We start from the raw sequence: 72,089 nt of genomic DNA, 5'->3' as shown, positions 1-72,089 counted from the left end.
CCTGTTCTGTGCTGTACCTTTCCCTGTTCTATGTTCTATATTTCCAGGACTCGGGAATCTCGATTGGTAAATTACCTCATTTTCCAGTTTAGTATGCTATCCAATGTGGTACAAGGGTTAAATCACGCATTTTTATTCAAACTTCGTACCATGGATGCACAGTTTCACAAAATATACGTAGCTTTTAGAATACTTTTAGAGGATTCAACAAACAAATGCAGGGCAAACATGCCCTGCACTAACAAAAGAAAGACATCCCTGACAATAGTAAGGCAAGTTGGTACATACAGCATTTTAATTTGTTGTGATGCCATTGTCTTACCAGACCATAAAGGCTGGTTTTTCATTCAAGGGAGAAGGGACAGGTTGTCATTTAACATGAACGCTACCATGCCTCAGGCGAGGACAGAGTTTGAAAAGAAGAGCCGATCATAATAAACGCAACCCCTGATGGCAATTGAACCCATCAACCCATGAAGCCAAAGCAACAATCCAGTGAACTAAGCCAAACCACTTCCCGAGCATTATAGCTAATATTTAGTTTAAATACTTGTGAAATTTCCATTTAATTGAACACGGGTTCCCTCATTGTCGTCCACTAAACAAACATCACGTCGGTAATTACTGTTTGGGAATGAAGTTGCTACTGAAACCCACTTCAACATTTACATGAAATGTCCTGGCAAAGTTGATAAGCGCAACACTTGCAGTGATGAATGTATAAACGAATAACATTGATTGAATGGACTCCTGTCACTCAAACATAACTGGCTTACTCTTTCACCCAACGATCCGATGCAGGCTTGTTACGTTTTTTTACCCTCCTGTTTAGGTTTCTCAGAAAGCAGGGATTATTGGGAAAATACACAATGTGGAGATAAGAAATACCAGATCAACTCATTGAATGATGGATCAGAATTGATGGACTGAATGTCGTTCTTCTGCCGCTGTGACTCTGGCTGTCATGATGGAAGTTTAACAGATTGTAGAAGTGGAGTTCATTTAATAGAGCCAACAACCATCTATTATAAATCAAAAGAACTATGTGCAAATTAATTAATGCATTTTGTTTACCTAACACAACAAAGCAAGACATGTTATGATTAAAAAAAGTTGCAATTGAACATTATTTGTGAGCAATTTCATTTTAGATTTAGACCCATTTCTCAAACGGGCTCAGAGTTAGTGACCAGAGCGAGCTCATCATATTGTTCAGCGCTTTTCTGAATTTCCTTTGGGTTATTCCATGAATGAATGGGTTCTCTAAACAAATCAAAAACTTTAGCAAACTCCCTGCTTCAACAGCGATATACTGAGGATCACTGTAGTCGCCTTTGTAGTAAGTGGTGTTAGTTATTATAGTAGACACAAAGCTTCCAGAAGCCATCAGTGAAAAAAAAAACGTATCAACCTCACAAAAAGAACAATAAAATGATGGATTTCGTGCTTTTCTCAATCTCTGGGTCATTGTGATTCTTATGTTTATAACCTCTGATTGCTTGGCGGATTCTATTGGCTAGGAGAATAGATCAGATGGTCAAAGATTTAAATAGGAGAATCAGTGTAAAAGGAAACGAAACGGCCCAGGTGCTGTGAAACTAGACAAAAGCTGCACCTGGTGCTGAGAAAAAAAGTCCGCACTTGATTGACATCCCCACTGAGATTCAGTTGCAAAGAAAATTGGAATAGTCTTGAGAAATGTGAAAAAGGAGAACGTTGCTATTACCGCGCCAGCATTTCTACTTGTACAGAACCTTCATTCAAATTTCTGTTTACAGAGAGCTGCAAAACGGTCAAATATGAAGGAAACTGTGAACCAAACCGATAAGTCAAAGCTGGAAATCATCGTTCATAAAATCGCCCTGCAGACTGGAGTTCGGGACAGGAATAAAAATGGAAAATGCAAACACAAAATGCGATTTAAAGTTACGTCGATGAAAACAACAGCCAGATCCGCTGTGGCCATGGCTATTATGCAGATAGAGATGCACTGAGAAGCACCATAGTTCCTTCGTGACAGAATCATAATTGTCATGCCATTCGCTGCAAGTGGGCGGCACGGTGGCACATTGGTTAGCACTGCTGCCTCGCAGCGCCAGAGATCCGGGTTCAATTCCCGCCTCAGGCGACTGACTGTGTGGAGTTTGCACGTTCTCCCCGTGTCTGCGTGGGTTTCCTCCGGGTGCTCCGGTTTCCTCCCACAGTCCAAAGATGTGCAGGTCAGGTGAATTGGCCATGCTAAATTGCCCGTAGTGTTGGGTAAGGGGTAAATGTAGGGGTATGGGTGGGTTACGCTTCGGCGGGTCGGTGTGGACTTGTTGGGCCGAAGGGCCTGTTTCCACACTGTAAAGTAATCTAATCTAATCTAATCTAATCTAAAAAAAAGAGAGGGAGACGAGTTTAGTCACGTTTTGCAAACTGATTGCTCTTCATTTGGAAGCGCCTGTTGTGAATGTTTTATTCCATTCACTGCACATCAATATTGACAACAGCATGATTGTGGTAATTATCAGGACATTGCATGAGATGTAATGAATTTTACAAGACCCCCTACTATTTTATAAGCATCGTATAAACATCACTATAAATCTGTATCTGAACTGCACAGGGTGATACGAACTCTGATAAAATATTTGTGCAGTAATTTCAACAATATTGCAACAGGCGTATTGTCACTTTTTTAACGGATGTGCGGAATATTCTAATACAACATTTGCTCAGCTGACAAGCAAGCTGAGAATGCTTAATCTGAAGGTAATCATCATCTTACTGCTTTGTGACAGGATCGATAAAGTAGCCAATAGCGATCAGTACAGAAATTATGCAATAAACGATTATACCTAAACTGGTTTATTTGAAATCACAAGCTTTCGGAGCACTGCTCTTTAAGCAGGCGATGTCACCTGAAAATAACTTGGCGTCATTCGACTTCTGAATTTGTCCACACCAGTCCAATACCAACACCTCATCGCAGTTGCCAAGGAACCGGTGTTAATTACTCATTAGATATACAAACGGTTGCTATAATCGGGTAGTAAATCACTTTTGCGATCATTATTGTCGGTTTTTCCATTTTAGTTCTGCATGAAAAGGAAGAAACTGATTGTTGGATGTCACAGCTAATGGAAGACGAACTCATTTATGCAATTTTCTATACACCATGGAGTTAATTATTTAATTCATAATTAGAATCAGCTGCATTAGTTTACCAAATTCCACCTGGCAGATTCTGTTTATGTGCGTGACACGCAGATATCAAGGAAAATTTCAAACTTATATTCTTATTTCATCCAAACAAAACATGTACCGTTCGGATATCTGGAGACACAACATCCTCATTTGCTTTAAATTTCATGCACGCGAATGAGATACAATAATTCATCTCCTGAAGAGCACGTGGTGGAACAAATCCAGTCACGTGTACGATGAAAATGGAACTATGGAAATGGGATTAACCGGTGTCTACTCGGATGAGTATAGGCATTGCACATAAACAAGTGAGGGGTATTGCTTTCCTTCCAAGTGCAGCATAATTTGCACACCAAAATTAAAAACAGAAACATAGACAATGTATGCAAGTGTAGATCATTCAGCTCTCCGAGCCCGCACCACCATTCAATAGCATCATGGCTGATCATGCCATCTTTGTATCTCATTCCTGCCCTCTTCCTGCACCCTTTGATTCCTTCTGCCAGAGGCGCCACTTCCAGCTTCCTCTTGAAAATATCAAAACACGGGGTGAACACCTCTGATAATTTCAAACAGATGCACATAAACACTATCCTCGTGCGGTAATCTGTTAAATTTCAAGTGGCAAGGAATGATCCCTAATATCACTATTTAAACAAAGCAATTTTGTTCTATAAGTCCAAAAGGGAACATTAAACACAACTGTTTCCAATTCCATCCCCTTCACCCTATTTTACCTCCTACACAACAATACAGTTCCGATAAATTCCCTCTAAAATTTATGGCAAATCAATTTTCATAGCCAGTTATCCTCTTCGAATATTGCATTTCGTTCGTAAATTCCTCTATGTGGAAGATGTTTTTTCCGCACCCGCATGTATTCATCTAATCATTCTGCTGCCCTTTACACTTCCTGAAATGTCTTTACATTCACTTGAATTCTTACCATCTCTGGAAGTGAGTTTTTACCTCCTCCAGCTCAATAATCTCTCTTGGAGCCCCAAAGGTCCTGTTGATTTTTTTAACGCACGCCCCCATCTATCAAAATGACTGTTTATAATTCTTTCTAAATCAAGATAAATCTGAAATGGTTCCTTCTTTCTCTTTCTGAACCTCTGTTTGTATACTTCTGGCACCAAATAATAACCCTTTTAAACAACCTTTTTAACCTCTTCAAAACCTCTTTCCCAAAACTCCGCCCTCGCTCTCCAGCGCAGCATATGCTGCACTGGCTCTGCCTAACAATTAAGTCTGAATTTGAGCTATAGGGAGAGGCTGAATAGGTTGGGTCTGTTTTCCCTGTAGCGTCAGAGGCTGAGGAGTGACCTGACAGAGGTTCACAAAATTAAGAGGTGCATAGATAGGGTAAATAGGCAAAGTCTTTTCCCTGGGGTAGGGGAGTCCAGATCTGGAGAGCATAGGTTTAGGGTGGGAGGGAACGATATAAAAGAGACATAAGGGGCAATGTTTTCACACAGAGGGTGGCACGTGTATGAGCCGCCGGAGGCAGTGGTGGAACATGGTACAATTGCAACATTTAAGATGTATTTGGATGGGTATATGAATAGGAAGGATTGGGAGGGATACGGGCCAGGCGCTGGCAGGTGGGACTAGATTGGGTTGGGATATCTGGTCGGCATGGACGGGTTGGACAGAAGGGTCTGTTTCCATACTGTTCATCTCTACGACCCTATGACCCATAAATCTTCGGATCACTCCATCTGCCCAAACAATTTTTCAGATGAAATAAAGAAGGCTTTAACATGTTTCTCATCAACATGTGATAGAGTTTCGACGTGTCTGTTTATATTACTCCCTTCTCTTTTAATCACCATCCTGTTACCTTGACTTTGCTGACTAAGTCGCAACTTCACAAATTGAAAATACCTCTCTTTCTAAGAAGCTTGTCTATCTTTCTTTTCCTCTCTCTCTCTTTTCTATCTCCTTTCTTTACTCACGCTTTTCTCAGTTAAAAATATTTTTCTTTGTTTTCATTCGCTATTTCTCTTCTCTCTTCTTCTCGCCCGTTGATTCTCTTTAAAGTGCATTTTCCTCAATTGTAATTTACGTTTTTGTACCTCTACTGCTCGTGCCTTTTCTCTGACACATCTCAGTGTTTGAGTAACTCTCGTACAATTTCAGCTTTGCTTTGTCCTTGGTTAAATCCACACCCAACATCTTTGGTAATTCTAAAATTATAGCCTTCTATTTTCCATCTAAAATTGCTCGGCAATCATCTTCAATTCCCAAAACCTCTTTGGCAATTTAAAGAGCCATTTATCTCCATTTTAATTTAATCAATGACATGTCCCCGAAATTAAACAAATTGTCTCACCTACGCTTTATTGAACGATCTTGGTCATTAACCTGCAATTTCTGAAAACTCATGGGAATTTTTGGATTTCCAAATATATTGAAGTGTGTGCAAGCCAATTCAAAGCTCAGACGAAAGTCCCCAAATATTAGGACCCAATATCAATCCCCCTGTTAATTTAAACCAGGAATTCACAAAAAAATAACTCGTGCAGTAATCTCGTGATAATTGGACAATCGAATAACAATCCCAAAGGTCACTTCTTAAAGTAAAAATTAAAAATTGTATTTTATAAAGCCTAAAAGAGAATAATTATCTGACACCTATTTACAAGTCCTTTTTCTGCCAAATCTTTTACTTACCCTTTTAAAATATTGGCCCAGTAAAACCCCCGATTAAGATTTATCAACAAAATCAAATTTCAAATGTAGCCAGCATTATCTTCGTCTGTCGACTTATCGTCAGAGAAATTCTGTTTTACAAGACGCTGGTAGATAAAAGGTACCTTTAAGAAAAGTATTCAGCCGGCAGTCTGCATATTGCGGTGGCTTGGAAATTCTCCTCCAGTGGTTCAATGCTTAATGCTTATACCCCAACGCCTCGGATTGTTTCATTCGTGTTAGTATTGTCGAAATACCAAATTTACACATGATTGGTGTTTCGGGGGCATTATATAAACTGATTGGACGAATTTGTATTTTTGTTTGTCTCATAACAACCCAGGTACTGCGAGTTGCTTGACAAAATGTTATATTGTAAATTTTCTAGTACTCTGTTTGCCGACCCATTTCCTTGGTCGATTTCAACTGCCCCAATGGTAGAGAGTGCCGCACGGTGGCACAGTGCTGAGCATTGCTGCCTCACAGCGCCAGGTACCCGCGTTCAATTTCTGCCTAAGTAACTGTCTACGTGGAGTTTGCACATTCTCCTCGTGTCTGCGTGGCTTTTCTACGGGTGCTCTGGTTTTCTCCCACAGACCAAAAAATGTGCAGGTTAGTTGAATTGGCCGTGCGAAATTGCCCGTAGTGTCAGGTGAAGGTGTAAATGTAGCGGAATGGGTCTGGGTGAGTTGCGGGTCGGTGTGGACTTGTTGGGCCGCACGGCCTGTTTCCACAGTCTAAGTAATCTAATCTAATTTCTTACCACCTTCAAAACTTTATAACACACTAGATAACACTCTTGATATGTTCTCCATGTAAACCCTATTCTTTAAATGGATTAAAAATTGGTCACGTTCTTGGCCGGTTCATTTTGCACAGCATTCTTTAAAGCACATCCAATACAGTTCGGGAACTCCATAAGTATTGTGATTACAGTTAAGCTTTCATGCATGGCCTGACACAATTCATTAAGCAATGTCACAGACAATAAGTCAATTCTGAGTAAAGTCACTGTACCCCAAATATTAACTTTGTTTTATGTGCACAGATGCTGCCATATCTGCTGAGCTTTTCCAGGAATTTCTGGTTTTGACTTCAGTCAAGGAGTCTAATTCCCTTTGACAAAGTTCGGGAATCCAATTCGGGAAAAACTGCCTCTTCTACTGACAGTTTGATATTTCTTTTAAAAGGTTTTATTTGCACTTGTAGTCCCTAATCTCGCCGAACGTAAAGTATTTCAGATCAGCAACTTATCGATGATTACGCTGGATCCTTCATTAAACACTAAACTAAAATGAAAGCAATTATTTTTAGACGTCTACTCATTATGTTCCATCATTTCTCCTCGATGTTTAATTTCCCCTTAAACAATTAGAACTGTTTTTCTTCTCCAAAACATGCAATACCATTTGTGTTTAAGCATCAAGATACATCGTAATATCTCTGTCTCTCCCCTCAACCATTCTCTGTTCATCGACTTGTTAGCACAGAATGGAATTGGGTTCCTTAAGGCATTCTATTGTCACAGTGTTCAAGCAAGTGCATTACCATTTAATATTAATTCCCTGCTTATGTCCGTAAGTTATCCAGTCCATGCTAATAATCTAACCAATACGCTATTATTTAGTTACCTTAGTTTCCTCACTTTTAGGCAAATTTTATTTTTTCTTAAATTTTCTGGTGTGCACAGTACCTCTTTCTTTTGAACAGAGACGAACTATTTCCTTTCTTCTGCTTTTCCCCCCCTCAGTAACCACATTGCTGAGGTTTTCTGCAGGAAAGGGCATGTCTTACTAACTTTAATAGAATTATTTGACGAGGTTTCAAAGTTGATTGATGAGGGAAGGGCTGTAGATATCATTTACATTTACTTCAATAAGGCGTTTAATAAAGTTCCCAATGATAGGCTGTTGGAGAAAGTGAAGTCGCCTGGAAAACAGTGTGTACAAACGTGATGGATAGAGAACTGGCTGGGCAGCAAGGGAGTACTAGTGGAAGGGAGATTCTCTAAATGGAGACTTGTGACTAGTAGTGTTCCACAGGGATCCGTGTTGGGACCACTGTTGCTTTTGATACCCATAACACATATAATCTGGAAGCAGGTACAGGTGGTCCGATGAGCAATTTTGCAGATGTCACTGAGATTGGTGGAGCAGCAGATAGTTAAGGGGACGTTAGAGAATGCAGCCGAATATAGATTGATTGGAGAGTTGCGCAGAGAAATGGAGGATTGAGTTCAATCTGATCAAAGGCGAGTTGTGCATTTTGGAAAATCCAGTTCAAGTGTGAAATATATAGTAAATGGAAATGTTCTGGGAAAAACTGGTGTATACAGAGATTTGGATATTCATAAGGATTGTTCCCTGAAGGTGGTCACGCAGATCGATAGAGTTGTCAAATAGTCCTTCCGAATGAAGGGCTTTTGCCTGAATGGTCGATTTTCTTGCTCCTCGGATGCTAACCGGCCTGCTGTGCTTTTACAGCACCACTCTAATCTCGACTCTGATCTCCAGCATCTGCAGTCCTCACTATTGCCAGAGTTGTCAAAAAGGCATACGGCAGGCTTCCCTGCTTTGGGCGGGTGTATTGAGTACAAGAGTTGGCTGGTCATGCGAGAGTCCTATATCATTTTGGTTCGGCCATGTTTGGAATACTGCAGAAAGATCTGGTTGTTGCATTACGAAAATGATGTGAATGTTTTGGAGAGGGTGCAGAGGAGTTCTCCAGAATGTTGCCTGGTTTGGACGGCACTTGCAATGAAGAGTGGTTGAGCAGATTCGGATTATCTTCATCAGGAAGACAGAATTTGAGTGGAAGACCCACTAGAGGTCTACAAAATCATAGTTATGGACAGATTGGATAGGAAGAACCTCCTTCCCACAGTAGGGAACACATGTACTAGGGCTCACGAGTTCAAAGTGACATGGGAAATGTTTCAGGGTTATATGCGTGGAAGATTATGTACACAGAGGGTGGTGGGTGCTTGGAACGTGTTGCCAGTGGCGGTGGTAGAGGCGGGCACGATAGCATCATTTAAGATATATCTAGACAGATACTTGAATGTGCAGTGAGCAGAGTGGTACAGATGGAGGATCTGAATATTCACAGGCTTGGTGGGCCGAATGGCCTCTTCCTTTGCTGAAATTGGATTTGTTCTTTTGTCTTTGTTTCTCGATTATCAGTGACTCCTTGCATGAACAAATTTTCTTGAATGATGAAAGAACTCCATCTTTTACTCTATAATGATGAAACCTCCAGTTTTTTTTAAGAAAAACACTGCTTCACTTGCCTCCATTTCTTGTTAATTCATACAATATTTCGTACTATCATATTCACCTTTTCAGTCTGAGAACATCGCTTCATAATTTCCTAATATACCCATATCCATGAAACAACTGAGATGGGTCTTCATGCAGAGATTTTTAGTTTTCAATTTTAGTCGTTCATTGTTGAGAGTGTTAAATTATTTCTTATTTCCGATCTATTGCAAAAGCCTATTTTCCCAACTGAACTCCCCTGTTTCTATTACACTAAAACATTGATCGTGTTTTTGTTTATAAAAATTGCTCGTGATTGAAGATCCACTTCCAAAATTAACATGGAACTAATCGCTATTTTGGACACAGGTTCTCATTCAGGCAAATAATCTGCCTGAAGCAAAATAAGTTTATTTTTAACCTCATCAGGCCAAACTGTGCTTGCACACGAACTGTTCACTCATTCTCTGCAAGTTATTCGTTTCGACCAATCTTTTGCAATTTGGCTTTCTCAGCCGAAACGCAGATTAAAGTGTTACTGCACTTAATACTTTGGGTGGCTGGTATTATTCAATAACCCATTGCTCAATGCACTGGCATTTGGGAGGTCTCAAAATTAGTATCAATTTATAGTTAGGAAATGCTGCAGTAGCAGTATGATACCAAATGATTTTTGATTTTAAGAAAACTCAGTATGTGTCTCACCAGCGCAAAGAAGTAGTGTGCTCGATTACTAACATGAAGCCTTACTGGTTGGCCTGAAGAAATGTTAGATTACACCAACTGCTCAGCAGGTCTAGCAGCGCCTGTGGAGAGAATGCAAGGTTAGAGCTTCGAGTCCAGTGACCCTTCTTGACAACACCATTTTCAAGGTGGCATTTGATTAGAGAAAAAACGATAACATATATTTGCAGAATTCGACCATGCAGCCTATGTGGTCTGTTCCACAAATTCTATCATATATTTCTCAAATTCATTTCTCCTGCCTTCTTCCGTATACCTTGCGACACTGACTGATCAGGAAACTATCTACCGCTCTTTTAGACGACTTGGTTTCCAAAGGCTCCTCAGCGAACGATTTCCAAAGATTCCACTTCATCTCAGTTCTCAAGGCTCCTCCTGTCACTTTGAGTAAGTGTCCTCGAGTTTTGTATCCCCTTCTACTTGTGGAAACATCTGCACATCCTCTCTATCCAGACATCTCCGTATTCTGTAAGTTTCAATGAGCCCCTCCCACCTCATTCTATTAAACTGCAGCGGGTTCAGTCACAGAATCCTGAACCACACTTCACATGCCAAGCTTTTCCCCAGCAGAGATTTTATAAAACACCTCCCGAATCCCTCCAAATTCAAAATACGTTTCCATACAAAGGGGATCCAAAACTGCTCACAAAATTCCAGATTTGGTCTGACCAGAGTTTATCGAGTCCTCGAAGAATCTTTCTAACTGTTAAATGAACAGACATTTTGACTTTATGATAATCCTCACTCTTTCTGCCACACGTTTCCCCATTGGGAAAATATTCTTCACCTTTATTGTTGCAACGAATGTTCGTGACCTCAAATATTCTGATATTTTATTTATTATGACAGTTCTTTACCCACTGTTCTAGCCTTTCCAAGTCCTTCTGCAGCCTCATGACCTACTCAATACTACCTGCACCCAATCTGTCTTTGCGTCATTTGCAAACGCTGCAGCAATGCCCTTACTTCCTTCATCTGGATTGTTAATATAGAACGTGGAAACTTGTGGTGCAAACGCTCACCCCTGTGGAACACCACTAGTCACAGGCTACTATGTTTAAAAGAAAAATCTGCCATACGCTCTGTCTTCTTCCAGTAAGCTAATATTCTCTCTATGGAAGTTCTCTGTCCCTAGATATTGTCTCTAAGTTGATTTAGCAATCTGACATACAACAATTAATCAAGGGCCTTCTAGAAATGTAGCTTGATCACATTATAACGATGCAGTCACGGTAAGAGGTCATTTTGGTTTTTTTTTTTCCGGGGAATAGGTTGCAATACAGTGGTGATAGCACAGTTTGCGAAGCCTTGTGCTTTTCCTTAAATTTGCAAAAATGGAAGCACCCTGCGTGTGACTAGTTCTCACCGACCTGGCTTCCTAGATTTTCTTTCGATAATTCTTATGTTTATATCTAATCATGATTCAATGTGTGTTAGCTTGATTCCCTGAACATTCCCTGAGTTCTTTCGGAATGTGTTTTCCTTTTGGATTGTACGACTCCATTATGGAGATCGCTATCTGGACTTGATATTCTGCAACGGGGTGTGTTTAAGGTTATTACTGTCCGAAAAAAGTAAATTAGTTACAGGTACAGTACCTATTATTCTATTAAGTTCTTCAATAGTTAAGTTATTCTAAATTCCTCTTCCTTTTGTTTGTGTTTTAACTTTACTGTTTAAATGAATTGTATTTCGTTTAACGTTGAGTAGTTGTACTGATTGTATTGCGCCTGGAACACAGCATTCCACATCTATCTGAAAATTAAAAGGTTAGCATTGAAAATACCTTCTCAAAATATACTGAGCGGGTCTGGTCAATAACAACAGCCAGTAACTCTACTTTGTCTAATTTGCTTATTAACTCGTCAACGAATTCTGGCACATTTTTCAGGCATGAACTCCCCTTTGAAAAGTCTTGTGCACGTACCCTTGTTTCATCTTGCACTTCCCAGTACACTTAAATCTCGCGTTTAGCAATAGATTCTAAAATCTACCAATGACCAAGGTAAGGCTCACTGAAATGCAATTTTCACTCTTCCGCAGCCTTCTTCCCCTCTTACATCACTCATTTTGAATCCTCTGGGTCTTGCTGTTATTCCAGCAATTTCTGATAAATAACCAGCAATGTATACCCAAACAGCCATCTATGTCTTTCAGAGTCTTTGTGTCCGGTTCATCGATTCCCGGACCTTTCAGCTTAACTACCACATTCTTGTTAATGATGGTCACTCACACACCTCTGCCCCTGACTCCCATGGACTTCAGATATTCTACTGGTGCTTTCTGCAATGATGACTGTTGAAAAGTACCTGATCAGTTCCTCTCTCATTTTCTTGATCCTCGTTACCACTCTTGCAGCCTCATTTTCCACGAGTTCAATTCTCACTCTTGCCTCCGTCTTATCTTTAGCTCAACAAGCTAAATTGTGAAAAACATTGTAGGAATCTTCCTTCATATTACTGGCTAATTTATTGCGCACTTTCCTCTGTGCACCCCTCCCTGTTTCTTTAATGAATTGTTCTCTGTTACTTTTTACATTGTCTTCCCACTCGTCTTCGTCATGCTGTACGTTTGCATTTTGTTTTTCTGCTATCCCGGACTTCCTTTCTCAGCCACGGTTGTCTTGTTATCTTTTTAGTAGCTTCCTTCTTGCTTCGGATGAATATGTTCTCACTCCAGAATTATCCCCAGAAACCTATCCTATTGCTCTTCAAATATCTTCTTTACTACCCTCCCGTCCCAGTTACAACTTTCCAGCTTTTTCCTGAGACTTCCTGCAATGTCATCATGAAACCTAACCAGCTGCATTCTCCAGAATTAATGCAGCAGTTCATCATCTCTTGTAGTTTTCCAATGCTGTGATTCTACATTCTGAAAAGTGAATATAGTTAACAAATTAAATCAAGTGGGGACAGAGTACTGCTTCAATTGGAATGTATGAATGGGACCTTGAATAGAGAGATGCAGTAGCTAAATTGGCAGTTTTGCACCTCCTGCGATTGCAAGGAAAATGGCAAATGTTTGCAGCGTGAATGTGGAGCACAGGAAGAGGAGAACCGCGTGCTCCCGTGTGAACGTTTCCTGGGGTATGCAGGCAAAGGACGAGAGAAGTACATACGTTAGTTGCTGGAATCCTGCTGGATGCTTTCAGCAATTGCAAAGCTCCAAAGAGTCATATGGAATATAAACAAAACTTTCAGCCTATCACATATCTGCTGGGCAACAAACATCAAATCACACTTAGGTAAAAACAATGACTGCAGATGCTGGAAACGAGAGTCTAGATCAGTGGTGCTGGAAGAGCACAGCAATTCAGGCAGCATCCGAGGACAGGCAAAATCGACGTTTCGGGCAAAAGCCCTTCATCAGGAATAAAGGCAGAGAGCCTGAAGCATGGAGAGATAAGCTACCCTCTCAGGCAACATGTTCCATATTTGACCCATCCCCTGGGTAATTTGCTTTTCCATCAGATCCTCGCGAAATGCTTCATTTTTCACTTTAACCTTAATTCAATTGGTCTAAGACATGCCTACATCGCGGAAGGGTTTATCACAATCGGCCCAGTCTATATCACTCACCATTATGTCTGCATCAATTGCCCCCTTAGCCTCTTCTGCTCCACAGACCCCAAACAAAAGTTAACTTTTTGCTGAGACCTCTCACTTCAGGGAACATCCCGTGAAACCTCTCTGCAATCTCTGCAGTGCAATTGTTCCCTGCCGATTTTGTAGCGATTGGACCCGCGCAGACTGTGGACTAACCATATCTTTCTTTAGAGTCTGCAACAATACTTCCTTCCTCCTATATTCCACCCTGTGGCTGATGATTATACTGCCTTACGAACTTGTAGGTGCAAGGACTACTGGGTTTTCAGTTCAGTACAACAGTGAACTTATCATCCTGCTGAGAGCCCTGTCATTGACGGTGCCAGGAATCTTCACTGCCAAAACAAAACTTTCCTGAGCATAACGCACCGCCTTTCCCTCGGTACCTCCCGCTATATGCCTCGTCATTAGAGCAGATGCGATCGGGAGGTAAGCTAAGAGAATGGAAGAGAGTCCATTCAGGTAGGATACTGTGACGATGCATAATAAATGTAACAGTGGAAATTGAAAGATGTGTAATGGATATCGGTGGCCAACGTATACTCTTCATTTCAGAACTATTTGATACATTCCTTATTCAAATCTCGCAGTATGCTCTCTGCTAACCACTTCACTGAAACTTCTTCTTTCATGAAGAAAGAATAACTACTCGTGATGTTGAATTGCTGTGAGCCAAAAACAAATTTAAAATCAGCCAGTTGAAATTATACACCAAAATGCCAATCTCCAATCAAGTTTGAATTCACTATATTGTCAATATTTTTTAAAAAATGAAAAATCCGAAGGTGTGGGGCATAGGAGAGGGGGAAAATGAACAATTGTGGAGACAATTGCCAAGCTACTAACATCTGAAGACTGCTGGAAATTAAATCTCTCCAACATTCATTTTTCTATCCGTGACTGGTGAAAGCAAAGTCCTCAGAACAAGCAAATCTACAAAGGAAGATGAAAAGGCAAGATTCGACAGCTGCCTGGTTTTGAAATTTGGTAAACCTTAATCAGGCTTTTTATCACAGTAGTATTACAGAAGGGAAAATGAAAGATAACTTAGAGGAAGGTGTTGTGAATATTTATTTTTTATTTATTGTCTGTTGTACTTTAACAAATAAAGTTGTGACTATTTCCTCGAAATAGTTATTCACTTTTCGAATTTTCACAAATTACTGCACACCATAAATCTATTCTGTGTTGCCAGTTTAAGTTAACAGAGTCGGTTGATCCCGTGTGGTAACATACCTTAAATTGGAAAAAAAAACTGGAAATGACATCACTCATCTTAATAAACAATGACTACTAATTAGAATCGCTGAAAATACCAGCAATGCTTCACTGGAGACTCTCAATGATAATGTTACCTAGTATCGGTAACGTCAAGTTTGAAAGGAAAACTTGCAGCTCAGCGAGCAAACTGGCATACCAATTAATCCTGAGGAGCGTAAAAAGGCAGGAATAGTAGTCATAAGAGAGAAATCAGGAGGGCGAAAAGGAGGCATGAGATAGCTCTGTCAATCTGGGTTACGGAGAATCCAAAGGGATGTAACCAATACATTAAGGACAAAAGGGTAACTAAGGAGAGAATAGGGTGCACAAAGATCAGCAGGGTAGCCTATGTGTGCACCTCAGGAGATGGGAGAGATACTAAATGATTAATTCGCATCAGTATTTCAGAGAAGGACGTGGACTACATCTCCTCCTCCACTGTCTCTTTTAAAAATGCCAACCCTTATCGCCACTTCCTTCAGATTCACTGCATTCGTTCCGACCGATGACGAATTCAAACACAGAAAATACCAGTTGGCATCCTTGTTCAAATGCTGCAATTTCCCATCCCACGTGGTCGGCGATGCCCTCCAGCTCATCGCCTCCAATTCCCGCACATCCGCCCTTGAAACCCAACACTTCCAAGGCAACAAGTGCAGTATGCCCTGATTCTCACCTTCCACCCTTCCAACCTCCGTATGCATCGCATTAGCGGATGTTTCCACTCGATTCTTCACAGGAGTAGCAGCGTGCAGCATCTCCATATGCAATACCGAATGTTACGAATGTTCTTTCAACGTCATCTTCCATAGAATAAACAGGACCATCTTCAAGGACAAGGTTATATTTGCCCCTCCAAGCTTCCATGGAGCAATGCCAATTTTCGTTCAATGTTATGAAGTGGAAAATGCCTAACGTGTTTCCTGACGACATTATGATTTAACACACATGAAACTGCTTCAGTTGTTCAAAAACAAAGCTCAACACTATCATATATGCACGCTTCAGAAAGAGAAATGAATGATGCAACTCTGATTTATAGTACTCTAGACTCGAAACCTTGGCTAGCTCTCTCCCCATGCATGCTGCCTGATGTGCTATGATAGCCTGCATTTGTTGTTTTCAGTGCAGATTCAAGTATCTGCAGTAATTTGCTGCAGAAGTGAATGAACGGCCAACCAGTACAGTATATATTTCATGAATGAAAGAGACAACAATGATAGCCGCAATTATGCACACTTTTTCGAAAACGTTTGCTTTCGTTACCCAGTGCTCAATGCAGGAGTGCGACATAATGAAGTTACTGTCACTTTTGCGAATATGTTGCAACACTTTTTTTTAATTAAAGAGAACACGATAAAAAGAAAGTTTCAGGCAATGGCCAAGTGGTATTATTGCTCAACTACTAATTTAAAGAGGCAAATGATGTTAGAGGGACTAAGGTTAGTCTCCCATCACGTTAGATAGTATAATTAGAATTAAGGAATATCTAGAATTAAGTGTCAAATGATTACCGTGAGTTAATTGCTGAAAAAAAAAACATTTTGGTTCACTGATGCCTTGAAGAAAAAGAAACTGCCATCCTCATTCAGTTTGGGCTGCACGTGACTTCATTCCCATAGCAATATTGTTGACTCTTAATTGCCTTTTGGGCAATTAGGGATCGGTAATGCATGCTGGTTCAGCCAGTGCAAACCGTCCCTCATGAAAAAAATAAAGAAACCACCAAATCAGATGGCATTTCAAAAAACGTTAACATCTTCAATCTTTGGTTTTTATGTCCCATTTTGTTTTACCACAGCTAACCTTACAGTGATTATGATCCAGTCTCAAAGAAGTTGCCGTCTCTCCAGATGTATGATCTCTTACCTGGTGTCCATGGCGGTGACAGACATCCAGGTAAAGCTTACTGGGGCAGTATTAAATTGGATCACTGGGATTTATTTCCTAATCCGTTTCCTGTCTGTAACTACAATATGCACTCATCCATCTGTGTTGATATTTGCTTCAACAGACATTTCCATCTGTTTTGTCCCTTGACCAATCTTTGGCCGTATGTTCTCAGAAGTTAAAAATAAAAAACTGCATCGAAAAGATAACAACACGGGTTACTCTATCTGTTTGTATATGAGCTGTTTAAACATATATGAACTTTTGTCCATAATAAACAACACACCCTGTCTCTGTCGCCGAAAAGTAATACTTTTTATGTTGATTATGTGGGCCACATTTGACTGGATTTGTCGCATGTAAACTCCTTCTATTCCATTCGTTTTCATTCTATCGCTCAATGTTCTGAGCATCAGACATATTCGAGCCTCCAACAGCGCATGCAGGAGCCTCATGGCCCAAAACAATGGAGTGAATTAGAATGACGAAAAGATGAAGATCAGAGGGAATTCTATAATGTTACTTTTCTCCAATTCAGACAGCTTCACCCTTTAATACGCATGAATTTTTGGAACATTTATTTAATTTCGAATTTGAACTGCTTCTTGTTTCTTGGGTACAAATTACGATGTTCGAAATTCTATTCTGGAGGAAAGCGGATCTGTGTTTCAACTTCTCAGCTTCTGTGTCAACCCTTTCATTTATGCAGGTACCCAAATTAAATTCAGAGGCGAGGTCAATAATTTGGTGACATATCCATTTAGTGTACTTGTTAAATTTATAAAATTATTTTCTTTTTGAAAATTCGGACAATTACAGTACTTTGTATTCCTAAGCAAACTTTGCTGATAAAGTGACGTACCACACCAATGCTGCTTATGAAGTCATTTGTTATTTTACAATCTGATCTCCTCATTTAAATGATTAGGTTGGACATTATGCCAATGTTGCAGTCAGTACTGCATTGCATGCATTGATTTCCAGTAAGCCTATCTTTTTCTCGCTCCTATTGAGATTTGATGCATAGGAAATATCGAAGGATTCTATTTTATTTCCTTCTGTGAAGATGGGCATCGCTGGCTAGTCTAGTGTGGATTGCCAATCCTTAATTGCCGATAGTGTACTTAAGAGTCAGTTACATTACCTCATGTCTGGACTCTCAGATTGACCAGTCTACTAAGGAAAGCAAATGTCTTTCCCAAAGGATCATTAGCAACCCAGGTGATGTTGCCCAACAATTAGAAATATTCTAATGGTCATTGCTGCACTCCATATCGAACATTTCTTTTAACTGAATTCAGTTTGCAACAACAATCATGGCAGCATTCCAACACAGGACCCTAAAATAATCCTCGGCCTGCAGAGGTTATGTCAATTATGTTGAAGTTTTGAGGACCCATCAATTGGACAAGGAGAAGAAATTGTAGTCCCACTGAACTGAACACAGTTATATTATGTGGTGCTGTGATACTTTTCAAGTAAGGCGACACTTAAAGCAACTTTACCCATCCTGCCATGAAGTTGTCATCGCGCATCATCAAAAACAAATCATTTTCTTTAGGTTTGAAGACATTTCAGCTATACTCGGTGGAGTTTAGAAAGATAAGGAGGGTATCTAATTGAACATACGGAATACTGAATGGCCTGGACATAGTAGATGCTGGGACGATATTTCCATTGATATAAGCGAATAGAGAACCAAGGGCCTGAGAGTAAATTGGAGACCTTTTAGGGCAGAGGTTGGAACAAACGCAGCCAGGGAGTGGTAAATCTGTAGGATTCATTGTCAAAGAAGGATGTGGAAGCCAGGTCATTATGCATAATTAAGACGAAGATGGACAAGTTGATGTTTGTCAAGTAGATCAATAGTTAAGGGGTGCAAGTAGGACAGTGGGGTTGAGAAACCTATCAGCCATCATTGAATGGTAGATAGGCTGAATGGCCTAATTTCTGCTTCAATGTCTTGTGAACCTATGGTGATCTTAAAGTGTTTCGTCTTTACCTGGGTGGACTGACTTACAGCCCCAGAATTAAGCAATCTGATTGATTTTTACCTGTCCCCTAAAATGGCCGAGAAAGCCAGGTTAGTGATGATTTCGAAATGAAATCAAAGATGCTTACATTGCGAAATGGAATAAAACAATATCTGAAAAATGCATGATTGAGGGACTAGTCCTCGGGTCTTTATGACATTTAAATGTACGTCATGCACGTCCACAGTATCCTTTCTGGAAAATAAAATGAATATTTCTGGTAGGATTTCCTATTAAATGGAAAAAAAAAGTTTCATCCGTTCTGCCAGTTTTGCAAGTGTTAAGAGCACAGAAATGTAGTCAATTGACCAGACAATACTGTTCTGTCACTTGGATAGATCATGTTTGTTCTCAATCCGGTTCCCACAGGTCGCCTTTAGACTCCTTCTTACTCAATAATATACCTACCTCTGCCATAGGAAAATATAACACAACATCTGCAAAACTATCTCGAGACGGGTGTTCCAAAGAGTCATAAACGCTGACGCGAATCACAATTATACTTACCTCCCTGTGTGATGGCTAGCACTTATTAAACTAGGTGTAGATTTGTGGACAAGAGGAAAGGTCCTTCCAAAATACACATTGCTATGAAGTCTTTACAATCAATTTCCACACTATCTAGCTGGTCGAGTTTTCCATCACACAGATCGTAAAAGAAAAAAGAAGGAGAGAGGAGAAGGCCATTGTTGACTCGTCCTTACCAATGTACTTACCATAGAGGTATCTATCTATAACGGTTTTTTATGGATGATTAGCACGCAGTCCAAGTGAACGAGAATCCACTTTCACATTGAGAATACCTTGTGCTCTGCTGCGTGGCAGTTTCACCATGGTAAATTCATAGACCTTTAACAGACCTGGCAACTGAAGAACCAGACATTTGACTGATGCAGTGGACCAGCGCCGCCAGGGAAATCATATTCAATCATGTTCTATGCCCTAACATAAATTAATTAACTTCAGGGAACGATATCAAACCAATACGAAAAGCAAAGTCTTAGGAAAGCTCAACAGGTCTGGTAGCATCTGGGGAGAGAAACACAGAGATCATGTTTTGAGTCCAATGACTTTTTGTCAGGACCTCTGGTCCAACAATCCCCACGACATTGATCCTGTGAAGTTCACTATTCAATCCGGTTTGGATTGATTAACATAAAAAAATAACAAAATTTCTTTCAGGTCATTGCTACGAGATATTAAGAAAAGGTGACATCTCAGCTGAGACCATGCATATAAGGTGTGAGATGAGAGTCTGTCTGCATCCCAATTTGGAGTCAGACTGGTTTTATTTCCAAAGTACCAATTCATTAAATGTCAAATTAACTCACTGCCCACCGATTGTGCGTTTTTTGAGCAAAATATAATTATTTCCAAATACAAATCTGCAAATGCAAATTCTCCCCAGAGATTTGCATTTGCGCGTGCTCTTGTATGTGTTTAAGGGAGACGCAAAGCGAGTGTGTGTTTGTGTGCTTATGTGTTTATGAAAGAGAATGAGAAAGAATGTATGTGTGTGCGCGCGTGCGCGCATGTGTGTGTCTTTATCCGTTTGTTTGTGCATGTCTGTGTGTGTGCTTGCCAGAGTCTGTGCACGAGTGCCTCGGAGTATATGCCTGTGAGAGGGTGGGGAGTGAGTGTGTGCATGATGCAGGAAAGGATGCCCCGAGGTATGGCAAATTGGGGAGGTTAAGCAGATGCTACGACAATAGATGAAATGACACTGTACAACAGTCGCCAGATAGGAGTGTTCCATTCCAGTTGGGGAAAGCGTCCGTAGTCAAGGACATTCGGTCTCAGATATTCGTGTCTAGATTCGAGTGTTACTGAATAAGCACAGTAGGTCAGGCTCATCGGATGCTGCCTGACTTGCTGTGCTTTTCCAGCACCAGTATAATAAAGACTCTGATTAACATCATCTGCAATCCTCACCTTTGCCTCAGCTATTCTGCTGACCATCCTCCAAGGCAGATTCGGGGTGAAAAACAATGGAGAGTGGCCAAGCAGAGGCAGAATGCCAAGCTCAGTACCCATGTGGGTGGTCTCAAGCGGGACTGTGCACTCTCACAGGCAGAGAATGGAGAGAGAAAGTGGAATTAACAGCCTTCCAACAGGACTGCAAATGGTAGTGTTGAAATCAACAGGTGTTTCCGTGTGAAACTTGAGATGAAGTTTTCATGTTAACACTTCTTTTTTGCCAGAAAATCCAAATTGATTTGTAGCTACTAGTTTATTTCCAAATTGGACAATGACGTGAAAGAAAGAAAAAAAATTGCAGCGAGCCGCAACAGAGGTGAGATATGGACATTATCAGAAAACTATTGGAAGGATGAGTCAATTCCCAGACTGAGGCCCGAAATAGGCTCGTAACTTAAATCAACCTATCAAGGATGGCACAGTGGTTCAGTGGTTAGCACTGTTGCATCGCTCTGCCAGGGATCCGGCCTCGATTCCAGCTGCAGGTGATTGTGCATTCTCCTCGTATCAGTGTGGGCTTCTTCCTGTTGCTCCGGTTTCCAGGCACAGTCACAAATGTGCAGGTTAGGTGGATTGGCCAAGTAAAAAAGCTGGATTGAAGGGATAGATTAGGGGTTGGCTCTGTGTGGAACCTCCATAGGGAGGGTGGCAGTGGACTGGATGAGTCGAATGGCCTGCTGCAAACCGAAGGGATTCTTTGACTATCGTCCTTTTTTGCAATGTCATTTTGTATTTAAATTGCTGCATTTTCTCTCCAAATGTGCAATGTACACCAGCTGAATCCTCTCCATACATTTTTTTTTAAAATCAGCACTTTGTGATTGTGAAATGGAACATTTTAAAGAAGACAACCAAATGCTTGACGTTGTCATGTTCAGAGACGGACATTGTTGAAACTCAGAAATAGGAAACCTTCTGGGTTGCTCTCATTTTCAGTAAACTGAATCTGTTCCTTTACATATTAATGTTCCTTCCAAACATATCTTTTCTATTCCGCCCCATTTCTCGTTGTGGAATAACAGGGAAAAAGAAAAAATGAAAGCAGGTGTAACAGATTCTGATAAGAATGTTCACTTATTTCCACAGAGACGAATGCTATTCGAAAGTGGTCAGTGATTTAATAACTGTAACCATTCATGTATTCCTAATAGGAATGGCTGTGGTTTCAAATTGTTGTGATTTGGAAAGACAATATCGTACATTTAAAAACAAGACTGCAGTTTTCATTAATGACAGCCGCTGGGCCAATATCTTCAGCTTTTCTGTGTATCATATATACCTTACCTTCGTTTTATTTCTTCCACAAAAGATCCCCGTTGGGAAAAGTCAGAAACAGTATCAAAAATATCTGAGATGACTGTACAAATTAATTCGCTCCATTTATGTTTTCTTTGCAATGTTAATTTACAACAATAAGTTTGAATTGGCATTTTGATCTTCTATACTTAGAACATATATTCATGCAGGTTACCGGAAATGGCACAAATTTTATCTTCCTTTTGCCACAGATGCTCTCCCAGTTTGAAAGTGAGCAGCCATATGACGCAAAGAACCCATCTATATTTTTAAAAATGTTGCACACATTTTGTCAAATGAGGTATGAGCAAATTGTCTTATTGATGATTTATTAACAAACATTGAATATTTCGATTTCTGTTGGCTAAGCCCACGGACATTTTGGGATGTTGGAGGAATTGAGGCACCAGATTTAAATCAGAGACTTCCTTTAAACGAAATAGCATGACCACTTCTAACAAAATTCTAGTTGAAAGGAGTGTCTTCAGTAATGAACTGAACAATGAATGGGAAGGATGCAAAATTAGCGGGCACAGAATCAAATTTCAGTAATTTTTTAAATTAAGTGAAAGAGCGAACCGACTTAGGATGCCTGAATATACACTTTCCGAGCAATGTTTTTCTAACGTTGGATGCCTAGCTCAGTCGACATCAAAAGTGTAACATAGATCTGTGTTTTTCCGCTTTTATATGCAGAGGGTAATGAAATTATTGCTGGGTGAATGTCCTGAAATTCCCTTCCTAACAATTGTGAGACTGCTCACGGAACAGGAAGTCGGCAGTTTAAGAAGGTAGCTCATCACGACTATATCATGAGAAATTGTGAATGGGCAATAAATGCTGCTGAGCCAGAGATGCTATATTTGGCAATTAATTTCCTGAGGAACAATCGTTGCTCTGGAGAACAAAAAGGAAATTTCCAAAGAATTGGAATATTGTGTGATATTCTGGTCTCCTTCCTGTTGGAAGGATAACGAGAACCTGGATAGGGTATATAACAAAAATGACAAGGATGTTGCCAGAGTTGGAGAACTTGAGCTACAGGGAGAGGCTGATTAGGTTGAGGCTGTTTTCCCTGGAGCATCAGAGGCTTCGGGGTGACCTTATAGGGATTTATAACATCATGAGGGACATATATAGGATGAATATACATTTCGTTTTCCTACGGGTGGTGAAATCCAGAACTGGACGGCATTGGTTTAGGGTGAGAGGAGAACACTTTATAAGGGACATGAGGTACATTTCCATGCAGAGGTTGGTGCGTCCATGGAATGATCTGTCAGATGAATTGGTGAAGGCTGGTACAATGACAGTTTTTAAAAGGCACGTAGATTGATACATGAATAGAAAGTGTTTAAAGCGATATAGGACAGGTGCTGGAAAAAAGGAGCACACGAGGTTAGGATATCAGGTTGAGATGAACGACGTGGAACAAAGGGTCTGTTTCTGTGCTGTACATTGCTGTAACTCTATGATTCCATAACTGGAATAACAAATAAAATTTTCATTACCCCAAATATGGTGGACGCTTCAACTGCTCCGTTAAGAATTTGCTCAGATTTGCTCCGTTTTTCAGGTGAATTAGAAGAATTAGTTTTCGCTCTTATTATCACGTGTGTCTCTATTACGTCACCTCTCAACCTTCTTCTTTCCAACGATTACAGCCTTAAGGCCCTCAGCCTTTCCTCGTAAGACATTCCTTCCATACCAGGCAACATCCTAGTAAATCTCCTCTGCACCCTTTCCTAATCTTCCACATCCTTCTTATAATGCGGTGACCAGAACTGTACACAATACTCCAAGTGTGGCCTTAGCAGAGCTTTGTACAGCTGCAGGATAACCTCCTGATTCCGGAAATCAATCCCTGTATTAATAAAGGCCAAAACACTGTATGCCTTCTTAACAACCCTGTCAATCTGGGTGGCAACTTTCAGTGATCTGTGTACATGGACACCGCGATCTCTCTGCTCATCTGCACTCCCAAGAAAAACAATCGCAGATATTTCAATCTCTTCACTCTCCCTCAAACCTTCCAACCCTGGTAACATCCTTGTAAATCGCTCCAAAACTATTTGAAATTTCACAATATCATAAAAATCACAGGGAAATCAGAATTGCATAAAACATTTCAAAAGTGACTTAACCAATGTCCTGTACAGCCGCAACATGACTTCCAAACTTCCATATTCAATGCTTTGAACAATCAAGGAAACCATACTAAGTGCCTTCTTTGCTGTCATATCTCCTGCGAATCCACTTTCAATGAACTAGGTTTCTTCACTCCAAGGTCTCTTTGATCAGGAACTGTACCTAGAACGTTATCTTGGAAGTGGTCAGTAAAAGGGGAGATGGACAGTTCCTCCAGGTCAGGGATTATTCCTGCTGTATTTTGATTTTAGCTAATTATGCATAGAAGCTGCTTGAGTGGAAAGCGGTTCCATGCTTCAGCAAATGATCCCGAGCTAATTCTGGCCACAATCTCTCTCCTACAAGAAACTGTGTTTAACTTTACCTTTTTTGGTATTTCTGGGACGTTGCTGAAAATCAGGCCACCTCTTTGTTCAGTTGTGGGGGTTATTCGCATCTGTCGGTGTTTTCAAATCGTTGTTTTTTTAAATTCTGATTTCTTCTGTTTGTGTTTCCTTTAGCGGTGTTTCAACAAATTCTATTTTACTTGAAGGCACATGGTTTGACCAGCTGCCCCACTCCTGAGATATCCACCTTAGAGGTGCCTGAATCAGCTAGCATATTCAGAGTCTGGGCAGCATTCTTAAAATATTTTGAGGGTATCTGGTCTGGTGACGTGAAAGCGTGACATCATCTTCCAACTGGACTTCCAGGGGAGGCGATTACTGCACATCCGTAAGCTTGTTTTCAGGTTGACCGTTCGGTTAGTGAGTCTCCAGCCCAACAGTGTATGAATGAGATTAGTGACCTAAACTACGCCACAGCAGGAAATGCCAATATCTGCACTTTGTTACCTCCCTTCCATTCAATCCGTACCATTACAACCTACCTCCCACCAAGGCTCATGTTTCTTCTCTCTCATTATTCAATGTAACATCTTCTTGCGTTCTCTAACAAACATCTTCTCTGTCCCTCTTCTCAACTCTGCCTGGTGTACATGCTGCCTAGGCACGCCCTCAGGACATCTCACCACTTTTTCCCCCAGCTGTACAACCACTAACAACTGTTACCAACACTTCCACATCACTTAATACTTTTTGATAATTCCGTCATTCCAGAAGGAGTCATCCCACAATAGGGCGGTAAGAAAGAAGATGGACAGTGGTCTCCCCAACATTCAGCTCCTCACTCATAACTGTGGAAGGGTCTTGACCCAAACAACCACGAGAGGCTTACTGACCGTGTCCAAACACAGAACGTTATCTGACACTACTCTTTGCTCACTGTGCTGGACACCTTTACTGTGGCAATTACATCAGGATTTGTTGATTTGTATCTGTGCTAATGACAAGAAAGCACAGCAATCATGTGGGCCGAGCAGTTTTGATGAAGGAGAAATTCATGCACTGGTAAATGCAGTGTTAGGTGAGGGAATCATTTTGTGAGCATTCAAGTCAACTCAAAAAGATCATGTACAAACCCATACTGAGAAGTCTGAAGATGCACTCCGTGAGCTGGCTGTATGTTCCTGAGAACAGTTTTATTATCACAGCATTGCAATGACAGTTGTCAATACTCACTGAACTGCACCACTGAAGTGCAGAAGCGCACTGTCAGTAGATGGGAGATGCACTGTGATGTCATGCTGAAGCTGACATGTGACATCATTGGTGGGTGTGGGGTACATGCGGCCTCTGTCTGTGCAGCATCCCCCAAGACGTTGGTTTCTGAATGAGTGAGGGACGAGATTAAGTCACGAGTTACCGATCTGACCTTCGTGTCAAACGCTGAGATTTCCTGCAGTGAGAGGAAGGATACGAAGCTGCAAATTAATGAGTATGGATTACATTAGTGACTGTTGATAATCAATAATTACTTAGTCAGTACCTCGTCACTTAGTGGCTAAAATCTTATCTCACACAACAGTCCAATACAGGATTATGCACTTCGGTCCAGCAAACGTCTGTTGCCATATGATGCCTTTCTCACCTCCAAAAGTACTTTTGTCTCTGCATGTATCAATCTATCCAGTGCTTTCCCATCTGAATGTCCAGATATCTATTAAGTGTTGATGCTGCATCTTCTTCTACCACCCCGTCTGTCAGCACTTACATATTCCAGGCACTTACACATACTGTGCAAAATAACAATTGCCTGCCACATCTCCTTCGAAAGTGTCCCCTTTGGTTTTAAAATTATGCCCGCTCGGCAACTGATATTTTCACCCTGGCAAGAAGGACCCGACCATCCATTTTATCTACGCCTCTCATAATTTTGTATATCTCTGTCAGGCCACCCCTCAGCCACTTAAGTCCAACTGAAGCATACTAAATTTGTCCTCATTGCTGATAACCTCAAAACCGGGCAACACCCTGGAAAACTTTTATTCCATTTCCTCTCCCAAGACTCATCATCCTTATACTGGTTTGGCAACCAATACTGTCCACAATACTCAAAATGTGGGCGAACTGAAGTTCTCTACAGCTGCAACATCTCTTTCCAATTGTTATACCATGCGCCACATTTCAGCATGCCTCATGCTTTCTTGACCATCTTGTCCACCTGCGTCATCAATTTTAAGGACCATGATATGTTGGATGTTGATGCTACATAAAGTTCTTCCGTTTTCTGCATGCTTCTCTCCTGCATTCGACTTTCCAAAATGAATCATCTTTCAACTGTCTGGATGAAATTACATGTGCCTTTTCTCCATCCAAGTCGCCAGCCTATCTATAACCTGCTATATCCTCTGGCAATCATCTTAACAATACGGAGCTCCCGTAATCTATATGTTTCAAACAATATCGGTCTCAGAATTGATCTCTGCGACACAACACTGGTCACAGATCTCTGATCAAAAAAGCATATTTCCACCGCTGCCCTAACTTATATGTCCAAGTTAAGTCTGTGTGCATTTTACTAGCTCAGCAGAAATCACAATTGACTTTAACGACTGCATCAGCCAATCATGGGGGTCCGTATCAAACACCTTGTTAAGGGCCATATGGAAAACACCCTCATTAATCATCGTCGTCACTGAATCAAAACACCCAATCTAATTTTGAGACACCACCTCATGTGCACAAAACCATGCTATCTGTCACTCAAAAGTCCAGACTTTACAAACACGCGTTACTTCTATCTCTCAGACGATTTGCCAGTAATTTATCGACCACTGACATAAGGTTAACCCGCCTGAAATTTCCTACATTATCCCTGTTACCCTTCTTAAACAAAGGTACAATGGTGGCTTTTCCCCAGTCTTCTGCCAACTCTCCAAACACCAAAGAACATACAAAACCTTCAACACCGACAGTAAGAACCCAGCACCAAAAATAACTTCATTCCAGTGGGACCATTCCCTCCGCAATTCGCTCTTTAGGTCCACACTCCGTAAAAAATACGTCTCCACTCCTGGAGCCTTCCCCTGACGCGATGAGCAGTGCAAAACCAATGCCCAACCTCCATCCAATTTCAAATCCGGCAGAGATTTACTGCTACATACTTCAAATGCATTTTCGGTTTTCAGTAATCTCGACGTGGTCTCCTCTAAATCAGAGAGATGAAACACAAAGTTGTGGAATGGATCAGGGAACATTTCTTGTCTCTATGCATCAACCAACTCCACCTTCCTGTGGCCATGTACACCAACACCCCCTGCCAAACCCCAACGGATGAATGTATTCTCGGCTTCGTCTACCGTATACTCATGGCCACCCACAAACTGAAGGAGGAACACATCATCTTCTGACTCTGTAACCCACAACAAAGTTTCATGATCATTGAATTCGATAGCTCAAAAATCACCCCTCTTCCTGCCAATCCTAGATCCAAACCTCTCATGCAGATCTTACCTAATTGTCCAGCTTCCTTATCACCTATCTGCTCGTCCATTCCCATTAACCGAACACTTTAACCTCCTATCTTCGCCGAGCGGACGCCTACCTATCACCTCGCCCCACACTCTTCCTTCCATGTATATCTCATACTCCTTCCTGCTCCTCTGTCCTGATGAATGGTGATGCCAAAAGAAGGATTTTGCCCAACGAAGGGTGATGCCAGGGAGTCTTTTGCTCCCCAGATACTGCCTGACCTACTGTGTCTTTTCCAGGGTCACATTTCATCAACTGTGATTTCTCCAGCATCTGCAGTCGCCATTGTCTTTGACGTTTTGCAAAAACCCAACAGTTTACTCTGTTGTTTTTCTCATATTTTGGGATTGATGTCCTCCATTTTTATTCATCGAAATACGTTAGAATATCAACCTACCTCAGCTCTACACTCACCATCCACCATTTCCTTGTCCTTTGTGAGTACCGAATCATAGTATTTGTGAAGGAGTTCACCCACATTTTTCAGCTCTAGGAATAATTTCCCTCCTTTGGCCAGTGTGGACGTAACCTTTCCATGGCGAGCCTCTTCCTCCTAAGTTTCCAATCAAAAACGGCTTGGGATTTCCTTAATCCTGTTTTGCATATGACTATCATGGTCCCTTCCATGCTAACTCGTTATTTTCGTTTCCATTTTTCCCTTTCTGAAAATATTTTGTGAGGCCTCTGTCTGTCTTCAGTCTTCTCTCTCTTACATAAGCCTCTCTTTCCTTTTATGTTTTTGGACTCTGTACACTGTCCTCACAATTTATTTTATCATCAAAGGTTCACAAATCGTCCCATTTTTTGTCACCCTGCCTTTAATGCCGTATCGCCTATTGCTAAATCCAAATATCTCCTTGCGATGGCAGAAGGGTCTGATGGGCTTTTCACGTAATTCTACAAGATTCATCGCGGTAACCAGTGTTGTTGAGATCCTATTAAGCTTTAAGCCAACATTTAGAAACACATACAAACCTGCTGCATCTGCATGTTGTTTCGATTGTTTGCCTTTTATTGTATTTAATTTCTTTCTATTGAAAAAAAATACATGGGAGGAAGAGTGTGGGGCTAGGCGACAGGTATGCGTCTGTTCGGCGAAGATAGGAGGTGAAAGTGTTCGGTTAATGGGAATGGAGGAGCGGATAGGTGGGAAGGAAGATGGACAATTAGTTAAGATCTGTGTCAGAGGGTTGGGTGTAGGATTGGCAGTCGGAGGGTGATTTTTAAACTGGCGAATTCAATGATCATGAAACGTTGTTGTGGGTTCCAGAGTCAGAAGATGATGCGTTCCTCCTTCAGTTTCTTTTGCGTCTCACCCCTCCACATTTCATATTCCTCTTCACTTTCTGGAGAATTGACTGCTCAGTATCTTAAATAAGCTTTGCTTTTCTGCCTGAACTTACCCGGAGCTTTCAATTTAGCAAAGTGAACTCTTTTATTTTGCGAGAACATATTTTCTTGGAAACACTTTAATCCCTTTACAGAATTCTTGCAACTATTCATATTCTCAAATACTTCCTTGCCATTGTTTTCAGTTCACGTTAAATAAATATCTTCTTAGATATTATAATTGGACTGACTCAAATTAAAACTCCTGCTCATGGTCTATCATAGTTTGTTTCAACAAATAAGTCAGAAGCAACTGAAATTTGATTATTATTCCTGAAATGCTGTCCTTTCCCTTCCAGATGCCAGAGGTAATGAGTGTGGAAGGGCCGATCTATGTAAAGCCATGGTACCCACATCTCATGTTAAGTGTCGGTGGCGGAGGGATTGAATAATCATGGATGGGGACCAATGTGGTCTTTGATCGAGTCAAACGGTCTGTGTACTGATGGAACTGCACTCATTCATGGAAGTGCGATTTATTCCATCACACTCCTGAATGGAGCCTCAGTGATAGGGGACAGGCTTTTCCCAGACAGAAGAAAAGTCACTGGATTCAGGATTCCTAACTTTTGCTCTGTTGTTTTAATCATAGCAGCGATATCGTTTTGGATAGACCTCCAAATGTTTGTGTCAAAAGATTCAGCCATGGTAGTACTATTGCATGACGGTGGTAAAGTTCCCCAAAGTTCAAGATGCATTTTTTTGACTTTTGTGTGACAATAGACAATAGACAATAGATGCCCTTCGAGTCAGAAGCACCATCCATTATGATCATGCCTGATCATCCTCAATCAGTATCCTGTTCCTGCCTTATCCCCATAATCCTTGATTCCACTATCCTTCAGAGCTCTATCCAACTCTTTCTTGAAAGTATCCAGAGACTTCTGGGGCAGAGCATTCCACACACCCACAACTCACTGGGTGAAATAGTGTCTTCGCTACCCTGTTCTAAATGGCCTTCCCCATTTTTTTAAACTGTGTCCTCTGGTTCGTGGCTCACCCATCAGCGGAGACATGCTTCCTGCCTCCAGAGTGTCTAAAACCTTTAAAAATCTTGCAAGTCTCAATCAGATCCCCTCTCAGCCTTCTGAACTCAAGGGTATCCAAGCCCCGTTGCTCCAATCTTTCAGATAGTCCCGGCAAGAATATTACTTGCTTTTTTTTGTCAACACAAGCCCTGCACATTATCCAAATCTTGTTGCATTTGTGAATCAAATGCTTTCGTATCTGATTATTTAAAATTTTGTTTCAAGTTGTGCTGTCTTCAGTAAACATTTCCATTCCTGGACCGTTAGTGGAGGGAAGCTCATTGATGAAACAATTGAAGATGTTTGGGCCTGGAACACATTCTCACAGACCTCCAGCTATATGTACTGAAGATGAGAAAACCAACTTCCAAACACGACAACGAACATCCTATGTACGAAGTCACCCTCTGACCAGTGAAGAGACGTCCCTTTAAAAAATATCTGAAATGGAACAGGAATACGCCTTCCACTCCCTCAAGCCTGCTCTACCATTCAATCGGATCATCTCTGAACCAGTATTGTTCACATCTACTTTTCTATCATTTTCTCTTTATCCTTGATTCAGTCACAGGGCAAGAACTAACACTCTCAGCGTGCAATCATCACAAAGGCTCTGTCCCCACACCTCTGTTTGTCAAGCTGATACAAAGACTCTCAACTCTCTGAGAGAATAAATTCTTGCTCAACTCAGCCTGAAATTATTGCTTCTTTATTCTGCGTTTTACCCTCTTATCCTAAATTCTCCTATGACGGGAAACACCATTTACTCTGTCCAGCCATTTACGATTCCGAGCTTTATTTCATGCAGAAGACACGCAAGCATTGGTAAGTTGCACCGAATGTCTTGTTTCTATGCCGTTGATCTCTACCACTCTATGTGATGATGTTGTCGGCAGACAGTCATGCTTACAGAATGCTATGTCACCGAAAATGACCAACTGTTACTTGATTAGTCTGTGAGAAATGTGTCTCAGTTCAGTTTAATATAATCTACAACAAAGTGCTAACATCAGTTTATTTCTTCGATGCATAACAATAAACTAAACGTCATTGTTTCTCAGTTAAAACTAATTGAAGTGAACAATTATTAAATTAGCAGAGTAAGCATTTGATTGTTACACATTATAGTTCCCAAAGTAAACATCTGATTTATGTTCATAACTGTGAACACACCATCTCGCAAACAGCAAATCTATTGAAAATGGCTTTTCAAAACGCCTGAATTCAGACACAGTGCTACCGAGCTTCACGACTACCTCCAGAACATTGACCATCTCTTATGTCTGTCTAGAGAGCTGGACCGAGACAGTTATCCACACAACAGCTCGCGACATACCAGTTAGAGACGTACCTGGAAAACCAGGAAATACATGGTGCAGTTCTCAGTGCTAGTTCAAATATAATTTAACATTAATATAAGTGAGGTGTGAGCAACCATGGCTCGCAAGTTCATCTATGTGAATGACTTCTGGTGAATGACCTAAACTGTGTTATTCTATAACTTTGCTCCAATGCTGAATGGAAGTGTTATAAAGGTGATGGACTCTTGCAGCACACTACGCTCTATATTGAATCCCTCAACTGTTATGGCCAGAATGCAGGGAAAGTAGTGCAGAAATCACAATAGGGTATTCGACCAGATGAGTCAGGTTACTGCATCCAAGATCAAATGATTAAGTGCAAAGCCTTTGAAAATGTACAATTATTTTCATTTGCATGTATATTGTTTGCTAATATGCACTCACAATTATTGTCATATCAGGAACTTAACTTTGTCTGAATATTCTACAGTCCAGATTCGCGTACATTTTCTTTGCTTCTATAGCACTGCTGCCTCACAGCGCCAGAGACCCGGGTTCAATTCCCGACTCAGGCAACTGACTGTGTGGAGTTTGCACATTCTCCCCGTGTCTGCGTGGGTTTCCTCCGGGTGCTCCGGTTTCCTCCCACAGTCCAAAGATGTGCAGGTCAGGTGAATTGGCCGTGCTAAATTGCCCGTAGTGTTAGGTTAAAGGAGTAAATGTAGGGGTATGGGTGGGTTGCGCTTCAGCGGATCGGTGTGGACTTGTTGGGCCGAAGGGCCTGTTTCCACACTGTAAGTAATCTAAAAAAAAATTAAAAGTGCCGCGTATTGTATGAGAATGTCAGTACCATTGGATGGTCGAAAAGTAGGCCATTCCTCTGAAAGACTGACAGATTGTTTCAAACAGCATATCCCTTCCGCAGCACATGGCAAGCAAACTACTGAATGGACCCAACGAACCTGCACTGACAAAATACAAAACGGAATGTCCAACATTGATCATGTTTGGACCATAAATTATTGATGGGAAGCTGGCATCGCTCATAAGGCATTACACATTGTTTCCCTTGAGAAAGTGTCAGAGAGATGACTTCTTGAACAGTTGTTTCCGTTTTCGATAAGAATATTTACAATGTGATCAGGGAGAATCTTAAAATGTTGGCACTGAATGAACGCAGACATATTTACAAATAGTGCTGGTGAACGGCTTTTGAAAAGACCTTGCACATGCTGTTGTTCCCACGTATATGCCAACCTTGTCATCTCGATGCCCATCAAGGTGAGAGATGCTGTGTGTGGAGTCTTGGTGAATTTCTGCAGGACACTATGCTGACAGTGCACCTTGTTGCTTCTGCACGTCGGTGGATAACGGTTATCTGTACTTATCCAGACAAATGGGACAGATACAGCAAAAGGACAGATGCAGAATAAGTCTCACACTGCGTTGCCCCCATCATCTCTCCACAACACGGAAAGAATGGGTTTCAAGACAGAATAAAGGTAGGCGTCCATTAGTCTTTTCTAAATTCTAGGCCAGGTTCAGCATGACGTAAGATATTCAATACATCTTGCACACACTGTCAACATCAATCACTGATGGTGAAATACAGGACGGAGGTAGATACAAGTTAAAGATTCCGCTACGGTAGCAACTTCCAAATTTGCATGCCACATTCAACATGATGTATCTTATTATCTAAATCAGAATTACTCTGCCTGCACAAAACACTCACAGGACAGGTAAGCAATGGGATAAGATACAATGGAAGCACCATCTAAACTGTCCTGCATCAGAAGATTCCAGTCGAAGTTAATCACAGCATCAGACTCAGCTGAAAACTCACTCCTGCGCTGTCCTCAGCGAAAAATGAAGGATAGTTATAACATGAGTTAAATACAGAATAATGCTCATTTTATAATGTTACCATCAAACAGCCTTAGGGCAGGTACAGAAACGGTTAGAAACAAGTTAACTTTGCATCTACTCTGTTGTCTACCAAACAGTGCCAAATCAGTGACAGCACACAATTAGTTATGAATTAAATCCCCTTCCCTTTTATAGTAATACTAAATGGAAAATAAGCTGTCTTTATCATTGTGACCATGAAACACTCCAGAATAGGAACACCGCAGGTTTAGATGCACCATAAAGCTATTTCTGCACTCGCATCTTTCTGGTTCCCAGGCTATGTTCAATAATAAATTAAATGATCATTGAATTACACCACACACTGTCACAATCAAACATTATCAATATATCTCTCTGTACACTTTCAAAATAAAACTAAAATTCCTTTCACATTTTCCGAGTTAAACTCTCCCACGATAGACGCAGAAAGTAATTAGATATTGTGCGGTGCCTGTTCTCTGACTTGAAACTGCAAATAAAATTAAAGTTCAATAAAAAAAAGAAAGAAATGCAGATGCTCTTATGCAGGCACAAAAATAGACATTGCTGGAAAAGCTCGGCAGATCTGGATGTATATGGTGTGAGAAACCAGATTTAAAGTTTTGGATCTGGTGACCCTTCTTTCAGATCTTTAAATTTGCCTTCTCTCCACAGATGCTGTAGGACTACTCTATACTGTCCCCATCAAATATTCCAGGAACTATATTTCAGTATTTTGCATTACGAGTAAAAATCATTCAATGCAGTCACTTCTCAAATAATAAGACCATGTTCAGTATGGGGTTCGGTATTGATTAAATCACTGCCATGTTTTCCCTGAAATCAGTCCCATGACAACTTGGGGTTTTATCCAGAATATCACACTTATCAAATTTGCAGCCCACGTTAAACATGGGTTATATTCCCAGTAAATCACTCCACACCTGTCCAGCAGAATCATTGAAGGACAGAAATAACACAGGTTTAGATACAGATTAATACATTCCTTCATTCTGACCCCATAAAAAAATCCGATGGCATGGATCCAGAAGTTTAATTCCCAATTGAATTTTAATCTTCACTGGCCGTTGCCAAATAGACCACGTTCAGCGTGGTTTAGATATTAATGAAGATGCTCCCCACACTATCCTCCTCAAAAAATCCCAGGACAGAGACAGCACCGATTTAGAGACAGAGTTACAGATATATAGCGAACCTTCCTCTGCACCGTCCCCATCAAACAGTATGAGGAAAGGGATAGCACGAGGTGAGATACAGTTAAATCGAGCATCCAACTGTCTCCAGTGAAAGACTGAAGGATCTGAGTTGGAGAAATATTAGGTCCAGCTTCATAGATCAATGTATTACTGTGGTTTTCACAATTACTATTTTATTTCAAAAAATTACGTAATTCACTTACATAAAAAAATCGAATCCGGACAGAGTCACAAAAGCAGTTCAGTTCGGTATGGTGACATGTCAAGGAAAGCAAGAGAAAGTGAGGACTGCTGATGCTGCAGATCAGATTGAAAGTGTGTGGTGCTGGGAAAGCTGATCAAAGGGCGACCAGGGAGCAAGAAATCAACGTTTTGAACACAAGCTCTTCATCATGGATGAGGCTTTCAGGGAAGCAAACGAACTTGGGATTTTGAATGCACCTAAGAAAGGGCATCACAGACTCATGCAAATGTATATTTGGATGCATTGAGATACTACAGGAGTCTTACGACTGAACAGACTTCAATTTACTTCGGCAGAAAGAGCTCAGGCAGTGGTCTTTTCCAACTGTGCCTAGTGGCAGCTATCCCGATATTTAGTGTCTCCCGCAGCACGTACTCCTGGACGTGAAAATGAGCCAGTCTGCAACACTCTGTGGAGTTTAACTCCTTGTTCTGGAAGACGAACAACTTTCGGGCAGAGCAAAGACCGTCGGTCACCGAGTTGTTAGTCCTCCAGACGGAGCTGTCTCCTTGTGCCCATTGGAGAACAAACCAATGAGCACACAGACCTATCTCACAGTGCTGCTCTGGACAAACCGCGAGAAAGAAATAAACACTGCGTCTTACTCCAGGCTTCCTTTGCAGAGGCACTTTCCAGCAGGAGATGTGAGACAAAATCTACCCCCTTGCAATTATTTCGAGGGCAACGTGCGGTGGTGCAGACCGACCAGATGCACATCAGGAATTTCACAGGTCGTGAGCTTCTCACCACCAGACAAGTGATGTCTTGGTGCTCCTCCAGCTGGACAGGTATTTTGTCTCAGAATTAAGGTTAATGCATTTGAGCATTCATCACAATGTCCCATTCCGGGCAAATCGTCAGGTTCACTTTGGCAGTACACAAGTCTGATCTACATAGTGCTCCAAAATTAACATATATCCTGTCGGGGTTTGTGGTGTCAAGACGGATTCTGTGAGGTGGATTCAGAATGTGATAGAACTAACCATTTCAGCAGATATACTTTACTTTATGCTCTCATTCTTCTGAATATACTCCAACATGTGACTCACCCAGCTTGTCCCATTTCTGTACCCACACATTTCAGCATTTTAAAAAATATAGCAAATGTCTAGTTTTAACTAGAATACTTGCCCTTTATCTTTCTCTGGCCTTCGTGTTGTTACCCTTAGAACATCAGGTCCCACCATTAAGAAGCTCTGAACCAACCAAACATGTTGCTCGTGCTTTCTATCACTTACAGGTGTCAGTGTGGTTCTCAGTGATGGACAAGGGGTTTCAGCAGCTTTGAGACACATATTTGGAGCTTATTCTATGCCAGTTTGCTGCTCGCCTGCATTGGTCGTTCTCTGCTGATCATGTGATCAGTAACATGTGGAATCCTCTCAATTGTCATTGAATCAGACCGTGCTTCGAACTTGTAGATGAATATTCTGACATCATTCTTGAATTGAAAATTTAGTGCAGATGTTGCCATTGCGTTTTAAGATGCTGTGGATATTCAGTAAGACCAGCGGCTTTCGTGACCCACTGTGGAAACATCACGGTGACTGTATTTAAGCATCGGAATCTGCAAAATGAGCAAAGAATGGAACAGAAGCGGCAGAAAGGGGAATACGTGTAAAATGAATCAGGAGCCTCAATCAGATCAGCCATCGTCTAATGAATGGCAGAGCAGAATTGAATCTCCACTCTTGCAACTTATTCAGGTACTTCTGTTTATTACAAGCCAATTCCCCTTCTCTACTCGTGTCGAATACTGGTGCGGAGGGAGTCACCTCCCTCTCTTGAAAGACAAAGTGATCCTGCGGCCTTACACACCTCCTAAATTTTCTGTGTAACAGTCGCGAGCAATTGAATGACTGCTTCCAGTTCCTATGCAACAGCTTTGTGAAAACAAATGCCCAAATCCTTTTCCCGAGTAACAGGCTTGGATAACTCTGTGACCTCCTTCTGTTTCTGTGGAATGGAATTGAGGGACTGAATGTCCTCTTCACATTTCTTGCAGCTTATACTAACTGAAATCCTATCTCCTATTTCTGTAAAACAACCTCAATATCGGAATGATAGATTTTTGTTTCTTATTTTCTGAGTTACTGAGCAAGCAAACAGGCCGATTGGCTCTCTTTCGATATAATAAAATCCAGAAACTGAATGGCCCTGTCTTTCTATTGTCTACCAGTCTTGAAAGGCTGAATGGCCTAATTCGGCCCCTTTAACAGACTCGTGAGGCAGAATGGACTCCTCCTATTACTGTGTTGCTGGCTTGAGAAATTAACTAGTCTCCTCCAATTGGACCTTTATAGAGATATGAAGCATGGAAATAAAATTCAAAGAAAAAGAAACTCCCTGCTGACCAGACGTCCTAAATTAATCTTGTCCTTTTGCCAGAATTTGGGCCTTACCTCAAGCGTTCCTGTGTATATTCCCATCCAAATGTCTTTTAAATGTTTTGTTCCACTCCTTCTCACTCACATTAAACCTAATGCATCTAGTTTTTGACTCCCATCCCCAGGGGCAAAACATTGACCAGTTACCGTATTTATGCCCTTCACGATTGGACACATTTGTGTAAGGCCAAACATTAGCCAACGACGAGCCTGGGAAAATAGCTAAGTCGTATACATCCACTCTTGATAGCTCAAACGCTCCAACCTGTGTAAAACGTCTCGAGAAATTTAGCGAACTCCTCATATTCTGCTTACGGAGTTTGAGAGGCTAAACGCTGCTTCTGTCCCTCTGTAACAGGGTCTCGAGGATGATGACTTCCTCCACTCCCTGTGTAACATGATCTTGAAGTTGGTTGGGCTTTTGCTGTCCCTCTGTAACTGGCTGTGGAGGCCGAATCGCCTCCTCTTGCACCACTTTGACACTCTCAATAATTCAATTGCCTCCTCCTTTTTAAAGTCATAGAGTTACACAGCAGGGAAACAGAGCCTTCTGTCCAACCCGTCGATCCGAATCAAACATCATTAACTACTCTTATGCCTTTTACCAGTATTTGGCCCTTGCTTCTCTGAATCCATCCAAATGAATTTTAAATTTTGCAACTAAAACAATCGTCACCACTTCGCCTGGAACCTGTTTTTCTTTCCTCCGTACGCGGACCACCCTCCATGTGAGAAAGATGCCCTTTTGGTCCCTTTTGCATTTTTCCCCTGTCAGCGTAAACTTCGTTCCTCCATTTCTGCTCTCCCCGACCCAGGCAATGACCTTGGCTGATCAACGTATCCATGCACCTCATGATGTCATGATCCTCTGTAAAGTTACCCCCAGAGTCCCCAAGGGTCCGACGCTCCAGGGGAATTATACCCAACCTGTTCAGCCTCTCCCGATAGCTCAAACAATCCAAACCTGGCATCAATTATGTATTTTTTATCTGAACACTTTGAAGCTTAAGAATATCTTTCCTATGGAATTAAATGTAGTAATCCAAAAGTCGCCTAACCAGTGCCCTGCAGTTCCACAAAATGACTTTCTTCTCCGATACTCAAAACTCTGACCAATGAAAGCAATGTACCAAAAGCCTTCTTCAGTACCCTGTCTGCATCAGACCTCACCATGAAGAAACGGTGAACCTTCATTCCAAGTCGACACAATGGCTGATTGGAAACATTGCTGCCTCACAGTCCATCAGAATCCCCTGCAACCACATGCCCACTACGGATGTCAGCTTTACTGGTCTATTTTTCCATAGATTTTCCTCACAACTTTCTGACTTAGGACACCTTCCTGTCTTCCTTCACCTCTCCTGTGGATATACAATATACGAAAAACTTAGCATGGGACCGAGCATTCACTTCACTAGCTTCCCACAAGCTTCTGGGATGCCCATGATCAGTCTCTAAGCATTGATTCACCTTTGTGCATATTGAGATATCCATTACCACCTTCGCTGTAATATGAAAACTTTCAAAAGGTCACTATTTATTTTTCCCCTAGTTCTAGAGCCTTATCCACAGTAAGCATTAAAGCAAATTAATCTATTAGCATCTCACTCATCCCTGCGGCCGCACACAGGGATATTTTCGTGCACCTCGTCACTCTCTCGTTGCTCTTTTGTCTTTTATGTACTTACGAAATGTCTTTGTATTCTCCTGAAAACTCGTTGCCAAAGTTATCTCATGTCTGCTTTTTGCCCTTTTGATTTCTCTTAAAAGTATTGTCCTACTGCTGTTATACTCCACTAGGGATTCCCTCGATCCCAACTGACTGTACCTATAATAAGTTTCTTTCTTTTTTTGACTGGAGCTTCAATTTCTGTACTCATCCAGCATTCTCTACACTTACCATTTCTGTCCTTCACACTGACGGGAACACACAGTCTCTCGACTCTCGTTATCTTATTTTTGAACACACAGACCTTTCAAACGATCCTTTTTGCCCGCAAATCGTTTTTCCGAGTCAGATTTTGCAATTGTTTGCATAATATGTTCAAAATTCGCCACATTCTAGATTAGAATTCCAAAGGTAATATAAGAATAAGAAGCATCTAAAACTATTTTTTAAAAAAAACTAATAGTTAATGTTTAACAGGCTTAAAATGTAGGCGATGTTATCCTGTTTCCTTGTGAAAGGCTCGACAGGATGAGTGGCCCCTTCTCTCCCGCTGCAAAAGGCTCAAGAGGCTGAATGGCCTCCTCCTGTCCCTCTGTTACATAATAGATAGACTGAATGGCCTCTTGCTGTTAGTATGTAGTAAGATTGATAGTTTAATGTCCGCCTTCAATCCATCATTAGCTCATTATCCCATGGTATCCCATGGATGATGACCATCGATTCAACTGTATTTGATGTAGGCTCCTCCCTTCTCCTATACATAAACACACACAACAAAACTACTCCAGGTATCATCTCAGTAGCAACTCGTACAGCTGTAACAACACTTCTCTGTATATTGACGATACATTTTGCACAATAAGGCAACATTCCAGCGCTCCACTTCGTCAAGTGATAATAGGCAACATTGGGTTGAATGTTGTCTTCTTAACCCACTGTCACTGGCAGATGGGAACACAATTGATTCCCTCTGTTCCCAAACAGCAATCTGAATGCTCTGAATAATGTTTCAAGGTTATGAAAGAATTTAATAACATACTAATTAAAAGTTGGAGAAGCTTTACACAGAGACAATGTGTAATGAATATCGTTGCCCAGCGTTCTGGTCTGCAACAATTCTCCGAAGAAGTCATTTTATGCAGCTGGTGCGTTATTTTATCCCTGTCTCCTTGTATAAACTGAGTGGACCAGTTAGAAATATGCAGTCTTCTGACACTGTTTCTGTCAGCAAGGAAGAAAGATGAAAACGTTTCAAAGATTTATGGTCCATCCCATAGCAACCCTCAACTTTTCGGTCAGACTGTGTAAATGTTCCCTTTCATTGTGATATGAAAAGTGATATAAGGAAGGTGTTAACTGAAACTGTTTGTTTAGAGACTGTTATTAATGCAAGTCTCCACAGATTCTAATTAAGCCAGTGGAGGCTTTATATCTATAAATGAAAAATGAGCTCCGTAGATATCTAATCAAATAGTATGAGAGGAAACAACACCCACAGCACTAATAGGATTCAACAACTCCGGAGAAATTTAGAGAAGAGATCAGAATCTGAGAACATTCAACTGGAATTATCAAAAAACGGTTGATAATTTGAGAATGATAGACTGGAATGTTTCAGCAATGGACAGGAGTTTAGCGTGGAGAATTTGGTATCTTTCTACATACTATCATTGGTTGCCATTATCACGTCGGATCGAATATGTACTATTCATTATTCAATATATTTATTATCCCATCCTGGCTATCGTTGGTGTCCCTCGTAAGTCTCATTGTCCAAATATTGTTTTGATAAACTATGTGTGACTGTTTGATTGTACTTCTCATGCTTCCACTCCTTGTTACAGTTATTGTTCCTGCTTAGACACTGAGTCCAGAAATTCACCGTGCAAACCACTATTATATGCATCAGTGAACGTGTTCATTCATTCTCTCCATCTTTGCTTCAGGCAGTGCCCGTCGTAGGTCTGTCTGTGTTAACATACTCAGTTCTACCTGTGAAACACAGTATATTGTATCACTGCCCTTGTTATTTAATGTTGAGAACTGATAGTTCACTGTCTTGTGTTTTGCATGCAAGTTTCATTTCCTATCTCTGACTTTATCCCATCTCTGGACAATAAATGAGATTGAAACGGGCGATTCACAATTAGAACAAAGAATAATGATCAAGACAGTCCTTCCATATTAAAACTGATTCAATTACAAGATGTGTATCACTCTATTTCCTTCCTATCCATGTATTTATCCAGATACGTCTTGAATGCTGATCTTTGTTTTCTTGCTTCCCCTACTTCCTCTGGCAGTGCATTCCAGGCATAGCATCTTTTGTGGGAAAAACATGGCACGCACATCTAACTTAATTGCCCCGCATACCTGTATTTTGAACCTGTGTCCCCAAGTAAATGTCCACGCCATCCTGCGAAAAAGCCCCATATTTTCGAATCTATCCATGCTATTCACAATTTTATAAACTTCCATCAGTTTCCCCTTTCAATCACCTGCATTCCAATGTAAGGAAACTCAGCCTGCCCAAACTTTATACAAACTTATAATCCCCCAACAAACAACGTAAAAATATTTTATGTGCCCTCTCCAAAACATTCATGTCCTTCTGGTAATGTGGTGATCAGAACTGTACACAATATTCCAAATGTGGTGATCAGAACTGTACACAATATTCCAAATGTGCATTTTAAACTTAATATTTAAAAAAGCTGCAGTATAACATGACTATTGCTTTAATTCATGTCCCTTACATTGTCGCCAACTATGCCAAATGCCTTATTTTTACGATATGCCTTATTTTTAATGATACCTATAACTGTGGTAATGCCTTTGACCATGAGTTGATTTCCGACACCATGCCCTACCATTTCCTTATTTTATTTCCAGAAACATCCAGAACATACCTGACTGGCTCATCCAAACCTCTATTTAAAATTTCAGCAGGGAAATATATTCTGATTGATTCGAATAATCTGCAACTGACACTGCCAGCTTCAAATGTGTAGAAATATATTCTGATTCGAAGCTCCATCCGAACTGACACCAGAAATCCCCTGTTACGATCATTCCTGTGAAAGGTGGTGGGGTCCGTTTGGAGGTGGCGGAAATGACGGCGGATGATCCGCTGCACATGGAAGTTGGTGGGGTGGTAGGTGAGTACCAGTGGCGTTTTGTCCTGGTGACGGTTGGAGGGGCGGGGCTCAAGGGCGGAGGAGCGGGAAGTGGAAGCGATGCGGTGGAGGGCATCGTCGACCACGTCTGGGGAGAAATTGCGGTCCTTGTAGAAGGAGGCCATCTGGGTTGTCCGGATTTGGGACTGGTACTCTTGGGAGCAGAGACGTTAAGCACCTCAACTTCTCCACCACTCTCACCCACTCCAACTTCTCACCCTCGCAAGCCCTCCACTCACTCCGTTCCAACCCCAACCTCACTATCAAACCAGCAGACAAGGGAGGGAGTAGTTTAGCGCACCGACCTTTATACCAGCTCACGGACACCTCCTCCTACTGCCCCCTTGACCATGACCCCACCTCCCACCACCAAACCATCATCTCCCAGACCATCCATAACCTCACCGCCTCAGGGGATCTCCCATCCACCGCCTCCAAACTCAGTCCCACAACCCCGCACCGCCCGTTTCGACCGCCTGCCCAAAATCCACAAACCTGACTGCCCCGGCCGACCCATTGTCTCAGCCTGCTCCTGCCCCACCGAACTCATCTCTGCACACCTCGACACGGTCCTGTCCCCCTTAGTCCAAGAACTCCCCACCTACGTTCGGGACACCACCCACGCCCTCCACCTCCTCCATGATTTTCGCTTCCCCGGTCCCCAACGCCTTATTTTCACCATGGATATCAAATACCTGACCACGTCCATCACGAAGGACTCAAAGCTCTCCGCTTCTTCCTTTCCCACCGTACCAACTAGTACCCTTCCACTGACACCCTCCTTCGACTGACTGAACTGGTTCTCACCCTGAACAACTTCTCTTTCCAATCGTCCCACTTCCTCCAAACCAAAGGAGCAGCCATGGGCTCCCGCATGGGCCCCAGCTATGCCTGCCTCTTCGTAAGAAATGTGGAACAGTCCATCTTCCGCAGCTTCACTGGCACCGCCCCCCACCTAGTCCTTCGCGATGTCAATGACTGTATCGGCGCTGCCTCATGCTCCCACCAGGAAGTTGAACAGTTCATCCACTTTACCAACACCTTCAACCCCGACCTCAAATTCACCTGGACCATCTCAGACTCCTCCCTCCCCTTCCTACTCCTTTCCATTTCTATCTTGGGCGACGGAATCAACACGGACATTTACTATAAACCGACCGACTCCCACAGCTACCTAGACTACACCTCCTCCCATCCTGCCTCCCATAAAAACGCCATCCCATATTCTCAATTCCTTCGTCTCCGCCACATCTGCTCCCAGGAGGACCAGTTACAAATACGTACAACCCAGATGGCCTCCTTCTTCAAGGACCGCAATTTCTCCCCAGACGTGGTCGACGATGCCCTCCACCGCATCTCTTCCACTTACCGCTCCTCCGCCCTTTAGCCCCGCCCCTCCAACCGCCACCAGGACATAACCCCACTGGTCCTCACCTACCACCCCACCAACTTCCATGTCCAGCGGATCATCCGCCGTCAGTTCTGCCACCTCCAAACGGACCCCAACACCAGGAATATATTTCCCTCCCCTCCCCTATCAGCGTTCCGAAAAGACCACTCCCTCCGTGACTCCCTCGTCAGGTCCACACCCCCCACCAACCCAACCTCCAATCCCGGCACCTTCCCCTGCAACCGCAAGAAATGCAAAACTTGCACCCACACCTCCCCCCTTACTTCCCTCCAAGCCCCAAGGGATACTTCCATATTCGCCACAAATTCATCTTCACCGACACACACATCAACTATTGCAACCGCTGCACCCGATGTGGCCTCCTCTATATTGGGGAGACTGGCCGCCTACTTTTGGAACGGTTCAGAGAACTCCTCTGGGACACCTGGACCAACCAACCCAACCACTCCGTGGCTCAACACTTCAACTCCCCCTCCCACTCCACCAAGGACATGCAGCTCCTTGGACTCCTCCATCGCCAGACCATAGCAACACGACGGTTGGAGGAAGAGCGCCTCATCCTCCGCCGAGAAACCCTCCAACCACAAGGGATGAACTCAGATTTCTTCAGTTTCCTCATTTCCCCTCCCTCACCTTGTCTCAGTCAAATCCCTCGAACTCAGCACCGCCTTCCTAACCTGCAATCTTCTTCCTGACCTCTCCGCCCCCAACCCACTACGGCCTATCACCCTCACCTTGACCTCCTTCCACCTATCGCATTTCCAACGCCCATCCCCCAAGTCCCTCCTCCATACCTTTTATCTTAGCCTGCTGGGCACACTTCCCTCATTCCTGAAGAAGGGCTTATGCCCTAAACGTCCATTCTCCTCCTCCTTGAATGCTGCCTGGCCTGCTGCGCTTTTCCATCAACACATTTTCAGCTCTGATCTCCAGCATCTGCAGTCCACCCTTTCTGGTCTGATAAGTTGAAAGGAACCACGTTTAGTTTCACTTACAGCATAGGATGCAACTTTCCCCATGATATGCTGTTATATACTGCTTGTAGTACTAATATACAGGCTTATTTTAATGCTCGCCATACCGGGCAGATAGTTCAGCTTTCTGAACAATAAACTAGCATAGTCCGTGCAGCACTCCATATTGCCCTGTCGTCTTGTACCTCTTTCCTGTGTCTGGGTTGGTCCAGATTCAGATGTTGAGAGAGCGAAGTTCATGCAATGCCTTTATTCAATGTTCTCATTCTTGTGATTTGGACCGTCTCAGGTCTGAATCCTTCAGTTAGTAGCACTCTTCTTGTCTTTTTTCCCTATTTCTACCATATGTTCTCAGGAAAGTAAGTATCTGTTTCCATTTTTAATACGAATCTTCCAGTCCCTTTGTACCTTTTCCGGCCTTGTTATATTGCTCTTTAGATTATCAAGTACCGGCCTTGTGAACCTCAGAAACAATAAAATGGTACGTTTCTGGCTGTTTTTTTTTTACTTTCTGCTGTATCCCTTGGGGTGTTGTATGTTAGACAAGGGGTTCATCAGGTTTGACTCACGTCTTTGAAACGTTGTCTGTGTCTGTGCACTCAGTGCCAATGTGTGCCGCTCTGAGCTGACCATGCGTTCAGTAACACGAGGAATCTTATCGTGAATTACCGGACAGAACAAAACATCTAACTTGCAGCTGAGGGGATTTGACTGACTCCTGTTATTGAACATTTAGTGGAGTTGCTGGAGGTGGTTTTCTGGATGTTGTTCTGTGACATGTCTCAGACATTCAGGGACACCTGAGGATATCGTGCACCAACTCTTGATGGAGCATGAGTACTGTAGTGCATCATCAAGGTCTGTAACATGAGCAACAAATGGAGCCGAGTCTGCAGGGGGTGGAAACTTTGAAAACGCAGTGTCATAAAGTCATAGTGATGTGCAGCAGCGAAACAGCTACTTTGATATAACTCATCCAAGTCGACTAGACATTATGCATTAATCTAGTCCCATTTGCCAGCATGTGGACCATATCGCTCTAAACACTTAGTATTCAACTACTCATCCAGATGTCTTTTGAATATTGCACTTGTACCAGCCTCCTGCTCTTGCTCTAGCAGCTCATGTTGTACACGCACCATCCTCTGCCTGAAACATTTGATCTTACATTCATCTCGCATGCTTCCCTTATCACCTTAAACCTTTGCCTTCTAGTTTTGGGCTCGCCCAATCTTGGAAAAGAACATTGACTATCAGGTGTATCCATGCCCCGCATGATTGGCTTAGCTTATTTCAGGTTATTACTCAGCCTCCGACGCTCCAGGGAAAGCAGCCCCAACATATTCAGCCAGTCCCTACAGCACAAATTCTCGAACACTCGGAACATGCTTGTGAATCTTATTGGCACCATTTCATGTTTCGCGCCATTTTTCCAATAGGAGGGAGATGAGAAATAAATTCTGTAATCCAAAAGGGCGCTAACCAATGCCTTGCATGGCCACTACATGATTTCCCTACTCCAAGACTCAGTGCAGTGACCAAAAAAGGGCAATCGAAAAGAACACCTTCTTCACTATCCTGTCTGCCTATGCGACTGATTTCAAACAGAGAATCTAATCTAATCTAATCTAATCTAATCTAATCTAATCTAATCTAATCTAATCTAATCTAATCTAATCTAATCTAATCTAATCTAATCTAATGTTGCGATGTGCCCATGCATGGCACGCCGTGTTGGTCAATACGCACAGCCCTAAAAGTAGCCATAGCCTCTTCATTCAGAAGCAGTCAGCCATTCTCAACGGTTTCTGAACTTGTACTACAAGGTCTCTTGGTTCGGCAAAACTCTCTTGATTGTGTACATGAGTCCAGCCTTGATTTGTCAGACCAAAATACAGGAACTGACATTTATCAAAGTTAATCTGAATCTGGTACTCCTTGGCCCAACGACCCAGTTACTTAAGGACTCATCGAACTCGGAGATAACGATCATCTCTGTCCCTTAAACCATCACTTATGGTGTCATTTGCAAACTCACTAATGATCGACTTCCTATATTCTTTTCCGACTTATTCATATAAATCACAAAAGATGAACATTAAACGAATTATTCTGGCGCACCACTGGTCACAAAACGTAGGCCTTCACGACACTCTCTGACTACTACCTACAATCTAATTTTGTATCCAAATATCTTTTTATCGCTGTATTCCATGCAATGTAACTGTACTTAACAGTCTACCATGACGAACCCTGGTGAACGCCCTACCGAAATCTGAAAATGCAATGACCACAGGTGTGTGCGTGTGTGTGTGTGCGTGCGTGCATGTGTTTTGGAGTGTGGGTGAGATAGGGAAGTAATTTGATGTATCCATCCAAGGATTTCCAAGAACACCTTTCCAACCTATGCTTAACCCAGGAGCAGTGTGTCAGGGAACCCTGATTTATCAAGGAGCTAGTCACAGAGCGGTGTCACCTCCTGCAACACGACTTGCAGCTTCACACCAGGGGTAGGATCGTGCGAGATTCACAGTTTCATTCAGCGTCGAATATCCGGAAATTGCATGGCAGGTATGGGTAACATATCAATCATCTCCCATGATGCTTACTTCAATGTTGGAGGATATATATTGCGGATTGGGGGAATACAATGCGTTCTCTCTCAGCAGGGAGCCACCCCGTGTATGCTTGTTTTCCCAGTATAGCGGTACTCATGATCATATACATGGAACTGCGTGATCCACATGTCATCGCGGTGAAGTAGAAGGACGGAAGGATCTCTCAGTGATTATCACTGCTGTCTCACAGCACCAGGATCACAGGTTCGATTCCAGCTCCGGTTTGCTCCCACAGTCCAAAGATGTGCAGGTCACGTCAAGTGGCCATGCTAAATTGTCCACAGTGTTAGGTGCATCAGTCAGAGGGAAATGGGTCTAGGTGGGTGACTCTTGGAGGGGCGGGGGGGAGGGGGTCAGTGTGGACTTGTTGGGACGAAGGGCATGTTTCCACACTGTCGAGAATCTAATCTAATCTAATCTAATCTAATCTAATCTAATCTAATCTAATAGAATCTAATGTTGCAATGTGCCCATGCATGGCACGTCGTGTTGGTGAATACCCACAGTCCGAAAAACAGCCAGAGCCTCTTCATTTAGAAGCAGTCAGCAATTCCCTTCATGTGCAAGGAAAAAATGGCCTTTCAGATTGACATCATGTCCTTAATACGGGGCTTGAAACACCCCCCTGCTCATCATTTGCCACTGAGAGAAATGGGACAACTGAGAACATGACAGAGCAGTCCATCAGATTTAGCAAAACTTCGGAAGTCTGAACGGGGAAGAGTGAATCTTCCAGTTCACACTGTATCACGAATGCTGCCATCTCTCTCCCTTTCACTCACATACTGCCTCACATTCGTCATGAAAATAAAATGACATGGGATATGTCATGTTATATTCGATGTTCCAAACTTCACCTGTTGTTTCCACCTCCAAGTATTCATTTGGACACCTTGCACCTTCTCTGAATGATGTAATTGTATGTTTACCTTAACGTCATCGCCTAACATAGTTACAGTGCATTTATGCTAAATCATTGATACGGATTCCAAACAGCTGAACACCCTATACTGCTTCCTGTGTGACTCGACATGATATGTTCTGTCAAACTGATCAAGGATGATTTATTTCGAGTTTCTGATTGCTGTTTGGTACCTATTCCTACCGCATTCTCATGTCACACATTCAAGTTTCTTATCGACATCCATGATTGAATGAGGATGTACAAAGCATGATTCTAAATTGCTGATGAAACTCAAGTAGATCATACCATAGAAAGTTTGGAATGTTATCAGAAATTACAGCAGGATCTTGATCAGCTGGGGAAGTGGGCCGAGTAATGCAAAATGGAGTTTCATGTAGATAAGTGTGAGGTGTTGTGTTTTGGCACCTCAAATAAAGGTAGGACTTTTATGGTCAATGTTCGGACCTGAAGGAGTGTACCAGGATAGTGGGACCATGGAGTTCAGGTTCACAGTTCTCTTAAAGTGGAGTCACAGATCGGTCGGGCAGTGAGGACGGCCTTTGGTACACTGGCCTTTATCGATCAGGGCACTGAGTACAGAAGTTGCACAATTATGTTAGAGCTAAAAAAAGACGTTAATGAGGCGGACTCGGAGTATAAGTGTTCAGTTTGGGCAACCTTGCTGTCGAAAGGATGTTATTAAACTGGAAAGAGTGCAGAAGAAATTTGCAATGATATTGCCAGAACTCAACGAGGACAGAGTTTGGATAAACTCGGACATTTTTCCATATTTTGTTGGAGACTGTGTGAGGTCCTCATAGAAGTGTATCAGGTCATGAGGGGCATGGATAGACTGAATTCACTCATCATTTTCACAGCATTACGAACCGAGGTTGAGTGGGCATAAGTTTAAGGTTAGAGTGGAAAGAGTAAAATGGAAACTGAGGCGCAATTGTTTTGCAAACAGTGTGCTACGCATATGGAATGAACACAAATACACGAGGTAAGATTTTATTTCACATATCTTTCTAGATTGCTCTCTGCTCTCTCGCATTCAGCTCCGCCCCGAGCCAAGTGGACCCCTCTAACACCTGTCTTTCAGTTAGTCTTATTTGTGAACTTGAACTTGATATTGAGTCCAGAGTGTTGCAAATTCTCTTAGCAGAATATGAGGTGTTCTTTTCCAAATGATGGTGAGCTTCGCTGAAGCACTGAACTGAGCCTGAGAAAGATGATGGACAGGGAATAGGTTCGTGTGTGCAAGTGTAAGACAGCTGGAAGCTCTGGTTCACTTTTGCGGGTAGAACGTAGACGCTCTATGAAGTAGCCATGCAGTCTGGTGCCCTGACTTGTGAACTGATCATCGGAGGAAAATGTCAGTTGTTTTTTCCAGAACCAAGGGGTTCTGGAAATCTCAAAGAGAGAGTAGAACAGTTGGACGGAAAAAGGAGTGGAACAATCTATGGAGCGTTCTTCAACTGATGGTATTAGTCACTGGCCAAAAGTCAGTGAATTGACCAAAAGTCATGATTCTCAAGAAAGACATCACGTTGCAGGGAGAAGGACACATTGTTTCGAAGTACATTCAGGCAGTTAATGGGGTGAACTTTTTTGTCTGTGTTTACGTTTCTTCAGGATAGAATGACCACCACAACTTAGACTGAAAGACAGGAATTTCCAACCTCCGTTTGTCTGTAAGGAACTGGTTGAACCGTTCAGAACCGTGAAGAACGATTTTCACTTTTCCTGTCAGGAAATGTAAAGAAGTAACCTTTGTTTACTTACAAGTGATAGAGTGTGTGACAGTGTCTTAGAAACTTTATGAATGTTGTTATGAATGTTCGTCTCCATGTTTGGAAAAGGAGGAATTCTTATATTTACCTCACATTTCTAAAGTAATTCAGACATTGCGCTGTGTTATTACAGCTCCAATAATTTCAATAGATCTTTAAATACAGTGAGCCATTTGAAATCTGACTCTGTCCACAATAAACTGACAACTTTACCTCCAGGATGATGCATATTTTCTTTGTTTACCTTCCTTACAGTTACCAGAGTGAGAATCTTCATCCTGCTTCATAAAGATTGTGGATTGTCTCCCTGTGTCAGTCGTTACCTGGGGGCCATGGCAGTCGCGGATCTACTGGTCATTATCCTCGATCTGATATTGAGACACATTCCCATTATTTATTGGGAAGAGTTTACTTTCCTGTGGTACATACATGTGTGTAATATCCACGCCGTCCTGCTTTATGCAGCAACTGACTGTTCTGTCTGGTTCACAGTCACTTTCACCTTTGATCGGTTTGTAGCCATTTGTTGCCAGAACCTGAAAAGTAAATACTGCAGTGAGAAAACAGCGGCTGTGGTTCTTGGAACAGTGACTGTGCTGAGCTGCTTAAAGAACATTTTCTGGTATTTCATGCTGGCAGGGACATATAATCTGGATAACATCCCCTGGTTTTGTCACATAAAAAGCAGTGTTCAATCCTCTCGTGTCTGGACTGCAATCGAGTTCCTTCATCACGTCCTAAACCCGGCTCTTCCATTTCTCCTGATTGTACTACTCAATATTTTCACCGTCAGACACATTTTAGTGACCAGCAGAGCCCGCAAGAGACTGCGTGCTCACACAAATGGGGACGGTCAGTGTGACACAGAAATGCGAAATCGACAAAGATCCATAATTTTGCTGTTTGTGATCTCGGGCAATTTCATCTTGTTATGGTCAATGCTGATGGTGTATTCTATATGGAACCGGATGTGGTATTTAGGGTATAGGTCTGTGTTTGTCTATCCATTTGTGCAGGAATTAGGCTTCATGCTGCAGCTCCTCAGTTGCTGCACAAACACAGCGATATATGCTGTGACCCAGAAAAAGTTCAGACAGCAGTTGAAGAATGTGCTGATGTATCCCTTTATTCAAATTCATAAATCAATCCAATTCACTCATTAATCAATCAATTCAGGATTTTCATATTTCAATTCAATGTTTCAGCAGTTAAGCAGCTTGTCAATATGGTAATAGACGGAGGACGGTACTGGTTTGTCCATCCTTATCCTCTGGCAGGTGATTACAGGGGTATATCTCAGCGTTTCTCTCAACTCAGGAGCCAGCCAGGCAAGGCACTGCTCTCACCTGACTGTATCCATAACTTCCAACTAGTAACTGATTAAAACGTTCATTAAAAAGTGTCAATCAGTAGAGTTTGTCTTTGCTTTGAAGAAGCTGAGCTGGAGATTCTAACCCATGTCCTTGTCATCCGAGAAGGGGATGGAACAGGATGGGACACATGAATTCTGTTTAAGTCATTCTGTCCTTGCTTTCACCGCTGTGTTAAACACCCCGTCCTGGCCTCAGCAGAATTCAACTTTCTCTCTGTTCCCCTCCATTCATATCTTTCTCCCATTCTCACAATTTCTCTCATTTGTACTCACTGCACCTCCTATTTTGTAATTGCTGTTCACTGTATCTCCCTCCCCCATTCTCATTCACTGTCTCTTCGTCTTGCTCTCCCTGTACCTCCTCCATTCTCTCTCTTTCAAATCCTGTTCACCTCCAACTCCCTCTTAGCTTCTGCTGCTGGAGAAACAGGGTGCGTTTACGTTTGCAACCTGTTGTTTGGGGAACAGTACGGGATGCACATATAGAGTGTGGGGTTTCGGCAAAATGCAATTGCTCGTGGACTCTGTATGTGAGACCAATGGCTGTTACTCGGGCAAAGGGTGAGCGTCGGTCAATATTCCTGTGAATGCAACACATTGTGTGCAACTACTGTTTGTTGCTGTGGAAACAGAATGGTTATGAGTTCACAGGCAGTTTCTACTGGGTTAGAGTGAAGATGTTTTCCGAGGCGGTTCCTCGGTGAATAAAGCAGGGAGGTGCTCAAATTAGGGATGCAACTGTTATGGGAAAAGTATATATGTGGAACAACTTGGCTTTCGTAGGTGTTCACGGGGATGGTTTTGACAATGGACTGTTCCGAGGAAAAATTATGTGGAAGTGGACAAAGCCTGTTTTTAATGCAACAGTGCAGTCGTGGTCCAGCAGCCAGTTATTAGGGAAAGAAAAGCAGGTGTAGGATCATGAACCCTTGTCAGAGAAACAGTGTGGTGGTGGGGCTGACGGATGTTGTCTTTGGAAGAATGTGGGATGGGCCGTTGCTTGGAGAAAGGGTTGGGGAAAGGTGCACAGACGATTGCTGGGTGAATAGAATGAGGAATAGGTCACAGGCCTTTGTTATTGGAACAGATTAGGTAGAGATTCTCAGGCCATTGCTGACAGGAAAGCAAGGTAGTGAGAGCATAAGCATTGCAAATGATAACAGAGGGAGCTGATGACGTTGGGTGTTCATGTGGGATCAGAGTAGCGGTGAAACAATTGCTAGTTGCTCGGCAATCGAAATGGATATATGACCATAAAAGGAATAGAAAGGTGATGGATTCAGCAGTCTTTGCTAAGAGAGAAGATTAGATGCAGAATCACTGAGTGGTGTTTCAAGAACAGGTTGTCGGTAGGTCCACAGTCCGTTGCTACGGGAAGAGAGTGAGCGTGAGAATGCAGTCTGTTGCTGGGGGAGCAGCGTGGAAACATTGCAGCAAGCCTTTGCTCAGGGAACAGAGAGGGTGTTTGGCTGGAAACCATTTTTAAGCGAAGCAGTCGTCGTTCAAGCCTCCTTCTGTGTCCAGGGGAACACTGTGTTTGCGGGGTCACACACTGATGCTATGAGAAAGGTGGGTCAGGTAGTTTCAAAGGCTTTGCTTTGGAATAGTGTGGGTGCATTGCCACGATCCTTTCTGAAGGAGGAAGTGTGGGTGGAATCAGAGCCGACTGTACAGGCTGTGGTGCTCCAGGCCTCTGCTTGGGAAAAGGTTGAGAATAGGCCACAGTCTGTTGCTCGTTAAGCAGAATCGGAAGGATCTGCAGGTATATAGCCTGAGAACCGAGTTGGGTTGGACTACCGACCTTTCCTTGGGGAAAGTAAGGGAGTGGAACCATTGATCATTGATAAGGAACAGAGTACAGATGCTATACAGGCCAATTCTGAGGGAACAGATTTTGTATGTGACTATTATGCTGCTGTGGGAACAGAGGGGTAGGGTTACAGACCGTTGCTAGGGGAACAATGTGTGTGGGTCAACTGACTGTTGCTATGGCAAGTGAGATTAGGTGGAGTAGGAGGCCATTGATATCGGACTAGTTATGTGGTAGGCTCAAGGTCCATTCCCAGAGGATTAGATGGGGTAGTGTGACCGGGCATTGTTCGCAGAACAGAGTAGGCTTTGGGTGAGATAACTCCACAGAGATCATCATTCCCAGATAGTTACAAAAAAAAGAAACTGACTCAATGTTGCCCTTTGGTGAGAAATTCTCCCATCCTCACCTGATATCCACATATGTACAGAAATTCAAGGCGTTGTTCCTTCATTTTAGCCTTGATATGCTTCAGAGCATTGCTAGATATTTAGATGATGATTCTAGCCTTACATCCAAAAACAGCAAGAAACGTTTATATCTATCCCAGTGCTTTGTATTATTGCCGCAAAACTTCAATGCTATCCCACCCTTAAATAATGCAACCGTGGGTTTGTGTCATTTTACTGCCTTGCCATAGAATATTTGCTGTCCATCCACCATTCTCGTTTATCAACATTGAACTGACTTGAGCAAGGACTCCCAAGTCCGCATTCTTTCTTGTCTTTCCCTGTTTATAAGATGAGTGAGACTAGGTTTATCTGGCTGTTTCAAGGCACGTTGGACTGAAGTATGTAGAGAGATTGGTCAGGTTAGGATTACTTTCACTGGAGTTCAGTGAGTGAGGGAGGGTATCATAAAATCGAATAAAGTTTCTAACATGACTAGACAGGGCAGATGCAGGGAGGCTGTTCCTAATGGTGCATATGTCCAGATCCAGGGTTTACCACCAAAGGATTCGAGGTGAGACATTTATAATCGAGATGTGGAGACATTTCGCCACACAAATAATGATGGGCCTCTGGAATTCATTATCACAGGAAGTATTTGATGCCAGAACAGTGTATGTTTTCAAGAGGCGGTTAGATGTAGCACTTAGTGCATTTGGGATGAAAGGTAATGGGGAGAAATGAAGGGTCAGGCTATTGAGCTGGAAGGTCAGTCACGGACGTGATGAATAAAGGTGAGAGTTGGAAAGGCCGTATTGCCTCCTCCTGCTCCTATCTTCTATTTTCCTCTGATATCAGTGTTGTGCTAATATAAAATGGCTGCTGTGACCAAACTTTAAATAGTTGACTGACACCATCTAATTACTCGTCCTATGTCTCTCAGCCTCCTACAGATGAATCTCAGAGCGATGTGAACTGGTTCTGGATTTTAGAATTAGAAGGGACAATATAAAATCAATATTAACGTTTTAAACTGGGTGAAGGAACAGATAATCCTTCAGTTTGGTTGTGGAAATCTGACAGCACACGTGAGAGACAAATGTGACAAAAGGTGTTTTCATTCAGAAAATCCTGCCTTGCAAAGATATCAGTCTGAAATGGAGAAGCAGGATATGTAGAACTCTGTTAGAAATAATGTGCAAGTTTCGATGACGAGATAAAAATTCCTGAATATGTTTGAAGTTACTGCTCTGAGAGAATTAGACGTTTCAGCAGATCCTGCTTACTTCTCAAGTTTCAAACAGTCAGAGCGACATACATGTACAAAACGTGACATTTCAGGTCATCCACTGAATAATAGGTGTGGAACCTTGTTCAGGATCTGTCTCAGAATTTACCTCGTCCCCGCCTTGTTTTATGCAGAAAACATAATTTTATCAAAAAAAAAACGCATTTGCTTCAAATGTTCTGCATTTAAAAGGTAGCAGAATTGCCAATAAACGAATGCCTGGAGCTTTCGGTCCAATTTAGGGAGTGGACGTGACATTGAGGGATCGAATGTGACTGTGAGCGAGCGGCTATAACTGTGGGAGTGAGTGAGACATTGAGGGATTGAGTATGACTGTAAGGAACTGAGCTAGAGAGTGCGATATTCAGTGCGAAATGGAGGGAGTGACTGAGACTTAAGGAGTGAGTGATACTGTGAGAGTGTGAGTGAGAATAACGGAGTGACTGTGAAATTGAGCGAGGATGTCTGACAGTAGAGGACGCAGAGTGACAGAGTGAGTAAGACTGTGTGGGATTCAGCATGGAATGTTGGAATCAGTGAAACTGTGTGAGTGAATAAGGCTGTGAGTGAGTGCAACACTGAAGGAGCCAGTTTGACATTGGGGGTTGAGAGCAACAGTGGAGGAGTGAGTGTGACAGTGTGGAAGTGGCGACACTGTGAGGGAATGAGAGTGGGAGCGACGTAATCAGGGTGACAGCGAGAAAATCATTATGACAGTGAGGAAACAGTGGAATTGTGAGGGAGTGAGACTGTGTCAGAATCAGTGAGATAGTGAGGAAGTGACATTGAGGGACTCAGTTTGTCTGCGAGGGAGTCAGTGTGTCGGCGGTAAAGTCAGCGTGACTATGAGGCAGTCAGTGCATCTGCAATAATGTCGGTGTGCCTGTGAGAGTGTCAGTGCTTTTCCGAGGAGTCGGTGTTCCTGTGAAGGAATCAGTGTGACTGTGAGGGAGTCAGTATGATTGTGAGGAATTCAGTGTAACATAACTGTGAGAGATTCAATGTATCTGAGAGGGACTCGTTGCGATTTTGGTGCAATCAGTGAATCGACGATAATTTCTGAATGATTGTGAGGGAGTCATACTCTCGACGAGGGAGTCATTGTGTCTGTGAGGGTATCGGTGTGTCTGTGCGCAATTCAGTTTGTCTCTGAACAAGTAAGAGAGGCACATCGAGAACAAAGGGTGAGGGAGAATGTGTGAGGGGGAGTGCGTGAGAGAGTGCGAGGGACAGAGTGTGAGACAGAGAGCATGTGACTGTGTGACAAAGTTTGAGGGATAATGAGTGTGGGAGATGCTTTTCTAGTGTCTCTGTGTGTTGGAGACAGTGCCTATGTGTGTGTTTTAGAATGCTAGTACGTAAATGTGTGGATGTGTGTGAGAAACTGATAAAGAGAGGAAGAGAGTTTAAGGGAGTTAGTCATTGTTTGTATTTGACTGAGAGAGTGCTCTGAGTGCGTGAAAAATATGTGTGAGATTGATTGACTGTGGGTGATGGTGAGTGTGTAATAATGCACACGTATGAGTGTGCCTGCATGCAGACAGTCTCACAGAGAGACTGTGAGAGCGAGACTCTCTCAAAGGATACTCAATAGTGGGGAAAATCCCAAATGGAGAGATTCCTAACAAGACATCCTTATGTTCCTGATACAATCTGTTGGCATCTCCCCGCTGCCTCCACCGTCATGTAAATTTGTGACAACATTAATCCTTCTGAGCAATAATGTTAAATACTTTCACCTTATTTTTAACAGAAACATTCACTTTTTTCTCTATTCTTTCGACAAACATGAATCATATTTCACCATGTGATACTCCATCTCCGAATTCTTTCAATATAATTCGCACGCCATTTTCTGCAATGTAGACGCTATGATTAGATGTGATGAACTGTACTCTCAGTACTTTCATTTTTCAACTTCATAATATCCATTCAGAAAACTGCCATCTGTCATGGATAACCCTTTATGGGTGTGGAAGTTTGGACTCAGCATGGAAAGAGACTTTTAATCTGTCTCTGAGTTCGTTTGGAAATCGCTGCTGCACAGGGATGTCTGTTCACACTATTCGATTTGACTTGGATAAACTGCAGAACAGGGCTGAGAATTGGCAAATAAAGTTCAATGCGGCTAAATGTGAGGTGAATCACTTGGGATGAATAACAAGAAGACAGAAAACTAGGTCAATCGAAAGATTCTTGTTAATGTGGATGTGCAAAGGGATCTTGGAGTCCATGTACAAAGATCTCTGAAATTTGCCACCCAGATTGACCGTGCTATCAAGAACACATACGGTGTATCAGGCTTTGTTGGTAGAGGGATTGAGACGCGGAGCTGTAATGTCATGCTGAAACTATACAAAACGCTCGTGCGGCTTCACTTGGAACGTTGTGTACGGTTCTTGTCGCCCCATTCCAGGAAGGATGTGGAAGCATTGGAAAAGATGCTAAGGAGATTTACCCGGATGTTACCTAGTCTAGGGGTAGGTCTTATGAGAAATGCCTGAGAAACGTGCATCTCTTCTCATTGGAAAGAAGAAGGGTAAGAGGGGATTTGATAGAGAGATACAAGATCATCAGTGGATTCGATAGGGTCGACCGTGAAAGTATTTTTTCTTGTCAAATGATATCAGCTTGCAATTTGAGGGGTTACAGATTTCAGACAGATATCAGAGGCAGGTTCTGTACTCAGAGTGGTTAGGCCGTGGAATACCCTGCCTGCCAATGTAGTTTACTCAGTCAAATGATGAAGTTTTAAACAGGCCTTAGAGAAGCACATGGATGATGATGGGGTATGATAGGGAGGATGAACAAAGATTACATCACATGACGGTGTAACACTGAGGGCCGAAGGCCCTGTTCTGCGCTGTATTGTTCTATGTTCTATGTTTTATGTAAACCTGTTTGCTTTCCACCAGCAAATCCTAAACGCTCCAGGACACGGCAAACTAGTGCATGCTTAATGTGGTGCATGGTCTTCCTTAATATTACCATGTTATAGTTTACCGTAAGCGGAATATCAGACATGGAGACAGTGTGAGACACAGAGTGGAGCGCAGAAACAAGCACAGAGAGAGAGAAGGACTGGGGGGGTAGAAGCAACTAGCAAGGATTGAAAGGGAGGAATGTGAGGACTCACAGAGCTGAATAGCTCCCTGAATAACATCACAACATTAAATTTTAAATACAACGTAATTTTCCAAACTTTTAAACTTGGCAAATGTAAGTATCACTGAAAAATTCTCAGGCCTTTACAGATTTTTAAAAATCACTAATGCGACGAAAGTCCAGGTCTCTCTGTCCATACTCCAGTTTTAACAATTCATCATTCACTTTATTCTGCCGCTTCTCAGACCTTCATGAGTAACGAATCACTGCACCTTTCTCAGTGTTTTAGTGAGCTGCGGTGTATCGGTCCATTTCATGCCTGCCAAGATCTCCTTGAATCTACTCACATGCCATTAATCTTGCTACCCTTGTGAACCAGTCCAGGGATACAGGGCAGCTGCAACAAGCAATCCCCAAGGCAAATGATACATGGACATTTACTGCAGTCGGATTGGAGCTCAGGAGTAGGGAATTCTTTGAGGAAGTGAAAAGGTTAATTGATGTGGGAAGGGCTGTCGATGTCATATACATGGACCTCAGTAAGTCATTTGAGAAGGGTCGCCATGTTAGATTAATGGAGGAAGTTGAAGTCGCATGGGTTCCAGGGCGTGCTGGCTGGATATATAGAGATCTGGCTGATCAACAGGATACAGAAAATAGTGGAAGGTAGATTCTCAAAATGGAGAACTGTGAACAGTGATGTTTCACAGGGATCCGTGTTGGTACTCCTATTCTCTGTGGTACAGAAAAGTGATCTGGAGGAAGTTATAAGTGATATGATTAGCAAGGTTGCAGCTGGCACTACTTCAGTGGAGTGGAAGATCGTGAAGTGGACTGTCAGGGAACGTAACAGAATACAGACAGAGGGAAGAGTTCGTTGGAGATATAGCAGATGGAGGTCAATCCAGGCAACAGTGACGTCATGTAATTTGAAAGATCCAATTCAAGATTGAATAATACGTCAAATGGAAAAGTCCTAGTGAAAATTGACGCACCGAAATATCTGGGTGTTAAGGTACTTTATACCCTGAAGGTGGTAATGCAGAACGATAGAGGACAGCACAGTGGCTCAGTGCTTCGCACTGCAGTCTCACAGCGCTAGGGACCTGGGTTCTACTCCAGCTTCAGACAACTGTCTGTGGATGGTCTGCACATTCTCTGCTTGTCTGCATGGGTTTGCTGCGGGTGCTCAGGTTTCCTCCCACAATCTAAATAAGTGTAGGTTAGGTAAATTGACAATGATAAATTGCCCAAAGTCCTCATGGAGGTTACGTGTATTAGACAGCTTAAGGGTGGAGGAGAAGAATGGCGGAATGTGTGTGGATGTGTTACTCTTCGAAGGATCAGTGTGGACTTCTTGGGCCAAAGGACTTGTTTCTTCACTGCAGGGATTCTATGAATCTACAGTGGTCAAGGAAGCAAATGGCATGCTCCCCTTCATCGGATGGTGTATTGAGTGCAAGTGTTGGGAGGTCATGCTAAAGTTGTACAAGACATTCGTGGTTCCACATTTAGAATACCGCATAAATTTCAAATCACAACATTTCCAAAAGGATGTGGTTAGTTTGGAGAGGGTGCAGAGGAGGTTCACTATGATGTTGCCTTGGATGAAGAGCGCGAGAGATGAAGAGTTGTTGAGTAGATTCGGACTATTTTGATGAGAGAGATGAAGAGGGACCTGATTGATGTCTGAAAAAACATGTGCGCTATCGACACAGTTGGTAGCAAGATTTTACCAGTGTGCTGGAGTCAATTACAAGGGTTACAATTTTAAAATGAGGGGGGAAATCGCAAGGGAGATACACATGTAATTTTCTTTACACAAAGCGTGGTGGCTGGATGGAGCAAGTTGCTCGTGGAGGTGGTAGAGGTAGGCACGATAACATTGTTTAATGAGTATATAGACAGATACATGAATGGGTAGGGAGCAAAGGGATACAGATCCTAGGAAAATAGGTGACAGGTTTAAATAGAGGATCTGGATTGGTTTTGGCTTGGGTCCCGTAGGGTGTGTTTCTCTGTATAATATTTTATTTGTTCTTTGCTATACTACAGTGATGCAGCAGCCTTGGTGAGTCCAGACAATGATGATTCTGTGCAGTTTGTGTATCGCGATCTAACGGATGGTGCGCTTGCTGCGGAGTAAGTACAACGGAAATTGGTTGGACTGATTCGAGGCTGTTAGATCTGTCACATTAAAAGAGGCTGGTTCATCTGGGGATGCATTGAGAAGAATTGGAGGCCGGGGTGCTGATTAAAACGTCTCCAATTGTAACGGCTGAACAACAGACTTGTTGCAGGGAGGATGTTGCCCGTGTAGAGCAGTCACAAACCAAAGATCACGGACTCAGGATTTGGGCTGTGGCATTTTGAACGGAGGTGAAGAGAACTTTCATCACTCAGACGTTGGTCAACCTGTGGAATTCTTAACCACAGAAGGTTGTGGACTCAAGCCACTGCATATATTCAGGAAAGAGAAAGATAATTGTTTTAGAGATAAAAGGGATATTGAGAGAAAATGGGAATATGGTATCGGGGCAGAGGATCAGCCACAAACATAATGAATGGGGAGTAGGGCTACGGCATATTCCTGTTCCTGCATTCTCTGCTCCTGTCAGTTTAAATGCTCCTGAATAGTATTTTTGGTTGTATTGGGAAATGATAGCCGTTTTCATCCCAACATTCCTGCATCTTGAAAATGTAGGGGTTTTTGCAGAGGTTGTTTACTTTTGGGCTGAGAATGAAAACCCTCCACAACATTTGTGGTTTTGAGCTAGTGACGGAAGAAAATAAGAACGAGTATAGTTCCAATTGAGGATGATGTGCTACGTGCAAACACTTTTGCATGTGGCGATGTTCTATTTTGAAGATGTGGGTGTACTGTACCAGGGTAGCTGGTTGCCTGGAGATAAAAAAAAGATTCGAAATTTGTCAATCAGTTGAAATTATCCATCAGAAAGAAACATATTCCAGACAAGTTTGAAGTTAGTATATTGACAATCTTAAAAACCAATGACACAATCCGATGCTTTTGGAATATAAGACAAGAGAAATTTGAGCAGTTGGGAAGAGAACAGCCATATCACCCGCTTGCAGAAATTGCTCAGAAATAGATCTCTTAAAGGTAACTTTATCAGTCTGTGACCTGTGAAACATGATGCCTTAGAAACGAAAATAAGACACAGGAATATCCAAATGCAAGATTCGACACCTGGCTTGTTTTGAAAACTTGATTGTTTTGTCAATTTCAATGTGGTGGTTTTATTAGACTGCTACTGTATAAGGGGAAGGTAAAAGATAAGTTAGAGGAAGGAGTTGTAAATAATAGTTAGTTAGTTATTCTCTTAATTCTGAATTCAAATAGTTCCTGACCTCTCGAATTTTCACAGATTACTGCACGGTATAAATCTTTCTGCGTTGTGGGCTTAATATAAGCAGGATCGTTTACCCCAAGTTTTCACAGATCACATGTAACTTCAGCACTTTTTTTCGAGCTGTTAGAGGTTGCGAGCCTGTAATGCGCTGTCTAACTTGGATGTTGTTTCTAATTATGGAAGATGAAGTTCCTGTATTCTTTAGTGAATTTGCTCACATTTCCGTTGTTTTAATGACTGGAATAATCCTTTTTCCAGGAACGGAGCAGGGATATAGAAAAAACAAAATCCCCCCAGTATGAATTATGCAATGTTTCTGCAGACTGGGGAACTGAGTGAAAATTTTTCCCTACTCCAAGTAGCCAGATGGTTTCCACCCAATATTAACTCACTGGTGTCATAAAACAGTGAAATATTGACAGACTATGCTCTCTACTCACAGGGCAGGTGAATTTCCTCTCTCCAGTGGCATCATCACGCTGGTGTTTCTACAGGGCAGACAGGTCAGGGATCTCTTTCCCAAATTGCAAGCAGATTAATTGTCTTACGGGACTGTAATTAAATACCAGTGTTGACAGGGAATAGAATCTCTTCACATAGTCCTCACATCTCTACAGTTGCTGCATGTTATTGCTGCATGTCTTTGGAAGTTAACGATCAGCTAAAGCATCATCCATCCATTGTTTTTCTGATGTGGTTACAATGGGAGAATGGAAGAGAATAAAAAGACCATAAGACATATGAGCAGAAATTATGCCTTTATCCTTATCGAGTCTGTTCCACTACTCGAACATGGCTGATAGGTTCATCCAGCCCATTCTCCCGCTTTCACCCGAAGACACTTGATCCCCTTGACACAGAAGAACTTAACTGTATCCGTCTTAAATATACTCAGTGACGTGCCTTCCACACCATTCTGTGGCAACGAATTCCATAGATTCACCAGTCTCTGGTTAAAGACGTTTCTCCTTACTTCTGTTATAAAACGTTTTCCAGTTACTCTAAAATTGAGTCCTCGGGTCGTCGTCTGTCTAATCAATGGAAACATCTTCCAAAATCTGCTCTTTTCAGACCATGCAGTATTTTGCATGTTTCAGTTAGATATCCCCTTATTCTTCTGAACTCGATCGAGTGTATAACCAGAGTCCGCAATCTTTTCTCATATGATAAGCTGCACATTTCTGGTACCATTCTTGAGAACCTCTCAGAACATGGTCCAGAGCCAATGCATCCTTCCAGAGAAATGGTCCACAAAAGTGCGCACTATAATCCAAATGTGGACTAACCATGGACGTACAAAGCCTGTCTCCATAAAAGCAGCTCCATTGCTTTGAGGGTCTTTTTCAGTGCGAGAGTTGATTTCCTCACTTTCTTTAAGCAGTATTTATCGTTTTGTGAGATTTTGTATTGTATTATTGGAGCAAAACAAATCAAAAACAATGGTCTTGTAAGCACGACAAATTTGATAAAATGCAGAAGACGAAGTGGGAGGTCTGTCAGTGAATGAGTCTGTCTGCAAATCATTTCCTTCGAGCATCATGTACAAACAAGTAATAAGTATCGATTAGAAATTCAGTTCAGGGGATTCCAGTTTGCGGAAAATATTTTTTTTCTCTGCATTCCCGATTATTTGCATTTTAGAAAGGCAAATCAGAGCAGGACTGATACTCTTAATGGTCAGGTGCTGGGGAGGATTACAGAAGGAAGAGACCTTGGAAGTGTAGCGTCATTGTTCCTTGAAAGGGGAGTCACAGATAGAGAGGGTAATGAAGAATCTGATTTGCTTGCTTTCCTTTATTGGACATAGCATTGAGTATACGACGTGGGATGTCATGTTGCTGCTGTACAGGACATTGTTTAAGCAACATTTGGAATAATGTGTGAAATTCGGAGACCCCTTGCATTGGAAGGAATTTATGAAAATATTGACAAGGATGTTGCCAGGGTTGCAGGATTTGAGCAAGGTGGAGAGGTTGAAAAGTTTGATGCTGTTTTCGTGGAATTTTGAAGGCTGACGGTAATCTTGGAGATGGTTACAAAGTCAAGATGGACATGGCTAAGATATTTTCTGGGGGAGATCAGAACGAGAGGGCATTGGTACAGGGTGGGAGGAGAAATATATAAAAGGAACAAAGGAACAACTTTTTCGCACAGCGGATGTGCGTGTACGGAATGAGCTACCAAGGGACTTGGTGGAAGCTGGCACATTTATGACATTTAAAAGTCATCTGGTTTAGTATATGAATAGGAAGGGTTTGGAAGTATATGGGCCTGGTGCTGGAACATTCGGGAATATTGTGTTTTTTTTTTCAGAATACATTTAAAATATATCATTCACCACGTTCTCCTGCTCTCCTGGTTATGATTTGCCATGATAATGCCATCTCAGATGACAGAATTCGGTTTTCAAAATCCTGCTCATGCATTTGAATGACATAACCAGCCAATTGAGATGATTGATCATAACCACAGACTTGATTTTGGGACGTTGATGATTGGCCTATGCACAAAACATCGTCCCTCCTCCTCCTTGGATGATGCCTGACCTGCTGTGCTTTTCGACCCTGGGTTTCTAACATCTCCAATCCTCATATTCTCCAACTGTGATTTGGCCAGAGAGGAAAATTATATTGGATTATCTGAAGAATTTGCAGAGCCATCATTATTGATAGTTGTAAAATGTCTTTGGCTGCCAAAAATATGCCTTCTCTGAGATAATCCGGAAGTGTACATCAGACCAGCAAAACATGCTTCTCAAAATTTCTGAAAATATCATATTATTCTCAGTGCTGCAATCCAAAATCTAAAGTCACTGATAACGCATTCATGTATTAATCCAAAGGTCCTGCTCGTCCTCTCAGGCTGCAAATAATCAAATGGCTACAACTGAAAGGAGAGCGGGAGAAGAGGAATTCACCCGAGTGCAGTGCTTGCTGAACCAAAATGAGTGAAACTGGTGTTCTCGTCATCGTCATATGATTGTCTACAGTATGGTACTGTGCAAGGCATGACGTTCAATTCTACATTGTCGACAAGAAAAATCTTTAAAATGGTTTGGAATGTTTGGTAGGTGCTCTGTACATATCAGGGTTTTTAAAATCAACATTCACAATATTTGCAATGAATCCTCACAGCAGAATGTTCAGCACCATCACTTTCCAGAAGGACCGGAAAAAGAATTCTTACTGTGCTGGTAACTGATCGTTTGAAGCGGGGGCTTGATGTGATGGCCTCAGAATTCAGCCCACTCCTTCATAAGTAACTCAGGGTGAGTATAGACAGCGAAGCTGGTCAAACAACTGAAATGTACTACCTTTATAATTAAAAATGGGAAGGTTAATGTTTGACCACAGTGGTTTTTAATATTTTGTCGAACTCTGTCATTAGATTACAGCAGTGATCACATTTGAGATGCAGATCATTGCTCCAAAGCACTTTCTATTATCCTGAGGTATTGCAATATTATTTGTAAATATCTGTTTCCCCAACCTGTCAAACTATCAGTCATATAGAGTCGTCCAAGATGATCTGATCGTTTCATTGTCCACCGCACTGTGTATTCGTTGCAGTTTTCAACTCCTTGTTGCGCTCAAAGACAAACACAACACTCTAGTTTGTTTTTTACTCCACAGCCATTTATATGTATATTGTCTTTCCCTGTTTTTCTTATCTCAGTAAAAAAATGCACTGGTCTTACTTTACATACAAATTGTCACTTACTCCTGCCAAGATGGTTTCTAACATGGTTTGAAGGTGAATTATTCAGAAAGACACCAGCTGTGGTAATAAAACCATCATCTTCGCAGAAGGTACACTGTTAACATAGTTTCTCAGAGGGCTTGGCGATGTTAGCATGGTGGCAGATTCCACACATGTTTATGATGTGTTCAGACAGAAAAGAAGGCTGTCCTTCGCATCCTTTTCTGAAACCTTCTCGTCTCACGTTAAAAAAAAGCCCCACTTTTTTTTTTAAATAGTGCCAAAAGACTGGATAATGGGAAATGTCGCCCCTTGTTCAACATGTGGTGTAGAGACAACGTTGGTAATTATTGAGCAGAGCCGTATGTCTCTTGTAGGTTAAATTTTGGAAAATATTACAGGAGACAATTTTTACAATCATCAAGAAAGCAACACCACGGTTTTACGAACGGTGGGTCGTACCTCACAAACCTTATTGAAGTCTTTGAGAAGGTAGCCAAGCCGTTTGATGAGGGTAAAGTGGTGGGTGTGGTGTATATGGGTTTCAATAAAGTGTTTGTTAAGGTTTCATATCGTAGGCTATTGTGGAAATATAAAGGCATTGGAATGAGGAAGATCTACTGGTTTAGATCAGAAATTGACGAATTGAAAGAAGTCCGACGGTTGTGGCTCATGGGAAACGTGCATCCTGGAATTCAGTTAATAGTGGTGTACCGCAAGGATCTGTTTTGGAGTCCCTGCTGCTTGTCATTTTTATAAATCATCTGGATGAGTGCACAGAATGATGGGTTAATAAATTTGTGAATGATACTAAAGCTGGTGGATTTCTGGTCAGTGCCAAAGGATGTCGCAGGCTACAGAGGGACGTAGGTAAGTTGCAGAGTTGTGTTGGGAGGTGGAAAATGGAGTTTGATGTGAACACGTGTGAGGAGATTCATGTTGGAATGAGTAAGAAGAACACAGAGTACGGGCAAATTGGCAATATTTTTGGCAGTGTGGATGAGCAGAGAGATCTTGGCGTCCATGAACATAGATCCCTGACCGTTGTTACTCAGTTTGATAGGGTTGTTAAGATGGTGTACAGTGTGTTAGAATTATTGGAAGAGGAATTGAGTTTCGGAGCCACGAGGTTCAGTTGCAACTGTTAAAAGAAAATCTCTGGTACATAATGAATACTGATCAGAACATTATTTCAAATGGATGAATTCACTTAAGGCACAACTGGCACCTGTAATGAGATAGTTCGTCTTGGTATTGAATGAATTATTGAGCATCAATGAATTCTAAAGGCCCGACTCCACTGCACAATTGTAGGAGAGACATCAACAGCGGTTCAGGCAAACTGCGGACAGAAGCACGACCACCATCTGAACTAAAGGTAGTATCAACACACACAGCCGGCTGGTGGAGAACCGAGAAATGAACACCGTTTATCACATCGCTTCGAATATGTTATGGAGATTTTGAAGAAGACACAAGAAATTGGCAAAGTAAAGATGAGACAGACGGAACAAAGTTTATGAGTACTCTGAATAATGTGCATCACGTGAAATGACGCCTGCTTGTAAAACGAGAACAAAAAAGCGAGAGAAAATGAAAAATGATTTTCAGAAATACTATACCCAATGCGAGAAAAACAAATCTTTGTTAAGAACATTGAAATCTTGTCAAGACCAATTATGTAGCCACCGTCTGTATTGAGACTTCTTGAATTTTCTTGCATTCCCTGAAATGTTCAAAAGCAAGCTGTTTGTATAAGGGCGGAGGCTCAGCTGTGCCACTTTGGGTATCGCAGCACAGCAAGTTACGGCGGCATCGGTGGAATTCACCTGAGAAACTCAACCACAATGTACTGTCGTCAGTGCTCAGTTCAGTGAAAATAGGCCATTTATAAAGTCAACTGGTGACGCGCCATTTCTTCTTATATGGATCACATTTACTGTTGCCAGTCCAGGAAACGAATGTCTTCATCAGGGGTAATGCTCAGTGGTAATCCACATTGCAATAGGCTGATATATATATAAAACACTGTGTTAAGGAGAAAACGTGAAGTGATTCAGCACCATGCCCATATGTCTTGTTGACAATGTTGCATTATCTGTAAACAGAGGAACAGCTATGTTCGCTGTCTGTCTACCAAAAATTGGAATGTTGAAATTAAAATTTCTTAGAGAATGGAATAATATGGTGGTTCTGTTCGTCGAGCTGGGACTTTGTGTTGTAGACGTTTCGTTCCCTGTCTAGGTGGCGTCCTCAGTGAATGGGATTCTCCTGTGAAGCGCTTCTGTGATGTTACCTCCGGCATTTATCGTGATTTGTATCGGCAGCTTCCGGTTGTCAGTTCCAGCTGTTCGCTGCAGTGGCCAGAATGTTGGGTCCAGGTCGATGTGCTTATTGATTGAATCTGTTGATGAGTGCCATGCTTCTAGGAATTCCCTGGTTGTTCTTTCTTTGGCTTGACCTATAATAGTAGTGTTGTCCCAGTCGAACTCATATTGCTTGTCATCTGAGTATGTGGCTACTAAGGATAGCTGGTCATGTCGTTTCGTGGCTAGTTGGTGTTCATGGATGCGGATCGTTAGCTGTCTTCCTGTTTGTCCTATGCAGACTTTTGTGCAGTCCTTGCATGGGGTTTTGTACACTATATTGCTTTTGCTCATGCTGGGTATCGGATCCTTCATCCTGGTGAGTTGTTGTCTGAGAGTGGCTTTTTGTTTATGGGCTGTTATGAGTCCTAGTGGTCGCAGTTGTCTGGCTGTCAGTTCTGAAATATTTTTATTGTATGGTACTAGGCTAGTCCTTTGGGTTGTGGCATGTCCTCATTCCTATGCCTTTCCCTTAGGCATCTGTTGATGAAATTGCGGGGTATCCGTTTTTGGCGAATACATTGTATAGGTGTTCTTATTTCTCGTTTGGCAGTTTTGGTGTACTGCAGTGCGTTGTGGCCCTTTTGAACAGTGTTTTAATGCAACTTCTTTTGTGTGTGTTGGGGTTATGACAAAGTATCGTACCCCTGATAACAAGGAAAAGACAAACACATAACCACAACCCCAAGGAGAGGGAAGCACCAAAACCACTAAGAAAGGATAAGAACATAATCATACTACCAGCAGACAAAGGCAGAATGACGGTCATCCTGGGCAAAGCAGAGTACATCCAAAAAGCGCAACAACTACTTGCAGATACCAATACCTACCAAATGAGGGAGTTTGACCCCACCCCACAGCTCACCAATAGGATAAACAACACACTGAGGAAGCTACAAAACAAACGGACAGATAACCAGGTTTGACCTACAGAGAATGGAACCTGAAAGAAACAACACCCCCAAATTCTATGCACTACCGAAAGTGCACAAACCAGACAACACACTCAGACCCATAGTATCTCTACCAGGTACACCATCACACAAACTGGCTAAAGAACTACAGCAGAAACTGAAACACCTGATCAGCGGATCCAGACACTCTATATAGTCAACACAGGAATTATTGGACATCATCAGAAATACACACATAGACAAGGAAGAAACTATGGTCTCATTCGATGTAACGGTACTGTTCACCTGTATCGACAAAACCCTCGCCAGAGAAACAATAGCCAACCTGCAAAACATACAGAACAGACAACAAGACGTGGAACCTATCAACAAAGACTGCATACTCAAACTACTGATCCTGTGCTACACAACACACTTCACATTCAGCAACCAAATATATGAACAAATCAACGGCACACCCATGGGCTCAACCATCTCTGGACTCATAGCAGAAGCGGTAATGCAAAGGTTAGAACAAACTGTCTTCCCGCAAATTCACCTCAAACTCTGGGTTAGATATGTAGATGATACCTTTGTAATCATTAAAAACACAGAAATAGAGAACACACACCGGATCATCAACGCCACACTCACAGGAATCCGATTCCATGAACACCAACTAGCCACGAAACGACATGACCAGCTATCTTCAGTAGCCACACACTCAGATGACAAGGAACATGAGTTTGACTGGGACAACACTACTATTATAGTACAAGACAAACACAGAACAGCCAGGGATTTCCGAGAGGCACGGCACTCATGCACAGATTCAATCAATAAGCACATCGACCTGGGCCCAATATACCGGCCAGCTGGAACTGACAACCGGAAGCAGCAGATACAAATCACTATAAATGCCGGAGGAAACATCACAGAAGCGCTTCACAGGAGGCTCCCATTCACTGAGGATGTCACCTCGACAGGGGACGAAATGTCTGCAACACAAATTCCCAGCTCGGCGAACAGAACCACAACAACGAGCACCCGAGCTACACATCTTCTCACAAACTTAGAATGGAATAATTTATGCCGCCCCTTATTTGTTCATTTGGGCACATGGGGAAATAAACAACTTTGATGTGGAATAAAGTATTTCTTGAAATATTACAATTAATTAACAAAATGTGACTTCAGTGATCCAAAACCAACACTGAACACAACCTACATCATCTTATTTAGCCGACTTTCAACCTTTCTAATCTCTGTTTGGTTTCCTTGCATGGCTCATCTCATAGTAACCCTCAGCCATGGAATATATTCCAAAGATTTCATGGTATTTTGACAGTTTGAGGTAGTTTCATTCGCATCTTTTGAAAGTGTTGCTAATATCTCGCCAGTGATAAAGGGCCTGAATCTCAAACCTCAATTTAGCCTATTAAACTAACGTCTGAAAATCAAATTGCGTGTGCCAGTTACTGTGGAGACATTAATTGAAGGCGACCGGAATAGCGTTCAGTAACACAACAGAAAGTTCTCACTTGATTATTGATATTATTACCGTCACGTTTCCCCTTTAAAGTTTGTCTGTGCTCTGTATTTCCGTTTCAACGAATTGCTTTAGAAGAAAGGAACATGCTCATGAACTGTATCTGGTAAGCATTGAGAAGAATTGCAAACACGGCGCTCGCTGCTGGACACGATGAGAATATTTCACTATTCTCATAATGGACTAAATAGGAACTCAGGTTAACTGAGGGATCATCTGTAATGTACATTTAAGCGGAAATGGTTTGTTACGATATTGATGATGAACTTCGAACCCGTACAATTATGAAAACGATGTAAGTTGCAGGCAGATTAACTGGATTTTGAAAACACAGATTCTGCGATCAGGTATTGCCACTTTTCACATGCACGGTCAATAAGAAAAACCAACAATGTTACCGACAGTATACATAATTTACGTTCAGTTCTAATCGTACGGGTGAATTCTTGTACATGCTGCAGGCTCTCCCCACCTCCCTTTCCCATTCATACAAAACTGCTCATAAAATAACAGTGCTAATTCGTTTTTTTATGACTCTCATAAAGATATAGAGCACTGCCATCTGCATTTGCATATTTCTTTGCTTTAAGAAATGGTCTGTTTAAATTAATAAAACAATATAACATTTAAAATCCAAAAAGAAATTACAAGATATAATTTCGAAAGAGTGAACCAACTGAGATATCGTTTGATCAAAATCCAGTGAACGCAGTAATATGGGGCACAATACTGGCTTTGTCATGAATAATTCTAGTTCAATGTCTTTGTGCGTCTCAGAAAAGCAGTGGTACTCGCTGGAATGCAACGTTGTGCTTTGGCGAAGTTTGGCAGAACGGGTCGTCTGATTTATCAAATTTGGCTAAAAAGAAACATTTTGTTGGAAATGCCTATGTATCTGCTGCATTTATTTCTCATCAGCGGAACCTTACCAATCAGCATCAACCAAAGAACTGGGGATGTGGAGATATGAAAGAAAGCAGAATGTGCTGGAGGAACTCTGCATATCTGGCAAATTCTGTGGGGCGAAATCAAATTCAACAATCAAGTCCATTAATCCTTTATTAAAAAAGTGAAATGGATACCACTGGGAACAGAAAATGTCAGGAACATCATTTGATTTAATAGTGAATTTTTAACACTTCTGAAAATTTTGCACTTCGCTACATAAGGTTTGTTTCAGCACAGCGTCTTTGTTTCCCAGAACTTACATCTTAACCCAAACACATCAATTCAATGTCCACCTGGACAGTATGAAGCACTGCATGGAGTGAAGAAGACGGTTGCTTGATTGGACACATTAATCACCTTTAGCAAACATTTGACAGGCTTTAGCTTTCAAATATCTTTGCTTAAATGTACTTCGACGGACTGGTAATTCTCCAAAAATTCCGATTATAATAAGCACATGCTAACCTAAAATAAATACCACACTCAGTATAATGAGGTATGTCTGCCTGTCTTTCAGGGAAAAGAAATCACATCTGGCCTCCCATCCTTTGTGACTCGAGGAATCATGTTAAACTTCCCAAGCAGCCTTCAGTACACATTAACGTGGAAGAAACATTGATATCAATTTTCGTCACTCGGGATAAACATATTCACATTTCTTTTATCCCTTTAATGTATGATACTCAATTTACCAGTGAAGGAGTCTGCAGCTGCGACGATTAGGAGCGTCGTTCGCCCAGCATGCTTTTGTATGAAAATAAACTGGCTCATCTTACAGTTGTTAATTTTCGAGTAGACGTCGATAAAAGTTGAGAAAGATTCTGATTATTTGCTCGTTAGCTCGACCTTGATTGAAACTGGATATGAGATGCAATAAACATGATCTGACCTGCAATTAACCAAATTATTTCACGTTTGTTTATTCTTTCGACTAATGAATGGTAGATGGTACAAAGTCAATTTGTTCTCCGTCTAAGAGATTGGACAGACTAGACATCATATTGTCTCTCTATCAGGGTCAATCAGGCAGATGGAAAAAACCGAAAGAAACACAAGACCACTGCCTGCACAACTTGGGTGACAATTATAAGACAATTTGACGTGAAGTTAATTTGACTTCATCTATAATACGATTTTGAAACCCTGAAGGCATCTCGTACATTATGAATGCTTTTGACTGCAGGTCGAACGAAGCCTCCAAAACAGTAGCTGCTACCGAGACTTGAAAGACAGTTTTTAAAGCAGTGTGAGCGCGTCTGAGAACCGTGTGTCAAAGCGGGTGCAATTATGCATTGAACCATCTATCAAGTGCAGATGTGAAATATTTAAACTGTTCCATTTATTTTCCGTT

The 72,089-nt window shown here is 42.0% G+C and overlaps 1 protein-coding gene across 1 annotated transcript; it reads left to right on the top strand.

Annotated features, from left to right (window-relative positions):
* The first annotated feature begins 40,606 nt into the window (after window positions 1-40,606).
* Window positions 40,607-51,123, top strand: LOC148138124 (putative G protein-coupled receptor 139). Its single transcript, XM_087981844.1, has 2 exons — window positions 40,607-40,828; window positions 50,201-51,123. Exons 1-2 carry the CDS (start codon window positions 40,666-40,668, stop codon window positions 51,106-51,108), a joined length of 1,071 nt encoding a protein of 356 aa, XP_087837970.1. The 5' UTR covers window positions 40,607-40,665; the 3' UTR covers window positions 51,109-51,123.
* The last annotated feature ends 20,966 nt before the right edge of the window (window positions 51,124-72,089 follow it).

The sequence above is a fragment of the Chiloscyllium plagiosum genome, unplaced genomic scaffold (assembly GCF_037043375.1).
Source record: "Chiloscyllium plagiosum isolate Xiang-an unplaced genomic scaffold, Cpla_swu_hap1 HiC_scaffold_41, whole genome shotgun sequence".
Classification (NCBI taxonomy): domain Eukaryota; kingdom Metazoa; phylum Chordata; class Chondrichthyes; order Orectolobiformes; family Hemiscylliidae; genus Chiloscyllium; species Chiloscyllium plagiosum.
Note: the sequence above shows the minus strand (reverse complement) of the source record. Positions and strands in the feature narration are given on the sequence as shown.

Bases quoted from the DNA above. Each gene is read 5' to 3' on its own strand.
- LOC148138124 (XM_087981844.1), top strand. From the start codon at position 40,666: ATGATAGACTGGAATGTTTCAGCAATGGACAGGAGTTTAGCGTGGAGA. The intron at 40,829-50,200 runs GTAAGTCTCATT...CCTTCCTTACAG, and splicing joins GGCTATCGTTGGTGTCCCTC to TTACCAGAGTGAGAATCTTC.